Genomic DNA, 72,089 nt, shown 5'->3' on the forward strand with positions numbered 1-72,089 from the left:
GCAACACGGAAAATAGGCGCCCATCATATCAAATCAAGATTCCGACACGTAAATCTACCTATTCCCGAATAATCTTCATGCCATAATATGTAGTATTGCTGGTTCGATTATCCTAATCGCATCACCAGAGCAGACAACAAGAACAAGGTCAGGGAAACACCGTGGCAGTGAACCATCTCCTTTTGAATTCTGAAGTAATTATATTCAGAAGTCGCGCGCGCATGCGCACTTCGACAGCGGACTATGAAGATGCCACCATACATCTCCAGGCAGCATGATGTCTTTCCTGTTTCATGTCAAATATATTTCATGACGCCATTACATACAAAGGTTATGATCAGCCAACCAACCTTCAACGCCGCGATCTCAGAAGATCACAACTTAAAACTATTATATTTGGCAAACAGCCCATACAAATGGAATTGGCCTGTAAAAATCGACGAGATATCTGGGGTTGATCTGTCATAAATAGGGCTGTTCACAATGATTTGAGTACTCCAATCTGAATCTGGTAATAATTTTAATGATTCGAGTCTAGTAGTAAAAGACTATTTTTTCGAGTACTAAAATTATACGCTCTTCGCCACTGAAAGTTAATTTATCAAGGAGAATTAAATTCGCGATACTATTTTCCACTGTGGTAGCCTTGAAACCTTGATTGTCCTTATCGCAGCATACGAAACATAGTAAAAAGCTTAGAGCGTAACTAGAAATAGCACATTCACGAAGTCCTGATCATCCCACAACATTGTCACAAAGTGCGATGAAGTCGGTATGGTCGAAAATTATACCAAAGTATCTTCAATGTGCTGGATATCAGGCATTATATTCTTTGTGGTGGCATAAAACGTACATAATTGAACTTTGACATATAACATTCTGTTACGACGTCATAATGAGTTGTACCTGAATACTCGACTCGACTCGAAGCATAATCCGTGATTCAGAATTGAATCACTCAGGTACTCGATTTTGTCCAGCCTTAGTCATAAATGACCATGATAACTTCACGAAAATGCAGGAGAGACAGTGATCATCAACTGTGTAACACCGATATTACATTTACAGAGCAAAATCACGCATCTACGCGTCACACGGGCGTCTAGAACAGGATCGTCGATACAAACTTTACAAATCTCACCAAATTCAATCTGTCCAAGACGGGTTGACATTCGAGAAGGCTGATCCACACGAACGTTGCGAAGCGCTGAAAACGTAAATTGATCGTACTATAGGAGAGAAACCGGACTAGTCCGGATTTTCGTTGACGATACAGGAACATTCCTCTGCTTTCACAATAAGTGACATTCAAAATGTCACAGCAGCCCTCGAACTCATTTCACACGCACGGATCAGATCTAAATATTTGCGGCTGTAAGCATCCGCGATATTCACACATGCGCACTGCGCAGTTGCGCCAATCAGTTACTTCATATAGGATTCGATCCGCAGTTAAATAAAAATTTTCCGTCCTCGACCATTATCAAAGATTTGTAAACGTAAGTAAACTCCTCGCATCTTAAGATATTGTACAGGGTGAAAATGATTGTGTGCTTCTTACGTATTTAACCTATAATCGGCGAGACGTAAGTATCCATACAGCTATGATATATATCTAATTAAGGGATGACATGTAATTTGGATTGCTGCGAAGACCGAAAAGGATAGCTTGCCAAACAGGTTCACGACAGTAAGCTGACTCGAAACACGGGTAGGCACTAGTCAGCTTGATAATAGTGGTTCGCGGAAATGAATTTATCGACCCTTGGAAATTGCACCTATTCGAAGTGTCATCCATCTTTTTGTGTCGGTCGCGAAGATGCATCTTGTAATTTCGGCAGTAGCCCACCTCTGAATTACTTCTAAAGTATGTGCGAGGCCTCGATGAAGATAACTTTTTGAGAGTACCTTACGGATATACCTTGTATTTTCTACTTCTATTTGGAGTAGTTTGGTACGCCATGGGAATAGTAAGGGTTAGAGTTGAAAGTTCCTGCTTTACTTGCTAGCGCAAGTTTATTACTGGAGATGGTGCGAACGCCAGAAAGACTCTGCTTCACGAACCTTTTTGAAAGGTTCTGTGTGAACGCGAACGTGGACACGAACCTATGGCGTCACGTGACGTCACAATGCTAATTCCAATACTACATCTCCGTAAAGTAGTATATCAATGTACATCGTGAAGGCATTCGAGTAACTGCTAACTGTATGCTAACTTTTTCACCATCATCCACATGTATCAACTAGAACAATCAAATGCTATATTAATTTCATAAAATCTAGGTCGCATTTAAAACAAAAATCAATTTAAAACAAACAAGTTTAAAATAAGGCCCTTGTTTTAAATATTTTTTTAATTTTTTTGTGTGTTTTGTAAGCAATGATAACTAGAGCCTATGATGATGACGTGGGGCTTGCCGACGAATTCTTTGTTGCTAACGTTGAGAGGTGCGACCCACATACCGACTGTCGCATCAGCACGTATATTGGTAAATTATGTTACTCTGATCAATCGCAGGAATCACATTTTGTTCGCGTTGCTGGTAGTAAAGATTTCGTTGTAAATATGACACGGGGTTCCACTTGCGGAAAACAATGACTCACTGAGGACCTAATCTGTTTTTCAAACCTGTTACATGCTGTGCGTATGCGTATCCACGGGAGATGCAAATTAACTGGGCCCCTGCTCGGTCCAAACGGCTTTTCTCCGTGAAAATCTAGTAGTTTCCGTTCAATAGTTACTTTGGCAATATGCCGTGGATCAGGGGTCACCAACGCGGTGCCCGCGGGCCCCATGTATCCCGCGAGGACCAGATAAGTAGCCCGCGAGCCTGTTCTAAAAATAGATCGAATAGCAGGATTTACCAACATTCGTCAGATTCTTACCAGTGAGCTTTTAAATATATAGATTGATTAATTTAGCTATTCTAGTTTAAATCACACTAACATGTAACTTACAAATGAAAATACATATATATAAACACTTGAAACGATGATATCAAATATCCTCAATTTCAATTAGTAATATACCAACATGTAATTTGTAATAGAATCACAAGATATCGAAGACGTGGAATACGGCGCATTGCCCATACAGACGACATGACGGAATGCCATCCACGGTCTTCTTGAAATGGCGGGGGGTTCCGTTATGGTAGCTCGAGGTCCAGGACAATGTCAAAGTAGTAACCAACATTACTATTCGGTAGCAGATAGCTGTGAAGTACTAGCAGATTTTCAATATCTGTATGCCCATTACGTATTGTATCTTTTGACACAGCTTGTCTCTGCTCTCAACGCAGTTTAGTACAATGTTTTTATATTTTTGTAATCGATGCTACTGTCAGGTATAATGAAATCTTTCATGTCTGGATGCTAAACAGTTGGAGATTGAAATTGTAACTGCGCAAAATGACCTCCACCTCAAAGCCCACAAGGCTGCAGCAAACTTTTAGTGCCTTCTTGACACGGAAAAGTACAGTGGTGTATGCGCAGTAGGGCTCTTCAAAAATGACTTTTTTTCTCAAATCGTACTGGCTACTTGATAAAATTGTTAGGTTACCTAATTTAAGCCTACACACAAAATTTGGTTCAATTCCAGCCAGTAACCGCTTTGCTACAGGAGAAGAAAGTTTATATTTATTATATAAAAATAAACAATAAAAAATTTGAAAATTTTCTGTTCACCCCATGGAAGTGTTAGGCTGTCTATAGAAACGAACCTCACCAAATTCGGTTCAATTCCAACCAGTGGATGCGGAGTTATTGCCGTCGAAAAATTTGGATTCGAATAAAATAGTATTTACGGTGACCGATTCTTTGTTTATTTATTATAGTTGTGCTCACCGTAAATACTATTTTATTCGAATCCAAATTTTTCGACGGCAATAACTCCGCATCCACTGGTTGGAATTGAACCGAATTTGGTGAGGATCGTTTCTATAGACAGCCTAACTCTTTCATGGGGTGAACAGAAAATTTTCAAATTTTCTATTATTTATTTTTGTATAATAATTAGAAACTTTCTTCTCCTGTAGCAAAGCGGTTACTGGCTGGAATTGAACCAAATTTTGTGTGTAGGCTTAAATTAGGTAACCTAACAATTTTATCAAGTAGCCAGTACGATTTGAGAAAAAAAGTCATTTTTGAAGAGCCCTAGTGCGCAGTAGCTATGCAGGTTGCAAGCGTGTGCGTGTTTGGTTCAACTTATCGTTATGAATCAGCCTTTACGGACATGAACTTCATCAAAAACAAACACAGAACACGCCTCACTAATGAACATCTGGAACACTCACTCAGAGTGGCAGTGTCAAGTTTCATACCAGAGCACAGCACACTAGTTGATAGTAGGGATGGTGTGAACCTCTGAAAGATTCAGGTTCGTGTGAACGCGAAGCTTTTTGAAAGGTTCTGTGTGAACGCGAACGTGAACCTCGTGACGTCACGTGACGTCATATTGCTAATTCCCACCCTACATTTCAGTGAAGTGATACCCAATATTAATGTACACGATACCTAGCGACGACTTTGTCCACATAATGCCACAATGCAGAAGTATATATTGACGATTTAGACGTCGCCAAATGTATCAACTGGGACAATCAAATGATATGCGGTCAAGGCTGGACCGGACAATGTATTCGGCGTCGAGTATTGCTGCGTAGGGATGGTGTGAACGTGAGGTTCACGTTCGCGTTCTGTGTGTGAACCTCGGAAATTTAGAGGTTCGCGTTCTCAACAGAACCTTGGTAGGTTCTGCACTGTGAACCTTTTGGTAAATTGTAATTTTCACGCCATTATAAGATCTTTGGCTCAAATTTATTGCCTTTTAACTGCGGGCCACTCCATGCATGGTGCTGGCAGCATAAAAAATCAACACTAAACGAGCATGCACCATGCACCTCGACAACCTTAAAAGTTTTACTTGCTTTGTTGCAAAAATTTTCTCGGAATATCCAGCTTCCCGTTTGAGAATATTTAGTGACTCTCTGCTGTGAGCCTGACCCGCAATCGATATACGTAGTCAGCGAATGATGCTTAGTCAACCAATCAATGACATTGATATCGTCTTCTGATGTAAAAAATCGAACGGTCGTACTGGGTCAATCTTGACTTCATATCTTAACTGTATCATTAAAACCAAATCCGTGCGATTAAGGTGCGTGCTACTGCTTCATAACTTGTTTGTGGTATCGGTAGCGAGTATAGAAACCCGTTGTACACTCTGCTCAATATCAATGTAGCAATACTCAGACTCCGAACACATTGTCCGGTCTGGCTAAGACCGTTAAGGCGTAAGCTTATATTCCTTGGTAAGTTATCGTCGAAATTGTTGGCAAGCGACGGAATGTACTGATTTTATGCAATTATTATATCCTTTGATTACCGCGGTTGATACATTTAGCGACGTTTAAAACGCCGATATGTACTTCAGCATTGTGGCATTATGTGGGCCGAATCCTCGCTAGGTATCGTGTACATTAATATAGGGCATATTAGGCTATCACTTCATTGAAAGTAAGGGTTGGAATTAGCAATACGACGTCACGTGACGTCACGAGGTTCACGTTCGTGTTCACACAGAACCTTTCAAAAAGGTTCGCGTTCACACGAACCCGAACCTTTCAGAGGTTCACACCATCCCTATTGCTACGTTTAAATTGAGCAGAGTGTAAAACGGAATTCTGTACTTGTTATCGATATTACCACAATAACAAGTTTATACAGGAGTAGCCAACACCCCAATCGCACGGATTTGGTTTTTATGATACAATAAACATATGAAGTCAAGATTGATTGGTTGAATAAGCATCATTCGCTGACTACATGTAGTGTATTTGGCTCTTGATGCTGTGTGATGGCGGGTCAAGCTCACAGCAGAGCGTCACTAAATATTCACAAACGGAAAGCTGGATATTCGAGCGAACGTTTGTAACAAAGCAAGTAAAATTTTTGAGACTGCTCCTTTAGTGTTGATTTTTGTATGCTGCCGCGCCATGCATAGAGTGGCCCGCAGTTGAAATGCAGTGAGTTTCAACCAGAGATGTTATAATGAAGTGAAAATTGTAATATCTGATAAAGGTTCACAGTGCAGAACGTGCCAAGGTTCGTTTGTGAACGTGAACCTCTAAATTTCAGAGGTTCACAAACAGAGCGCGAACGTGAACCTCACGTTCACACCATCCCTAGTTGATAGCATTCAATGCCAGGCCTCCCACTGACTGATATAGAAACAGATAACATGCTGTCCAGTCTAACGTGTGACATGATTTATTCTAAAATTTTAGCTAACTGTTGTTGTGAAATTTATATAAACATGGTGCGAATTAGTTCATGATTTCTTAAAAAGTCTTAGTCGCAATAGCTGATTGAAATGAGATGTTTTGATTTAAAAGACTCTCTTAGAAATCTTACCGCAATGTGATTCCTGTCCAGTGCTATTAATATCAAAGCGGAAATTCAGACTGGTACCGTTAAACGGCGGGAGTAAATGGTAGCCCGTCGCTTCAATCAGTACCCAAAAGTAGCCCTTGGTTGCAATAGGCTGGTGACCCCTGCTCTGGATAGTCATTGGCAAGGAAATAGATTATATGGTACTACTACGCTATAATCAGTAATTTGAGCTCTTGAGATTGCTAGGGTTGGTGACAACTCAGATTCATAGTGCGGATGACACTACAACTAGGAAGTCGAAAGTTTGGCAGGGGGCAAAGCTATACTTTTCGTCCCACCTTGCCTATTCCAGGGCGCTAGAATCGAGTATACGGAATAATGAATAGGCCTACTGTCCTTTATACTCAGTGAAAATACAACATACTGTCATTTCATCCGATGACAACGTACTTATCCCGTCCCGTTATAAAAACAAAGACGCTTACATTAGGGCAGGCGCGATAGCCTACATTAGGTCGAATACGCGACGTTTAGACATTCTTGACTTGTTCACTCGCTAAACACGATAAAATGATTTGCTGATTTCATGAATGGGGACAGGTGCATTGCATAATGTTTTGCGTACATTTATCAACTTGATGTCAGCCGGTATGCCTACGTACGAACGCGACATTGATAATTTCCTGTGAAACGCATCCTTCTAAAGAGAGCACATGATATCGATCGTTCATTTCGCAGGCGTTTGTTTACTCTGCGCTTCCAGGAATATGCGTAATAGCAAGAAGATTGTTTTGTTCGTGCACTGGTAGTATAGGTTCGATGGCGAATGCAAAGCGTTTATTCCAAGAGCCTACAATTGCGGTTATTACTGGCGCTAGCCAGGGTTTAGGCAGGGGTATCGCGGTTGAACTAGCTGCCGAACTAGCGGAAGGGTCGTTAATAGTATTGTCTGCTCGGAGTAAAGATGGTTTGGAAGAAACTGCACGAGTTGCAAAGTTGGAACGGAGAAATAGGAACGGGGTAGGCGAGGTCGAGATACGAACTGTTACATCAGATCTGTCTAAATCCGAGGCAAGTGACATAATGTATTTCAGCAGAGTAAACACGCTGTGATCAACTCAATTTTCAATCTTTAGGACATTCGTAATACGATGAAATCATGCTTGAAAGACTGCATACCTTCTAAATTCTCATCGGCGATCTTAATACTCAACTTTGGTACCCTGGGAGATGTCTCCAAAGAAATGTGCGACTTCCGCGACCCAGACTATGTTGCCGACTATTTTCGAGTCAACTTAGCGCATATCCCAATCTTAACGGGGGAGGTGATAGATTGGACGAGAGCGGGGGAAACGAAGTTGGATACATTTGTCGTGAACATTTCGTCGCTGGCCGCTGTCCAACCTCTGATTTGTATGAGTCTATATTCGTCAGGAAAAGCAGCCCGTGACATGATGCTCAAGGTAAGTGATGCAAAGTGCTTTTGTGGTTGCGCAAACGCAATGCTTAGACGGCTCGATGCACGGCATGGCATGTAATGGACAGAGGTGGTCAAAGTAGTCAAGAAAGCTACTCAAGCAGAAGTAGAAGTAGCGACGAAAACATCTACTCAAGTACGAGTAGAAGTACTTTCTCCATAAGCAACCTAAAACTACTTGAAGTAGAAGTAGAATTGACCGACTTTAAAAGTACTCAAGGAAGTAAGTAGTTGGGAAAACGATCCTAATTCGTTCACATGGATTGTAAAAATAAGGTGCAAATTGAGCTATACGAAAGGTGACGAGCTTGATTCATATTGATGCATACCAGTAGGTATCCAATTTTCGATAGCATCATGGGATGAAAATGATAGTATTGATATGGAAATGCGATACTAATCCTGTGTTTACTCGAACAGCACGTTTTAGAAATAGCATGGTATGGCGCCATCCCCCATATTATAGCGCCCGTAGTTTAGTCGAAGAGCAATACGGAGAAGTTGTATAGCATACCGTGTAAACACTGTGCGCGATTAGTAAACGTTAATAAAAGATATGGTGGACCGTAAAAATGCCAGCTTTATTTGCGGAAATTGAAGGCATTGCTACACTTGCTTTATACTTCAACATGTATGTTAACCAGACAAAAGAACTGATAATAATTATTACTCAAAGTACATGATACTGGGAATTGAAAGTGAAACATGAATACTACTTATAAAAGCGGAACATGTAATTCATGCCTTCAGTCCAGAAAGTTTCAAAGGTGGTATGCTAAAACAGCTCTAAAACTAACAAAAAAAGTCAGAGTCCACTTTTCCAGGTTAGGACACGCCATGGACATGTTAAATTACGATATGACAAGTAAATGCTAGATGACGAAACATCAGATTCAGACGTTATGATCAGCCATATAAACTGAGATGAATTATTTCATATAGGCGAAATTGTATTCATCGATACTTTCGTGAAATCATACGGATCACTTCGTATCCACTGTGCGCGAAGCGCGACGAAAATTCTGGGCTTTACCAAACTTTTATGAAAATTAAATGTTGATAATCCGTGAAAACAGCCCCGAAATTCCTCAGGCTATCTTCCTGATCGGAAGATTGAACTACTTCTACTTGACAAACTTAAAATAGCGAAAAGTGAGTAAGTAGATCACCAAATATCACGAAGTAGAAGTAGAAGTAGCGAAAATCAGATCTACTTGAGTAAGTACCACAAGTAGAGGAAAACTACTTGAGTACTTCGAAAAAGTAGAAGTACTTCGTTACTGACCACCTCTGGTAATGGACTACTTGCTGACAACATGTCTTGCTTAGATGGCTTCACAGAGCATAAAATTCGCCAATTGACTGCGAATTTTATGATCATGAATATGAGTTGGACTGCTATAACCTTGTTCATTTCCCTTCAATATCGATCGAACCACGAATTTTCCACTCGAACGTCCGTATTTGCTATTTAGCGTCATTTATGCCCATTTTCACTCGAATCTATCCATTATCTTACAGCTGTAGGACGTATGGTAACCCTAGTATACATCACAATGCTGAGGCCATACCGAATACGGTCGGCCGGTAGCGAGGTTAGGATTGTTCAAGTCACATTATTTCTCAGAATGTTTGACTTTCCTTTGTGTATGGATCGATATCAATGACAAACATGTATTCTGTGTATTCTGCTCCCCCGATTTCCCGTGTTTAGGGAGCTAAGTGTTGACTGTTGACACTCTGAAGGTATAAAAGTCTGGCCCGTTATTGTATACTCGGGATCAATATCAAAAATTATTTCAATAACGTGCTTGAAAATGCTCTATCAACTAACCAACAACATGAAACTTGTACCATCAGTCTTTGGGCTAAATCAAACTGCAATATGAACATTGTCGGGCTCATATCTTTCCGGCCGATTTCGGGTCTATAGCTACCATCTGTTGGTCTGTGCAAGTTCCACGCTAACCGTTCATTAAGAAATCTGACTTGGACCTCTATCCTAAGTTTCGGCTGATACAACTCGTGACAAGCCACTAGCCAGGCTCCTAATTAGCCGAGCAACTCGACTTGATAGTTCCCTAATTTTTGCATAATTCCCGGTGTACGATTGTCCAATGTCCATGCTTTTCGAATATTAAAGGTCATACCGCAATAATGCAATACTTTATGCGGCATTTTACTTCATGACTCAATTCTGACCAACTGACTTTACTGAGGCAATAACAGGTACTGGCCACAGAAAACAACAACGTACGTGTCCTGAACTACGCCCCGGGACCATTGCTCGGTACGAACATGACGAAGACGCTAATGTCTACATCGAACAGGCACAACACCGCCGATAACTTTTGCGAGATGGAGGCCAATGGAAAGTATCTAACATGCAAGCAGTCTGCTTCGAAGCTTCTTCGGCTGTTGCGCATGGATTCCTACTCAAACGGTGATCACGTGGATTATTATGACGTCGTTGACGATTCATGAATCGTCAGCACTTTAGTAGCCGTCCATTGAGTTTTTGATGATGGGTTCTATGTGTGTGGACTTTTATGATATTAAAATCATATCCTAATGGGGCCATTCCCAACCTGGACAACAAAGTTGGAACCACCACATTCTTAAGTCTTCTGAAATTTGGTACATGCATAGATGAGTTAGTTTCGAACACAATAAAGTCTATTTGAGGAAAATTGAACTACGGGGTCAAAAGTTACTTCATTTTAAAAATTGACGATTATCTGCTCATTTCAGCTCTGTAGCATTCAGGTTTTATCAATGTAAAATTCGAAAAGGTGTAAACAGATGTTGGATTACAGTTGAGATTTGGCACTCGGTTTTCTTAGTAGCTAGTCCAATGGTCTATATTCCCATGTGGTGTGATGTTACAGGTTGGATTGAGGCGAAACTTGATCGATGGTCTGAAATCGGCCAAGCGTTACACAATTTAGAATGCGAATTGTTCAAAACCCTATAAAAATATTCAAGCGAGTAGGGTATCATATGGAAGCTGGTTTCAAGGACAGTTTTTCATAGCTTTTTGATTGTAAGGTGGTGAAATTGCAGTCTCAAGAGTACACTGAATTTGTGCATGGAAATGCTTAAGTTCAGAATATGGTTCACACTTCACCGATGGTTCCCATACTTTTTTGACTCAACGCATCTTGTCAAGCTCAACTCATATTCATCATTACCCCTGAAGACAGTATGTAAAGTTTCAACAACCTCTTTACAAACCAAGAACTGCTTCTTGGGTATTTAATAATGACTTGCTTCTGCATAGAGTACAGCCTAGTTTGCATGCTACATCTCGCAATCCTAAAGTGCAGCCGCCAATAAAACGTGGCCAATATGTCTCTCACGGCCCTGTCGCAAACACCAAGCCCCAACCCAACACGAACCTCACACCATTCGACACCGGCATAACAAAAATCCGCCATTCTTGAAGCAAAACTGCGCATCGTTAAGACGTACAAAAATAGCATTTAAGTTAAGAATCGAGAGACGCGTTTTTTCGACATGATGAAAGAGATGTGATAAAAGATGAGCCCGAAACGCAACGCATTGGCAGCAGGAGAATAGGAAAGCTAACGAAAAAAAAACGACGAGAAATGAAATCCACGCGATAACAAGCAACGAAAAGCAACATTCAAAAACGAAAACTGAGTAAAACTACGATTTTGTGACGAAGAGAAGCTAGCTCAAAATCAGCGCACTTGGTAGGTAAGGCCGTCAACATCTACGATCGCACCACAGCGTGAAATCACCAATCACGTTTCGCATCATATTAACTTCTGCTTCGGATTATCATCGGCCTAACAATTTCACAAAATCCCTCTAAATTGTAATCTCACATACCCATAAAATAGCGACAGGTCTGTAAAATCCTTGAATAATGTGTGAAGACACGACATCTGAGCATGTGACATATAGCATGCAATATTCGCACAAGCGACTCTTGTGTATGTGGGTTGAAGCTAGGGTAAAATTCGAATCAGGGTTGAATCACATATTATTAGTGAACGACTATTGGGTATGTGGGTTAAGCTAGTTCAAGTTTGATTTAGGGTTGGATAACATACGTTGAAATAAACCCGACTATTCTCGGTGACACCCGTTAATTTGCAGCAACTAGTGGAGAATTGTAAAGAACATTGTATATCAGCAATCGTATCACCAAATATGTCGTCAACGATTTTTCATGCCGGTGACGTCATATTTGGTGATACGATTGGCGATATACGATGTTCTTTCCTATTTTCTCCTAGCATGAGCCGAAAACAGTCAGATGTATTTCAATATGCATATATTATTCAATGTTATATTGAAGTTCCATGCCTGCAATAATCTTTTCAAATATTTATGGTTGGGTAGGCTTGGCTTGGGGTTAGGATTAGTGTAAAGGTTACAGAGTGTCACATGCTCAAATGCCGGGTGAACCTAAGAAATACTGCGGCAGTTAACAATACATGACAAGCGCGCCGGTAGTTCAGTGAAATTTACAGTGCTAGTGGTCAAAAAGCACACGTCGATACAAAACACAGGCGATTACATACAATGTCATGAAAAAGGACTGACATTGTGACCGCGTTTACTACCAAAACCGCCATCCACACGAGTGCTCGAGTCATTGAAAACGTAATGAAATCCAAAAAAATAACTAAAGTTCGCGATAGCCGATAACGTACGGCGTAATCAGTTCATGAACTTGCGGCAAGTTCGCGAGCCGCAGTTGCACATAATCTTTTGGTCCTCGGCCTCGATCGGGAACTTGTAGTCGTAAGTCAGCTCCTCGCCTCTTAAGATCTTGCGCAGGGCGAAAATGATAATGTGCTTCTTCCCTGCATACAGAACAGAACATCAGATGAGGTCAGTGATAAATCGGGAGGAGAGTCCGGCTTCTTGATCGGTAGGTCGTGGGTTCAATCCCCGGCAGAGTCAGACCAAATACCTCATTAGTAACACTGGTGTCCATGATTTCAGAGCTTGGCGCTCAGCATTACCGGGATTACATGGAGGGTTGCTGCAAGACTCCCTGGATTATAGGGATTGTCGCCTTGGCATAATTATTCCGAAGATATTTTTGTAGTGGGAAATTTTTCACCCTGTCTCATAAACGACACATCCAGAGTCTACTTACCGTCAATAGACACGATACGTGAATAGCAGCTCGGCTCGCAAGAGTGATTGATGAATCTGGCCCCAGAACCCATCAGCGTCGCGTCCACCACGTACATGTCGTCCATTCGAAACATATAGCATCCGATACCTTTCGCTTCGTACATCTTCTCCCGGCGATCGGTGAGGAAACAGCGAATAGCCTGCAACATAAACTGCCATGTAATGCCAGTAATACACACACAATGCCAGTAATACAATGATGTCATGTTTACAGTGTTTTCCAAAGGCAGATCTACATTTCATTTATTAAATTTGAAGAGGTACAGAACTTAAATATACAACTGAATATTATGTTCATATTGAAATAAACCCAAATATTTTTGGCTCATATTATTGGGGAATTTGTCTGCAAGCAGTACAGAATTGAAAATAATTTTGTACATCAAGTTATATCACCAAATACTGTCACTTATTTTCTGACGATTACCCCCATCTGTCAAAAACATTCAGGAATATTTCAATAGGAACATATTATTAACATGGATCTTACTCTACACTTTTAGCCTGGGTTGACAATTTCTAGCAAACTGATATTCGAGGGAACAGTTTACAATCGAGTGATGGACGATTCAAACTGATAAAATGTGCCACACAACAAAAAGCGTCCAACTTTACGACTAAGCAACGCGTCACCAACCTCGCCCGTGTACTCCATCACCATTTCGCCGGCTTCGATGTCTCTTTTGCAGAATAACCCGCGGCCGTGAATAGCCGACCGGAACACGCCCACGGCTTCACGCGCCGACGTCTTGAGATGCCGAAATCGCATTGCCATCGGCAGGTCCATGCTAGTTGGCCGTCTGATAGATAATGTAAGAGGAAAAATATTAAGTGCTGGATATACTTCAATGTGGATCGAATCCAGGGTGAAAACATTTTTTACTACATCCCTTTGTCAATGCACAAGCATACACATAACCAAGATAAAGACAGCGTTGTCCGCTTACCTTGTGCTGTTCTGCTGCATATCGATATTCTGCGTGAGAGCCGGGTCGTAGGTGGGCGAGGGCCTGTGCTTAGACGCCAGGAAGCTGAACATGTCGGGCTTGGAGCGTCCTTGATATTTCTCTGCCCGGGCGCATCCGTGAGGGTTTATGTGCGTCACGACCTGCCAGGGATAAGATATTCATTTTCCGTTATAGATATTGGAGTTAACATGCATCGAGTTAAATAATCCAGATTATGTCACAAAAGAAGTTCCGTCACAATCTTCAAATTTTAGATTGATATGTAATACTGGAATAAATGTTTGTTCAACGTCTCAAAATGTTTTGCATCATTTTGATTCAAGCAATTTTCTTGCTGTAACTACCGCATAACAGTGTTGGGATGACTCGAGTCATGACTTGACTCGAGTCAACTTTTTCGCATGACTTGACTTGACTCGAGTCACTTTGGAAAAATGACTTGACTTGACTTGACTCGGAGCTTCGAAAATGTGCGTTGACTCGTGACTCGGAGCAAAATTTATGAGTCAATTTCAAGTCATTAAGTAAGCGGTGTCGAATAAATCACTGCATGTTTTATATGTTCAGATTGTCCGAGATACGCCGGTGTCACTTGTAAGAACAACCAGTCATTCAGTGATTGTACGTTACAAGGTTCCTCTATTGTTAGATCACAAATAAATTGACCGCAAAAGTAGAAAATTGATGTAAATAGCAATGTGTCTCTGTTTCTTAGACGACTCAATCGCTTATGTTGCCCAGTGCTCACATTTACCAATCCTCTTGTATGATTTAAATCGAACGTTTATATTCTCACGGACGTGTAGATGGGTAGTGTAGGCTATTGAACCATATCAATTTGTTGTAACTTATCGAAGCTTCTTATTGGGTCCTATATTTTGGCTGATAAGAACTGACTGTAGTAGGTAGCTGTACGTACAGTCTACAGTTACTCACGTACCAGTTCTACTTGTGCGTGAGGGATACAGCGTCGTTTTGCATTTGCAGTTATCTAGATATTCGTTATTTGATTAAGATAAATGATTTATTAATCTGTCTTTCACACAGCTATCAAAATGTAATGACTTTGAATCAGCGCTCATACTTCGAAAATTCAATTTGACTTGAATTGTGACTTGACTCGACTTGACTCGAGTCATCTTTAAAAAACGAGTGACTTGACTTGACTCGAGTCACCTTTGAAAATCGATTGACTTGACTTGACTCGAGTCAAAATCTGCAATGACTCGAGATGACTCGTGACTCGAAGGTAGTGACTTGATCCCAACACTGCCGCATAGTTACAGTTACAGCTGACTTTGTCTAGCATTCTTTTAAAAGATACATTATTCCGCCAAGCTCTGTCAAATTGCTTTTCATTTGAATGTCTGTTTGTATGCTTGTTATCGTGTCATTAACTCTAGATAAGGGGCACACGAAGTCTTTGAGCTAAACAAATTATACTGTAATGAATGCAGTCCTGAAATCAATATTCAAGGTTTGAACCAGACTTCAAAAACTAGATGATTACTCTAGTTGTTAAGACTAATTAAAGTGAAATGCCGGTAATCTAATTCAAATTCAGTTTGTGAAATGTTTCTACGCTGTAATTTCAATTCTAAATTCCTGTTTTCTGAAAATGCTACAGAATTGCATAGTGTGAAATGAGCCATGCTTGGAGTACACACATTTGCCATTCACATGCTTACGAGCTCCGACTTGATAACAAGGGAACTTGATTGTTGCTGTTTCGTTCTCATTCCGAGTTCAGTAATTGTAATCTAATTTGAAAAAAAACGTGATGCTATAATGTTAATTCTAATCAAATTTAGAAAAGCTGAAAATTTTCTAGTTGGCCATCTATTGTTTGCACCGCCAGTAATCTCATCCAGGTAGAGACGGAATGTGTCGACGTACCTCCGGTATTGATTCCTTGTGTTTATAGTACTTGGCCCGGTACCGTTGGCAATGTTTGGCCCCCGGCAGTTGCTCGACCAGGAATCGGATCGCGTCGTGCGAGACGCCCAAGAACGCGTGCGGCGATATCACCGACGCCAGACAGAGCGAATTCGGAGGAACAAACGCGTTAGATCGGCATTCCTGCACCGCGTCGAGGAGATTCGAAACCAATTCTGGAAATATCGATATCAGATTTTAAATCATTGTTTGGTCTGACATTGGAGACTAGTATATAATATATACAAATGGTTCGCAATCAGTAATACTTCAAAACGAATGCAGCAGACTAGTGAACCCTAAAAAATCAAACTTATCCCTAAATATAGAATACCGACAATGTACGCAACTCAGATGTATTATTGAAAACTTCTGCCTGAAACGGTCTTTTTCACATTATGTATTTACATATAGTTGTATTGAAGTTTCCTTGGAAATAAATGCGACTTTGCTGTCTGCTATAGCCTCTAATAGTAACGACATGAAAGATCAGTCAAAAATCGGATACCTCGCAAATTTGTGCCCTCCGCATGATAGCCGTCATCACTCGTTATTTCGTAAACAAGCTCCGACCGTTTCGAAGTGGGTGGCGGAGGCGGTAATTTGTTTTCCTTATCTGCAAAGCATCGTCATGTTGTGAAAACGGCAAGGCTTGAATGCGAATTGGCGAGTTAACTATTATCACGCACAAATTGTTGCCAAATCCTGGAAAAAACTGATGCCCTCTTATCGGCATATCCTACATACACCATAGGTCAAATGTATCGGCATCCATCGACTACTATTACGGATATTATATTCGATTGCAAGACACCAACACTGCATATCTGAACATGGATACATGATTAATCACGACATGCATTCATAAACATTGTTGGGAACTGATAAAATCGAATCACGGCTGTTACTCAGAATTTGTTCTCCATAGAATCACAGCACAGCGAGACAATATTCAATTGAAACGAAATTCAAAGCCATTTTCAAGGTGCGAAGAATACAACTATTGAGTAACGAAATCATAAAATATTCATATACATCCAAAACAAACGTCACCATCACGCTGTTCCCAGTTTGAACACATAGTGGAGGTAGCTTGAAACCTGTGAATTATACTGTTCTAGGGGACAGTGGATAAACTTGGATCACTGTTTCATTAAAACAAGTACCAAATCCCAAACCGTAATACACATCCATATTCAAGTCTGCTTACCTTTACTGGTTCTCCTCGAATAAAACGGGATTTCAACGGGAACGTTCCGTTTCAACAGGTCCCGAACGTTCCCCCGCCATTCCTTCATGAGTTTATCGTTGCTCGAATTCTCGGCGTCCAACGCCTTCATGTAAACGCTCAACAGGGGTGAAAACTCAGCGGTGCAGTCCTCTGAAATGATGGATTGAAGATATATAACAGGCAAGAATCAGGTGCGATCGTGTTGTCAACCTACCGAAATCCTTGTGAGGTGACTGGAGCGTGTCCTTTTTAGATCTTTTCTGTTTTTTCGAGACTGACGCCTTACCGTCAGTCTTTCTTTTGTTATTCGTTGCCGGCGCTTCTTTAGAAGCGGCAGTTGCGACCTTGGAGATATTTCCAACATTGAACATTGCGATTATTAGGATAAGCCTGAATCACGACCACAAAAACTTTGGTTAAAGGCTTGTCAGCACTGTGGCGGGAAAAAAACCAATACCCGAGAACCTTCACGAGATCAGGTCAGTCAAATGATTTCAAAATGTTTTCTCAAAATCCATCCCCTTGTTTTTCATTTGGATACTTTATTACCAAGCCTATGGACATGACAATATACTTCATTTTACTACGCATTTCATATGGACTATAATAAAGCAACAACTTTATTCGCAAGCAATGGAATTGGGAATATATGATGATTGGCCGGTTGAATACAGTTTATAGCCGCTAAAACAGTGGCTCTAGCGATTACATAACTTAACATATTCGCATGCTCCCTTTGTTTCAGTCGTAATCTGGCGTTAGCCTTGGGTATGCGTGGTGAGGCATACGGAATACATAGATTTTCAAGCGTAAATGCAGACGTTGGAATATGGTGCATCAGTATTTAATGGCGATTTGGGTTTCTGTCGAGGCTGGGGGCCTTTTGATCCCAAACAGATGCAGCAGTGCGACAACAAATATTTTTTGTGACATTTTATTCTCTCCGATATGAAATAATCATAGAGATCGACATACCACGGAGGCGTCTGGAGCAGGCAGCGGCAGGCTTTGATTGCGAATGTGTTGCGATATTATGGTTCGGACGATTTGCTTTTCGTTGGCGGTCAGGTTGTTCTTGTTGCTGTAATACTCGATCATTTTCTCCAGAGTGTTCATTTGATCCTGAGAATTACGAAACCCGAAAATCAGTCTCTTGCATTACCGAACAGCACTGGAAATTGCACCCCCAAACGGGCACGATGAATGAAAACAAAAATAGTTAATCCATATTCATCAAAGTTTGAATACTACTTAACTAACGAGTGAAGTATTGAGATGAGCCCAAATCTTATATAAATTCAAGATCAAACATCACTGCAACAAAGTTCACGAAAATTTCGAATACCCAACTTTTGAAAACAACCTAAATTACTACTTCTACTTGAGTAACAATGATGACTCTCGCATTTACTCTCCATTTTTTTAATCAGTTTTTTCAGCCTCTGCATATACGCAACTAGATATTGGAAAGAGACATAGTCAACAGTCTGCTACCGTTGAATACGAGCAGTGTTGTACCGACTCGAGTCACAATATGTCGTTGACTCAAACTATTTTCTTCAAAATTGAAAATGACTCGACCTGTACTCAAGTCATTACGCGTGAGCGATAATTGAAAGATAGGCCCCGAAACTGTTGTTCAGTTTTCAGTTCAATCCGGTCGCATGGTAATTTCCCTCATTCTTAAACAGTTTCTGGCCCTGTTTTCGAAGTATCGGGACTAATAGCCGAAATACCAATGTGATGACTTTGCTATCCTTTGAAGTCACAACGAAATGTGTGTCTTGGCCGTCCTAGTCTCGAGTCATGCAAAATGACTCCAGTACAAGTCGAGTCAATACAAAAATTGACTTGAGTCGAGTCATTTTACGCATTTGAAAAAATGACTCGAGTAAGTCGAGTGACCAAAAAATCGCGACTCAAGTCCCACAGTCCATAGTCTACAATGCTAACTATTTTAACCACAAATATTTATGCACTACTACACATTTGAATTAGGCATTTTAAAAATTAATCTACTACCGGTAAAGGGGGGGCGGAAAACGCAAATTGTCGGGTACACGGAAGTCGCGGCTTAGAATCTCACTCGGATTAGGAAGGACGAGGATCGGACTTACTGGGGTGACGGCGGAATTGGTCGCTTTATCGTCGGGCTTAACGGTCAGAGGTACGAGCACAGACGGGGCCACATCTTGAGGCTTTACGTTCGTTTCTTGCCGCGGCAGCGACGGTCTCAAAACACATTTTTTCGGCCGTCTCTGCGCGTACTTTCCCGGCACGGACAGCAAGGGACTGGCGGCCACGGCGTACTGAAACTGTTGCACAGGCGGCGGGACAGCCACCGCCATTTGCAGCATCGGCGTGTAATAAAAAGCAGGCCTGGACTGCACTATAGGAGGAGGGTACACAAGCCTGGGAGGAACGTATTGGTAAGTGACTTGAGGACTCAACACAGTCTGCCTGACTCGTTTGGGCCGGGGCACCGGCGGCACGTTGCGGACCAGGTATGTTTTTTTCCCGTCATACCGCATTATATATCTTTGCGTCCTGATCTGGTTAGCTTGCGTAAACCGCGGGGCAGGGTGGCGAAATCTAGGTTGATTCGGCGGGGCAATCGGCTGCGGCGGCCGCGGAACAAAATGATTCGAATTCGAATACTGGAGTGACGAAGTCATGACTGAAGGTACGGAAACGTTCGGAGTGACCGGGGCGCTTTGCGGCATGGACAGGATGGACTGTACCTCGTCTGCGTTAAGGACAGGACACTCGCTGGTGACTAGGAAGGTAGAAGCGGTGGCTTCCGTTTCGATTGGTGGGGGTAGTCTTGGTTCGTCTCTAGGCGATAATGGTGATTCGAGATCGTCTAACGGACCAAAATTCAAACACAATGGTATCTGTGGTAGCACGGGGATATCGTTGACTTGATGTTGCAAATGCGAAAACATGGAAATATCTTTCTGCGCGTTCTCTTTCGGAGATGGGATACTCACTGCAGTTTTATCGACAATCTCATTGCTTAGAACTTTTTCGATTGCAGCTCGACTATCGAGCACGCTTTTTGGAGTGTCGATAGCGACGACGCTGTCCTCGTTTTTAGCGTCTGCTATCGGAGAAGTTGGAAGAGGAACATTGGTTTTGTTGTCGGTATTAAGAGCTGGCGTGTCAGATTCGTCCAAATCGACGACGGCGTTGTTCTGCGGGTCTGCCTCGATGACGCCGCGCTCTTGTTCGATCGGTGGCAATTCGCTTTCCGTACCGTCACAGTTTTGAAGGTCAGGAGTGTTTTCAATCGTGATATCTTCACGAGCTGTAAGTAAATCGAGTCGATGGGGTCAGAATTTGCAAAAATCTTCGGTTGAAGACTACTGCTTCATGCAAGTACGGTGTAGAGCAGAAATTGGTTATAAAACAGAACAGATATTTCAGACAAATTAAGAGTGCAAATGGATGGCGAATCGTGCTGCCACTCTGGTCCGAATTAAGTCGTTTACGTTTCACTTTCTGTCATGTTTAGCAATTGAAACCTTTCGAAATACATGTGCCTCAATGTCAGGCTATCGGACCATCAATGAAATAAAAAAAATACCATGGTAAGGATAAAACTTATCATTATCCTTTTGAAACATATTAAGAAAAAGTTTAATCAAGTAGTACGCACAGTAATTTGATTTTTATGACGTTTCTTGAGGATTCGCGGGCCGCACAAAACGGTGGCGTAGTTTGCCCACTATTGTACCACAGTCTAGTCGGCCGAGAATTCGCTTCTGCTCTATCTGAGTGTAATTTTAATGCTAATCATGTCCAACGACCACACCAGGAAGACGAACAAGGGGAATACTACGACAGCAATTCATGATCGCATATCCCGAAAGCAAGTTCCAGTATGAAAATCATCTTACCCGGTTCTTCATTCGTACAATTCGTGCTCTGTGTTTCGTCTGCTTGCCTAAAAACACAACAGTAGCGTTTGTTAACAACCGAAATCTTGTTGCAGGCTACAATAAGTCCAATTCCAAAGGTGAACGTTCTTGCGCATTGGGAGACGAATATTCAGTATTTTTCTACTACCATTCTTAAATTATGGCTATTCGCTGCCAGGGCTGAGTAAATTCATACAGTTTAGGTTGCACTTGTCAATTTGTTGGAGTGATAAAGTAGGCCCAGTGAGTAAGACTCAGAGCCGTTGACACCACTGATAAAGAATCGGGAGTCAAGAGCACGGTTGTAATCAAGTCACAAGGTTCCGGGTAACAAGACAATTTGACTTTTATCGCATTGACTCAAACCGAGTCATTTTCAATTCAACACCGAGTCCAGTCCGAGTCAAAGAGCAACGGGTCGAGTACAAGTCATAGTGTTAAGACTCGAGTCTGGGTCCAACTCATGCTGTTTACTGTTGAGTATCGTGTCATGCGCAATGACTCGATTACAAGTCGAGTCAATACACAAATTGACACGAATCGAGTCGAGTCAGTTTTCATTTTTAAGAAAATGACTCGAGTCGAGTCAACGAGTCGCAGTGAAAAATTCTGGATTCCTAACCTAAGTAGAAGCTAGAGACTGAGTTTAAGGTAAGAGTCGGGAGAGGAGTCAATACTCCAAAACACCAACTCTTGGGTCCGGGTTGGCAATTTGCAATTGGCGCAGTCTCGAGCACGATTAACTGCTTTAAAACCAACTAGGCGAGTTGTTTCCAGTCCTGGCCTCAAATAGGTGCTACGCCAACTAGCGATCGTGACAACTATGCTTGCAAAAACGGCAAAATTGATAAAAAAAAATCTTTTGCCTCATTCGAAATAAAGAGTTTATCCAAGGTCAAGCAAACCTTTCCTTTATTAATTATTGCTATAATCTCACAGCGCAGTTTACTCACAGCATTTTCCCAGTTTCCGATCCCCCGACTGCCGAGTCTGGCACTAGCGGCGCACCATTACAATCCCCAACCGGCAGGCCGGCAGTCTGAATTGCCAGCACTTCCGGTTTGTCTTGCTCAATCTCTTGGACAACCGCATCCGACACCGCACTGCGACTACGGAAACATTCGCTCAATTTCTGCAATACTTCTTCAGAATGATATTCTGCACCACGACTATGTGCGGTTTTAGACCGTTTCAGCCCGCACCGACCAGTTCCAGCCACTTTCGTAACACTCCTTTTATCCAACTGTAAAGTATCCGCTTGTACAGGTTTTTCCATAGCGCCACGAGCCATACGAGACAAAACCGCGCGCTTCGAAATAAGTTCCGAGTGTTTTTTATCGACGTTTCTCGACACGCGTCTGCCCCTTTCCGCGTTTGGCACTTTCGCCGTCGTTTTTCTTCTGAGAGCGAGCTTTTGCACGCCTTTACCGGCCTGATACTTCTTCCCGGACCTCGTCTTGAAACGCCCGAGCATACGCTCGCGAGTCTCAGACGAGTACGAACGGATCGCGTAGTCTGGCGAGAGCCCCGAAAAAGATTTGAGGCGAGTGTGGGGATTGCGGCGCGGGTATCTTCGGCCATTTTCGTTGTTACCCGCGTTTCTCAAACCAGCATCGACGGATTTACTCCTACCACGTAACAAGGCATTGTCACTTTTGTTCGGTGTCACAGTACCGTCCCAGGACGTAGACGCGCGATCAGAACTTACGGCGCTTCTCGTGCGTCGGCCGGCATCCGCGGACGCCGCGAATTCTCGTAATTTCTTTTTCCGAGACTGCAGACTTTTTCCATGTTTCAAACCCGGAGAGCTATCCATCGAGCTCGCGTAATCGTCGCTGCTACGCAGACCGTCGTTAAACAGCTCGTCTTTTTTACGCGAAACTTCTTCCGCGTCGTCACGGCGACAGGCTGCCGTTTTCGAGCCCGAATCGTTGTTAATGTCGCGTAAAACCACCTGCAAACGCTTAGCCGATTCCTCCGCTTTGTTACAAAGAAAACCGTCCTTCCCGACGCTACTATTTCGCGGAGAATTCACGGCAGAATCGGAATTCATGCGACGCGTGGTCACGCCGCGCGGCTGCGGCCCGCTCTTCGCGCGTTCGTACGGCACGAAATCGTCTCCCTTCGCCCGTTTACAGGTTTTCGCCGGGCGCGCACATTTTTTTGCTTTCTTTTTCAAATCGGCATTGTTGCTTTTCCACCACAGCTGGACGGGTTTGCTCTCCTGCGAAGACTGGGACGAAGGAGACGAACATTTCGGCGATTTCCGATCCGAAACGTGCGCCATTTTAGCCTGCTCCAAAAGACTAATACTGTGCCCGGAATCTTCTGGCTGTTGCTGTAGGGTATTTTTCAAAACGGCCGCGTCGCCTAAGCGTGCGGCTGAGTCTGGCGACGTGTTTTTCGCGATCATCTCCGTCAACAAGGGGTTCGATAACAAAATGGAGCTCCCGGAAGAATTCTTTTGATGTGATAAATTAATCGAGTCTTTGCACCCTGTCACGGTCGATACTACGGTCGAGGTTGATGACGTGACCTGGTTAGCGTCGGTATTAATTTCCTTTTGCGAAGCCGCAGATATTTTAGGGCTTTCAACAGAATGGACATTCATATCAAGATTGGATTTTGATATCGAATCTGTGACGATCGACGTGTTCTTCTGCATAAAATGACCGGATGAGCCGGTTTTCAAAGTCTGCCCTACGCGTACAATGTTTTTCGCAGGCATCGCCATGTTACTCACTGATATCCGTGCGTTTAAGCATTCGTCCATAGCCTTCAAAACCTCGGGCTGCACGATGGCGCCAGAGCTGGGCGGAATTTTGTCGCCGATTCGTATGTTCAAATATGGGTTTTGGTGCGACACGCGTACCACATTGTCGTCCACCGCACAATTCTGCTTGGTCGGAACTGGTCCGGATTGCGATACGGCCGGCCGCGGCGTAGCGGTCGTCATTGAGGTTGTGACGGGGCACTGATGCGATGGCACGGAGGTCGTCAATGACGGGATGGGCGTGATGTTCTGAGGTAGGGTACGGTTGGACACGCCGACTACGCTGTAGGAAGACCCCGAAAATCTCCTGGACCTGTAAGGAGAAATGGGCGACAGTCAGTGGCAAAGTTTTGAAAATTCCAACTTCCTGGAGATTAAAAACTTGAGACTAAAAATTCAGAGCAGACCTGTCAACTTGGAACACCTGATTTGAACCGATAAACTTGCAAAATCATGGAGATTGAATGAGATTTGGATTGATAAAATTCCATAATTAAATTTAATTGTAATTACGACAATTCAAAGTATGGAACTAAAACGCAAGGAATTGAAACTTCAATGTAATGAGAAATTTGCTGACATCATATTGGTAATCTGAAGTTTCACATAATACTAGTCAAACGATCCTATTTCTAAACAGTCGAACACAACACCTGCAGCATTGTGACGTACAATGAAGTCTAAAGTAGACCATGCTGCAAACGACGCAACTGTACAATTTCGATACAGTACCTTGGAATTTGAGGCCCAGGGTCATCATACGATCTCCTGCGTTCTGCATTTGGATTTTCGACATCTCGTAGCCGATCCATCAGATTGAACTTGCAAGATCCCATGCCGGGAAAGCGCTCGTTGGAAGTTTTTCGTTTCACAGTAATTTCCTCTGTGATCAAGAAATCGGATATTGTGATTAGGCGAATTTGGAAACTTTTTTTTCCAAATTTTGCTTGCTAGGCGATTAAATCGTCAGTTCTATAAAAAAACCGATACATACAAAATTTGAATCCATTCCAACCGGCAATTGCGAAGATTTTGCAGTTTTAAAATTTTGAATTCAATATAAAATATTTTCAATATTGTTTTTAAAGTATATTGCCTACCCCATGAAATTGTTACGTTGTCTACAAAAACTATGCACAACAGATTTGACTCAATTCCAACCGCTAGAAGCGAAGTTATTGCAGTTGGAAATTTTGGATTTGAAAAAATAACGTTGACGGTGGGTAATCCCAAAATTATTAACGATAATCTCGAATAAATATTATAATTCTACCCGGTTGGAATTGAGTCATATTTGTTTTGCATCGCTTACTTTAAACGGACAAATGACGATAATTCACAGTGCCACTGTTTACCTTCAGCATGGGATATGGTGTGGTTCCCGTGATCCGTTTTGCCTCCTTTCGCGTTGGAAACGTTTTTACAATATGGCGTAACGACATTCTTTTGTTCTGTCACAGTGATGGTGTACTTGACCTTACGTCCGGCGTGCATGGTACTCCAAAACGTACGAGTCATTCTGCACAACAATACGGAAACAGCTAAGAGACCGATAAGTGAATATCAACATATAAAATTAGGTTTTGCATTCACAGCTAGCAAACTGAATCAGTTAGAAGCGATGCATACCTGAAATGAACCGGAATGAGGTAGTCCTTTGAATCTGACGCAAACGTCAGTCGACCGAGCTGATGAATAATTGCCGAACCCAAAAGCACCGTGACGTCATCCGACTGCACACCGCGCTGCCACCTCTTGTTAGGGCGCATTTCGTCGCTATCGACAACAACGCGCCTCCCCACTTCAAAACCGTCATCCGGCACCAGCTTAACAGAACAGAACAGATTTTCAATAATGAATATTATAATCATCTTGAAAGAAACCGTAAGATTTTCGGCTGACACTTGCCAGAGGTCAGCAACTGGTGGAGAATTCTAAAGAACTATGTATATCAACAGTCACATCATCAAATATGACATAAGAGGCATAAAAATTTAAATATACAATCGAGGCTATAAATGTTGTATAGTACAGTATGTCATTTTATCAAAGATGTGTGTATCAGTTTGCAAGTGGGACTCTTAAAGTGACAAATGACAATGGGGTTCAACTGAGTGACAAACATTTAAAGTCATATTGGGTCAAGTTCATTGCGTGACAGCTCATTTCAGTGTTATTTGAGGAACAACTGATACGGGTTGAGTTAGGTTTAGGTTCATTGGAGTGACAAATAATTCAACCTCAATTACGTTCAAGTTCATTTGAGTAACAAATACCACTCATCATGATCATTGGAGAGGCAAATACTACAGACTCAGGCTCATGACTGATGAATAATGCACTCACAGGCAACCAGTTGATACACTATTCATACTTCTATCTCTCAAACGTTCACAAACCCTGAAGTTGCCAAGAGAAGAGCAGTTTAAAACAATCACGTTCGCATACCCTAATTTAAAATAATATTCATCGTGGCCCAAGTCAGATGTAGATGTGTCAGTGGCAACCTACGGCTAGAGAAGCTGTTAAATTGGGTATTGGAACGAGAAAACATAGGATAATGGTACTATACAAGTAGAATTATATTGAGCAATCTGAGAAAAAAGCAAAATTTATCAAATTTACACGGGATATTTCAGTCATGTTAGTGCTTAATCACGGAAGAGCATAACAGGAAGATTTCTCCTTAAAATAATGTAAATTTAATTGAGACAATAACCGCATTGAGGGAGATATGTTATTTCAAGCAGTCAATCACAATGTCGCACAAGCAAATCTCATCATTGCTCGAACACACCAATCAAATAAGATATGATACCAGATTAGATCCAAAGATTTATGACACCCTATCGCAGACTAATACAATTATCACAAACCAAGATTATTTGACTCATGAACAACCGCATGTACGCAGCTAATAAAACATGCAACGGCACTCCACTAAAAATTCATTGCCAAAAGAGTTACCTCGCTGTGAATATTGATCGCGTGCTTGGGACAAAACACCTTTTTATCGTCCTGGAACGAACAGCCGGACATTCTGGCGCACGCGAAATGAAAATTCTGCGGGCAGTCCCTCGTATTGCATCCGACTGTCGCGCCGGGTAGCTTGCAAAGCTCGCATCTCTACAAAATGAAGCAAGCATTGAAAACACAATATCACAGCATACTGCACGATCAGATACAACTTATTGTGATTATTCATTAAGGTTTTGCGTGACTTCATACTAAAGTTTTGAGAGAACTTACATTTCCACTTCAATTTTCTATAGGCAAAACACCTTCCTTTTAAAATTCTTGGTTTTGCAAACCATTAAGTAGTTTGTGACGACTGAGGAAACAGCCCCAGTTTCACATTGATAGAATATATTTTCCAAAATTACCACTTTCGACCGTCTAATTAAAGTATGCAAGACATCGACCGAATCGAATTCTTCAGTACATGTCAAATCTTCTTTTTCTAACTTCCATTAAAATTGACATGCCCTGGAAATTGCTGCTTCTACATGCGGCGCCTGAATTAAGAGAAGTATTGGTGACAGGCCCAAATTGAAGTTCATATTATGGGTTACTGACTCCAAAATGCTCCTAAGTCACACGCCAATTTTAAACAAATACGGATAATATCCTCAAGTCAAATCATTTCAAATCCAAATATAAATGCATTCGGATAAATTCAAGTCTAAATTGCTAGATCCGAATTGCTGACTGTCCAATTTCAAGTTCACAAGACAGGTTAAATGATACATTAGCAAGTGTAACTGTACTTTTTAACAGGGTTGTAGTGACTCGCTTCATTACTCAACTCAAGTCAGGCCAGAGTCGTCTTGACTGAGTCATTTTCTTAACAATAGAAAAACACTCGACTTGTTCTCAAGTCAAATTGAGTATTGACTCGACTTGTACTCGAGTCATTTCGCATGACTCGGCCAAGTCTTAAGACTCGACACATTCCATATGACTTATTCAAGTATCGTATATCAGGACAGATAATTGAAAAATAGGCCGAGAAACTGTCTTTTATATGTTTTAATATACACGTTTAGAGAAGAAATGAGTATATTATTAATCAGAGGCCTGTGATATCACCCAAGAGTTTCACAGAAGTGAGTTGAATTCAACTTGAACTCGATACTGAACAGTAAACACCATGACTTGGACTCGGACCCCAGACGATGCTTCCTTACTTGGACTTGAATCAGTGGTGAATTGAAAACGACCCGACTTGACTCGAGTCCAAACTATAAAATCAAATTGACTGGTGACTCGGGACCTTGTGACTGCTTTTTACCGAATCCGGCAAAAATCCCCGAGCCCAAATTCAAATCTTCTCAGATCACGAAACAAATTTACCATCATCCGGCCTCGAGACACCGCGGAATAAACGTTCTGCAACGAGCCATCGTGCCGTTCAAACACCTCCGCCGACCACAGCGCGCAGTTGACATGCACCCACTCGTCCTGCCCGCAATAAACCAGCCTGCCGGCGACCTGCGAGGTAAAAAAGTTAAAGTCAACGTTCCTAAACTAGCGCTGTTACATCACTTTCCACATGGTTGTTTTGCCGTTATTCTGATACCAAAGACAATAACAGAATACAATTGTGAAATCTTTGTGATGGGCAGGGATCAGTGTTAAAAATTCTAGGACTAGGTCACATAAAGGGGCCCACGTAATACAAAGAAAATTAAGAGGCCCAATTTAAAATAGTTTAAGAACCACCGTTCAAAGAATTCGAACACAACCCACCATCGGCACGTCATCACCATATTTCCCACAAAACAAACACTGCCTCTGGTCGTCGTAATCATTCATCGACGGCAAATTCCACAGGACCATGCCAAAGGCGTCGGCGTCCGACGCGATTTCGCACGGAGCGTGCTTCAACGGCGTCTCCGGGCCTACGGCGGTGATGGAAATGTCGCGGTCCTGCCACTGAGCGTAATTGTGGTCGGTGTACGGAGGCAGAGTGGCGTTTGGAAGTAGATCTCTGTAATGAAACATGGAGATCAAACACAATTATTTACTCCGGTCAAGCCTACGGTTTTTGCTGAATGATCTTTAACCAGGAGTGCGTGGACTTCAGAGACAGTCACTAAAGAATTACTTGCACTGTGTGAGAGTACCTTTCATACTAGGTATTATGAAAAGCAGAAAGTACTTCCTTTTTATGAGGGAGATTGTGATGAGAACTTAATGAAATATCCCCTGTAACACGTCAACTAATTACATTTTTATAATATCACGTACTTCTAGTGACATTGATCATTAGGCGTCAGTCACAAAGATACACTAGATTTTGTAATGTATGGCGGTAATCCTGCTTCTACCTGAGAACCAACGTTAATTATTTCAACCACCCCTGGTGGCCTTACAATGCAAGGCATCATGTGACCCAAGACACTGTCAAAATACATTATTTGAAGAGCTTCTTCAAGCTGCCGAACTTCGATATACAATTGATTAGTGTATTCATATTGAAATGAATCAAAATATTTTCGGCAGACACTCGTCAATGGTAATCGTCACCAACTAGTAGAGAATTGGAAAGAAAACACTGATATGACTGTTGATATACAAAGTTCATTTCAATTCTTTACTAATTGCTGACGATTACCCCTGACGAGTGTTAGCTGAAAATATTCGGATTTACTTCAATAGGAGTATTGGGGCTGTTCAAAAATAACATATTTTTTCAAATTTTACTGGCTGCGCCATGAAATTGTTGGGTTGTCTGAAAATAGGATGCACAACAAATTTGGCTCGATTCCAACCAGTAGAAGCGAAGTTACTGCAGTACAAAATTTGGATCTGGAAAAAATAGTATTTACGGTGGTGAATACTATTTGAAATCCTAAATTCGTTGGAATTGATCCAAATTTGATGTACATCGTTTTTACTGGCAACCTAACAATTTCACGGGGTAGCCAGCAAAATTTGAAAAATCTTTATATGTATTTTTATTAAATGAAACCAAAATTCTCTACTATAAGAACTTTACTTCCACTGGTTGGAATTGAGTCAAAATTGGGGTGTAGCGTTTTTTTAGGTAAAATTTGAAACAAAAAGCTATATTTGAACAGCCCTAATGTATATACTATCAGAAATGCATTATGCAATAGTCATGGCATACACGTAAGCAATTATTTCTGATAGAATTGAACTGACAATCTGTTAGTTGAGGTCGAACAATCGGTACACATTTCAGCTTTTTAAATTTTCCCTCTACGCACGGCATCGTAATGAGCATTACTCAAAAATTATCCAGCCATACAGCTAAACTTACTCTGGCACATCGCTTGTGTCTTTCACCCTTCCCGTGTCGATATCGAACCAAGGAAAAATTTGCTGCATCTCCTTACGGAAGGCGCGACGCGGCCCGCTTTCGTTTTGACGTTTCTTTTTGCTTTGCGACGAAACCTGAGACCAATAAGCGAATCGGATAATTTACGGAACAATTCCAACGTAGAGAAATCAGAAAAAAGGGAAATTAGAGACTAAATAAAGACCTCGGAATCTCCCGAATCCGAATCGGATATGGTTTCGAGAATGGAGCAGACGTCTGTAGAGAACTGGCTGACGTTCGAATACCGGCGATTGTGAACTGCGAACCGCACTGCAAACAAGTCCTCTGGTCTGCCGGACGAGGTCACTTCCTGCGCCACGGACTGGAAAAGATTGAAATCGATGCAAACATGAGTCGACAGGAAGCAGATGCTTGAGTAAAGATATATAAAAATCTTTCAATACAGATCCAATATATTTATTCTTCAAAAACCGAATCACTAACACGGTCGGGCACTGTACGATTACTTAGTAGCAGAGCAGATGGACCAGTGATTATTAACCGGGGTTCACACGAACCAGAGGGGTTCGCTGGAGATGAAGATACGCACCCGACTCAGACAGTGCAAATCACAATGATTTCCAGTAAATATCCATTATAATCCTTGTTTAGTGTGAAAATAATGTTTCAACAGTTTTTGGTTTTGTCACAATAGGCAAAAATCTGGGGTTCGTCGAAGGTTTGACAATAGCATAAGGATTGGCCAGGTTAGAAATATTAAGAATCAATGAGATAGGCAGCAGTCAGGGGAAACATGTTGTCAACACAAAGCAAATTTCACTGGGGGAATCGTATAATTGGGACTAGTATTTAGTTTAGTAATTACCAATGTACATGCGCGAACATAATAACATTGAATACAGGACCATGTAACAGCTTATTAACCTTTTTCAGAACGCAGGCCGCCTCCTTGTTATGAAACAGTGCCATCATCACGTTTTCGATCCCCGACTGCACTTCGCTTTCGAGAATTTTCTTCCAGGGCGGAGACGATACTTTCTGCAGCAGGCTCTTCATTTTTTCGCCCTCGAGACTGCGATACATTCGAGACAATCGCTAAATTCATGTTACGAAACCAGCCAAGCTTTGTGTAAGATATCCGGATTCAGAAAAGCGACAAGCGTTGGAACTTTTTGTTGTTCAATTTTTGATAGTGGTACTTTGATCAAGAAAGTAATTTCATCATATTTCATAACTTGCTGACATAAGTACTGGTTAGTAACGAAGCATTTCTACTTTTTGGAGTGCTCAAGTAAGTTTGGCTCCTATGTTTTTAGACTATTTCCACCATTGCTCAAACCATTTTTAGGCAAAATATTCACTTTTTAGACCTAGTAAAGTAGAAAGTAGTGTTGGGGTATGTTTGCGTTATCCATATGATTGAAAGTGTCATACAAACTGGCCTCAGTACCATGGTAACTGAATAAATTTTAGAAAATTCCACATATTCGCAGTGTCATTAATCATATTGCGTTAGTCGCGAATATGTACCCTTCAAAAGCATCGCATACCTTTTATCGTTAGCTTCCTCGGGCGGTAAATGTTCGCAGCACTTGCTGTATTCAATCTCTGCTTTATGTCGCCTGCCGTCGCAATCGGGACACACGTACTGTACGTCGTCGGGCAGGTGAGACAAAAGTGCATACATCTCATCTGCGAAATAGCAAGGATTTCAATTTTGACAAAAACCCGAACCGGAATTGCATAAATAGCAAATTGGTATCATCATAAACGCTCGCTAGAATGACTAGGCAAAAATGAATACCTGTTCTGATTCCAATTTTAGTATTAAACTCCAAGTTATACAAAAATGATTTTCAATCAGATTACACAACTAACACATATCTCTCGTAGGCCTACGAAATACTGCAGTTCGATCTCCTCCATTTCTGTTCAACAAATTTGATGTGACGATGAATGAATTGATGAATTTAACGTTTGTGACATTGTGCTACACGATTTCATGTAGGCCTGCAATCAAGGTTTCAACGCTTCAACGGGGGGGGGGGGGGGGAGGGAATCAAAACGGCAACTATCATTGATAAAACATCTCATAGTAGCAAAAGGCGTCAAACTTTGATACTTGAAAACATTGGCTCTGATCATGAAAATTGGTAGTTGATTAAGGAAGATTGATAGTTGATTAGGGTTCGAGTACTCAAATAGTCGTCACCAAAACTACTCGACCGCCGATTTTGGGGAATTGAGTGATGGAATTATAGATTTCATTCTGAACAAGTTTCGAGTCAAAATCACCATTTAATCTCCATTTCCAGGGCATTCAACTTCAATTGGCTGACTGAATCCTGCAGACAATACCAATGCCAAAACATAGCTGTAAAATTGCACTCAATTATGGATCGATATTTGTCATTTTGCATCAGTATTGTGAAATTGAAATTATTGCCAACAACTGACTGCCGATATAGTTGCAAATTTCCAAAGCATAAATACATACTGGTAAGGTTTTCGCATCTCGAATGCACCCATCGTTTGCACGTGCCGCACTGCACCATTCGGCTCTCGTAATCCTCGTCGCGATAACACCGCCTGCACACCGGACAGAAATTGCCCTTGTCGAACAGATCCCCGCAACGCTGACAAAGCTGAAAGTCGTGCGTCCACTTCGACCCGGGTCTCCTGCCCGGTTTCGAAATCCCGCAACTACGACAGCGCACGCACAGCATGCAAACCCAGACGTTGTTCTGGGACGGCCTACAAATCAGAGAACAGGTTTGAAAAGTTTTGCACTTGCTATTTAGAGATCTGCCTACTTTTTCGGATAGCCGTGACCTAGACAATCGCTGTGGTAGGTTTTACAACAGTGTTTGCATTCGAGGAGATCGCCGGTGTAGCCGCACACGTTACAAAATCGGCACCTGAAAATGGAATAAGAGATGTCAAGGGGAGAGACAGAGGTGGTCAAAGTGGTCTGTGCTGCTACTAGAGAGCAGAAGTAGAAGTAACGATTCCCAAGACATGTCAAAACTAAACAGCACTCGGGCAAGTAGTCTGAGAAAGTGGATTCGATGAAGATTCGCATACGTTTCAGTTAATCGAAGGTCGCTATTTTCAAAATTGTAAGATGCGTCAGTGTGAGTAACGCTATTATACATTTCTTTTCTAAGTCAAACCGAACCTTTTGCAAATCCATTTTCCCTTCTTAGCGTCATTAATCGCGAGCTGCTGCTCTTGATCCTCCAAACAGAACGGATGAAAAGGCTCGCAACACGAACAACAGAATATGAAAAGTGGTTTCTGCTCGCAGGTTTCACTAGAGTCACTGCTGCAATCCGACTCGACCGACGTCCTCCTGGCCACGCGGGCCTTCCCGATTGAGCCGCATAAGAAACACAGGAATCTTGTCGACGGCGTTGTAGATGTTATGATGCTGACGCCGCCGGCCTTCCAGAGATCGGCCAGTTCGTACCTTTCCTGAATAAAAGCGTCTTCGTTACGAAATGTCAAAAACCGCAAGAATGGATCGAATGTAATCAGAAATGCTGGGTGATTCTTCTCGGTGTTGAGATTACAGCTGGACCAAATCGAGTACCTATCTGGGTGAATCAATTCCTAATAGAGCATGAAGCTTCGAGTTGCGTATTTGAGTACCACTAGTGACATCATAAAGAGTAAGAGGGACTTGTAGTGTCCATTAAGGATTTAAAAATTTTTTTTATCTCAAATCTTGTTTGCTAGGCGATTAAATCGTCAGGTTCCCTGAAAAAAACGATGCACACCAAATTTAAATCCATTCCAACCGGTAATCGCGAAGACTTCACAGTTTCAAAATTTTGAATTTGTTATATAATATTTTCAATTTTTTTTTCTTATTCTACTGACAAACCCATGATATTGATACTTTGTCCACAAAAATGATGCAAACCAAATATGACTCATTTCCAACCGGTAGAAGCAAAGTTATTGCAGTTTGAAATATTTGGATTTGAAAAAATAGCATTGACGGTGAGAAATCCCAGAATTATAAACGAAAAACACAAATAACTCCGCTTCTACCGGCTGAAATTGAGTCTTGGGCGATGGAACATTGCAAAATACAACAAAATAGACAAACCTTCCAATCGTCTATCTTGACAACGGAAGGCAACGCCAGCGCGCGTTCCTGAAGCTCTTGCTGGAGTCGATGACGAGAATCGGGCGACAAAAGAATGCCACTTTTTCCAGGGTTCTGAAAATGCAGCGAGCCAGTTGGCCACGGATTAAAGCTGAAATCGGCACTAAAGCACTAATCCAAATCCTAGCCTAACCATGACCCATAACCCGAACACATATACACATTCATATCAAGTGCTGTATTTCACAATTTATGCTCATATTCAGTGAAAGATTAATTTTCAAATTGAATAATATCATAATTATGCATTAATTTCATAATAATAAAAGTTATCACATTTCTAATGTTAAATTCACCAATTGCCGAATTCAACATGCCAAATTCACCAAATGTAGAATTCACTAGTAACCACTAAAAAAAGTACGATAATTCAAAAAATCTTAGGTTGAGCCGGCGCTAGAATATTAGCCCATTACTAAACTAGGTCGTCTTACAATTATGTTGTTGACTTATGAACTCTTCCTGTAACCAATCTCAGGAAGATTCAGCCAACAAAATGGTTTGATCAGTGTGACAATCGATCAGTTTCTGGATCGAATCAAACTAGATCACCATGAAGATTTCAGCATGTCGAACTGGTCTGTAAAGTATGGGCTACAGTCCAGCAGTTCCCGAATAGGAACCCCCCCCCCCCACAAAGGAGTTCAGAAGACTATTTTATCAGTGAAAATGCTCCCCCACTAAGTATCGGCCAATTGAGACTTCAATCCGAGTGACGGTACTAATAAGCCAAACCAAAAACAGGCTTAGTGGTGATTTTATGGAACGCAGGGTGTGCTGTCATGGATCCCGGTCACAGTTTACGGAACAATGCGAGGGAATTGTAGAGAAACCATCCCAAGTTATAATGCTAGGGTCTTAAGAATTCAAAGACTCATTATGTTGTTTTAGTCATATAGGGAGGAATGCATAGTTCCAAAATGGGCAAGAGGCGGAAAGTAACAAAATAGTTGGAAGTCAACGTATTGATTATATTTTCTACAAAACAGAACCTCAAGAGACGTAAACCTTGATACAAAATTCCAGTACCTTGCGTAAAGCTTGTCGCTGCCCTTCGGTACAGGGCGGGTGCCTCTCAGCCAATGAACTTTGCTTGTTGGGCGCGGCCGACTTTTTCAAGCCGTCTTTGCCTGGTTTCAGGAACTTGATGCACGGACGTGGTTCGAGGCAAACTCGTTTTGCCGTCTCGTGCCTGTGAAATACAAGCGCGTAAGGATTAGGACAATCCTATATTATTCGAGCTGTGCACAATTGTTCCTGTACTGGAATTCATGTCGTACGCATAATTTTTAGAAAACTTGCCGGGTCAGCACCAAATCTGATTAGCCTGATCGCCAAATTTGGAATGCTGACGGCTATAGAAAGTTGGCTTTAAAATCATGGTTATTTTTTGAAACAGGCATTTTTCACTCACCAAAACTAAGGCGTCACCATACGTCACCATTTTTCAGGAAATTGAAAATGTATTCCGAGGGCGACCAAATTTCCTCTATAGCTTTGACAGCCAGAGGCACAACAGAAAATCGCCAGAAATGACGCGAAATGTGGAATCGAGACGAACCTTTACATTTTTAGTCAACACTACAGAATTTCCTGCAAGATTTCCAAATTATCCATTTTCTCTTCCGATTTTATACATTTTTTGATGTGTAAAAAGTGTCCCTTTTTCCGGATCCCCAAACATGGTAACCCTAATATTATGTAAACCCCATACGGCCCTTTCACCAAAAAGTTTCTCCACCCCACTTTGGGCCACTGGTTCTTGACCTGGATTCGTATGAACCTCAGGGGTTCGCTGAACCTGAACTCGCAGGTGACACGCACTCTACTTCTACAGTAGCCACATTGATCTGCAGCGATCACTCATTGTAATCTGTTAGTTTTGTGTCAAAATCATGTTTTAACGGTTTAGCTCTTTTAGCACTGTTGTTAATGCAGAGGATAGTTTGTGTAACAGTATTCTATTGCATGTACTAGATGTGCTAGATTTGTGTTTTTAGGACTAGGTGAGGTCATGCAGATTAGTGTAAAGATTCACAAAGGGTTTTGCCTGGTGAGCAAAAGTGAAGAAAACAGGAGACATAATAGGCCGCAATTTGCGTCATTACAAAAGCGTCTACTCACTTGCAATTATCGCAGGCGCCGCACCTCGGCGACTTGCAGTTTTTACAAACGCCACACCGATTCCTACACGACCCTTTACCGTTGCTGCGCCGTGCGTTCGCCTTCACCTGACGCTTCATGACCACTTTTGACGGCCGCACAAAGTCACCGTCGCTCTCAGACGAACTCTCCAACATCGTCCCTGTATCGAAACACAATTCGTGACTGGCACACAGGGGAGCTCACTAAATCGCGACGTACCCCGTTGCTTCTCAATGTTCGCAGCTATCTTTTCCCTTTCTTGTTTCGGCAAGGCGCTGAGGTGCGGGTCGCCCTGATCGTTGCCACGTACCGCGAGCTGATGACCGGTGACCAAGGACGCCCTGCGGCAAAAACAAAAGGCACGACTTGTGTTACGAATGAGTGGGCATGAATTTGTTAGCTACGTTCCACAATAGCAGCCACAGAGGCCACAGTTGTTCAAAAACAACGTTTTTTCCCGGATTCCCATGATTCACTGATTAAATTGACTGGAGTTTCGAAATTTTTTTTCATATTATACTGTCAACCCCATGAAAGTGTTAAGTTGTCAAAAAGAACGATGCTTACCAATTTTTGCCCACTGCCAACCATTAGAAGCCAGGATATTGCATATGTGATCAATATCAATATCAATACGTGATTTCAAAAGCTATCGAAGCATCAGAAGTGTAAAGATGACGCCGCATATGCAAGTAGAGCGAACCCACTGGGTAATCCGTACATCCGATTAACACGCACACATATTGTGAATATCCCACCTCCTACAGACATGCTTGATTCTCGGGCCCTTCCAAGAGATGGTTCGGGTTTCGCCGGCAGCGTCTTCGCTGTTCTGATCCTGCTCAGCGGTTCCCTTTCTCCGAGCCTTCGGCGTTTTACGTTTGGCAGCAGAATTCTGGATGCGAGCCAAAAAAAATTGTGCATTGAAATAGTAGATGGATTGGAATAATGACGACGTATAGTTTTTCTGGTATTTTCCATAGCCATACTAGATTGGAGCATGTTTAAACAATATTTCATACCAATCTGTTCAAGACACTAGTTTGAAAAACATCAAAATTCAGAAGTCAAACAGCTCGCTGAAACTGTTTGCAAATTACCTTGCTGTCGACACCCTTGTTCTTTTTATTCGATTGGTTACCCTCCATCGCATTTAAACCCGGGGCTGAGAAATAGAAAATAATATTACCAACTCCAGATGTAGATGATATTTATGATACGAGTCTTACGCGAGCCACTGTCATCCCACACCGGGGCGGTCCCGAACAAATGATACGCCTGTTTTCGCGGTGGACTTTTCAAATCTTCGTCTGCAAACCAAATTTGCCGCGTCAAGTTTTTCAGTGTTTAATCAGATTGTCGACTATTCAGAATGGTGGCAAAAATGAGACAAAATCTCATTTGTACATACAAAATAAGTTCATGAGCGATTGAAAATATGTTGCTGCTTCAATGTTATAGATATCATAACCCATGTTTCGCCATGTTGTGTGATTTATATTTAAACCTTTACATCAAATTGTTAACTAGGAAACAAGGAAGCACATTTCTGACAAAGGTGACATGAATTGTTAGGGAATGCACAGATGCAGAGAAGTTCAAATCAATTTGCAGAATTCAATAATTGCTATCCAAACAACACCAGTGGCCTTAGGTGAGTAAATCCGGGCTCACAGACTACCACCTTCAGCGAGTTTCAAGACACAATATTTTGTACAATTGAAATCTTCACACCACAGTCTCGGCATGACCGTTGATGAAGTATGACCAAAAAGTAAAAGTGTATCACTGAATCTCACCCGCATTTGGAGGTCTCTTTCTCGATTTTTTCTCATTTCTGCGTTGCGGTTCCGCCAGAGTTTTCCGTGTCTTCGTTATAAGACCTACAATAACCACAGTAATGGTAAACAGATAGAAGGCGCCTGTATACATGTCAGAGAAGCAGGCTACCCCGATACCATATCGGATAACATTATGACACACGTATATTGGTGGTTTTCTTGCGCATTTCAAAGCATCGTAGCTACCAAAATGGGAAAACTGTCGCTGGACCCGCAACCACGACATTATCTCAAATAATCGAAGGTGAAATACCAAGATTATTTATCCTAAAAGATTGATAACATCACATTGAGGTATTATCATTGGAAAAAATAAACGAATGTACTAACACAGCATTTTAAGTCATTATCAAAATTAAGCGAGTTAAAATATCTTACAAGGTGGCAAAAATCCTCGACACACATAACAGGGCAATGTTTCACCCAAAGCATATCAACACATCCAATCAATGAGCAAAACTACCCCATTTTAAAAAACATGCTTCCGTATTATTACTTATTGAAATGCTTAATTTATGGACATCATACACTATATAAGAGGAAGCATCGTTAGACAAGTTTGACCGAATTAAAAACAAGCGGCTCTTTGCAAGGTAAGCTAATAAGAAATAGCGGGAAACAAGTCCAAGCATCCTATTGTTCCTCACCGTATACATAGGCCTACGGTGTTATTCGTTTGGTTGTTATGGGATATTTTTTACCGCCAATTCACCTGTTTGCGGTGACGTGTAAGTAAAACAAAGAACACGTAAATAGATAAAATCACCTTTTCGGACTGATAAATCAAAATATTTCTTCCCGACAGTCGACAACAGAGGTTGCAGCAATCGAAGCACTTTGCGTTTGATCTGAAAGTAGAGAATATAACCTGGCAACGACACCAACAAGAATTAAATGGAAGCAAAATCATGCCAAACGACCAAGGACAACAAAGAAATAAATAAATTTAGGATCAATCGTTCCAACCCTGACTGGAACTCCATACTGATCAGTAAACAGACTTGTGATTTGTGATTTGTGGATTTTTGCTAAATAAACCACCCATGCAACGTTTCACAATACGTCCTTTCCAACAAACCTTTCCCCCGTTGTCCATTAAGTCACGATTTTTTATAGACCTGAATTTCACAGCGATTTCGGTGCTGTCGTGCGCTTTTTGGAAGGCATAGATTTTATGGGTCATGGTCCAGTCTGCCTTTCCGAAGATATGATAGCCGTGAATGATGTTGTGGATCTCGCGAATGGACCAAGAAACCTAAAAATGCAGGATTATTACTGAAAAATAGAATCTGACACAAAAGTAGATACCATGTCCATTGTAGGGTTGTTCAAAAAATTCCGGATTCCGGGGATTCGCTGATTAGATTGCATAAAAAACGACAAAAGAACGATGCTTAACAATTTTTGCACACTTCCAACTGGTAGAAGGGAAGTTATTGCAGTTAAAAAGTTTGGATTCGCAAAAATAGCCTGGACGGTGGGTAATCCCAGAATTATTACCGTAATTTTCCAAGTATAGTAGGCCCCCATGTATAATACGCACCCTTAAAATGACATGCAAATTCTGGGAAAATGCCTGTACCCATGTATAGTACGCACCCTGCATTCGCAGTACATTAATAGCTGTGTTTTAGTATACGATGTCGTCTGTTTTGCGATGTTACTGTTTAACAATCATGACATAACGATCGCTATCACGACTATACCTAGTGACTAGGTATGCAGTTAGTGATGTAGAGAAAAGAAATCCACAACCCATCAGCTAAAACACGAACACACTTCCCCCTACAAAGTTATTACCGGAGGCTCCGAAAACCGCCGCGGCTCGCACAGAGGCAAAAAATCCTTCTTGTCCAGGCCGAGATAAACGGACTGCGCCGTTGGCGGGGCTAAAATGAACATATCATATACCGTCATCCACACCGCTATTGCGGAACATGAAATCAACCTACCTGAAGATACAGACATCGCCCAAGACCTGTAACGCCGGATGTGGTCTTCGCGGGCGGGCGGGACTTCTTTCTTATGCATAGCTGCCGAAAGGCAAAACCAAATAAGTGAAATTGTTCAAGCATGGTCCAAGCAGTCACCGACAGAGATGGTCAGCAACGCAGCCCTTCAGCTTTACTATAGTAATGGTTTAAATCACAACCAATTGACGAAGTACGCCTATTGCAAATTGGGAAGAGAAAAAAAGTACTTCAATATTGGCCGACACTCACATTTCGGGTTTTCTTGCTCAATTTCGTCGTCGTCACCAACCTGCAATAAACATAAAAGGTAATTTCCTATCTACCGCTAAATAATTGCGCATTACATCATCCGGCGATATCTCTTCGTTTTCATTCATTCCACGGTCTTTCAGTTCTTGCTGGGAGAAAACCGTCACGTTCGGATTGTCGCTGTAGCGGTGTTTCAGTTGTAACAGTACCGAGCTTTTCACCTTTGCAAACACAAACAAATATATTGAAGTGTCATTTTGAACGCACCCATAAGGGAGACTAGTACTTTATGTCATACAACTTCCTAATATGTTTGCTAGCTACACTGTGCCAAATGCTAAACGGCTACCCATGATTTAAAAGTGCCATCGTTATTAATGCCACTACATCATCATACATAAATATAGACGTTAAACTTATACTTGACCATGGTTCGTAATTCAATTAATATGTATTGGCGGCCGTCGACATGCAAATTGAATTTACAAATTGACTCTGAATTATTGAAAGATTTTAATTTATCTTCAAATTTTCTTCGCGCGACTTTATTTTCCGATTTTAATATAGTGGCAACCCTTGTAATATGAGCCCCACAGTACAGATGCAGACAGCAGAGGAAAATGATGCAACCCATATAGAAATACCAACTCGGAATCGTGTGCTCCTCACAAAAGAAATTTGTTTCTGGTACGTTTGGGCGATTCCAATGTCTTTCCACTATACCGACAATCCTGGTGGGAGGTCAAGAAAAAACAGCATGCAACTAAGTGACTAAAACCAACTGGCCCACCCAAAGATACATCATCAATTTTACCTTGTACTAAACTCTACCGGTCGATTTGATCACATGGGCTGATAAAGGATAAATGTTTTAGAGTAATATATGAAACTAGTAATGTTAATGACGAAATTCATTTGTGAATCTGAAGAAATTTTTGCGCCTGGCGCAACCATAACCAATCCCATGACATGACCACTTGCGATTTCATTGCGTACATTGATATGTCCGGAGTTCAATGGTCATGGACAGGATAAGATGTGTATTTGGCGTCTAGCTAGTTCTACGAGCATATCACTATATGCCCTAGAATGCGGCTGTAGGCTACATGGGTAATCGGAATGCGGCAGTTAATAGCAAAACGGTTGGTCACCCCCGACTTGAGTAATGGAAGCAGGATAAACCAATGTATGTAATCCCAAATAGAAGGACATGAGTCTTACCACTTCTGGTTAGGATGCAATTATTCATATTAGACATGATCGCCAATACAACCGTCTCAACGCACCTTCAAATTTTCCGACAAAAGACCGCAGTCTTGCAGAGTGTTCAATTTCGCCTTGACGCTCTGCCAATCGCGATGGCGCGGATGGTACTCGTAATGTCTCGCGATTCTACGCCACGAGTTACCGAAAGTATGCGCGCCGTGCAGCAAGTTATGTATCTCTTGCCGCGACCAACTCTGCAAAACAATATACATGAAGGAAACACAACGACATGTAGCGAACGGAGAAAATTGTCTACCGGAACACTAGAGTCGTATTTTAACTCGTTCTTCGATAGCTTATTCCACGATAGCGTCGGAATACTGAGGTCCGAGAGAGCCTCGCATTTTCTATCCGCGTTCCAATCTTCGTTTTGAGACTTACTCGGCTGAAAGAGTTTGTATTATCACATTCAAATTATGTCACAAAGTTGATGCGTCGAAATCATTGCCAACAGTTGAGAACAATGATTATATCTATCAGAGGTGGTGACCAGGGTTGTAATGACTCGAGTTTTTTTGGGTGACTCGACTTGAATCGAGTTATTTTTTCAAATGCGACTTGTACTCGAGACTAGGACGGTCCAGACAGACATTTCATTGTAACTTCAAAGAATAGTAAGGTCACCACATTATTGGTATTTCGTCTATAAGCCCTAATACTTGGAAAATAGGGCCAGAAACTGTTAAGACAGAGGAAAATTACGATATTACGAATGCAAGTCATTATATATTGCTCGAGCAGAGTTGGAAAAAGTGGGTTGAACCGGATTAAACTCAAAACTGAACATGGAACACTATGACTTGGACTAAACCCTTTACTCACTGACTTGGACTCGGACTCGACTCGACGGCGAATTGAAAATAACTCGACTTGTCTAGAGTCAAACCTATAAAAGTGAGATTGACCTATGACTCAGAACCTTGTGACGAATATGACTTGGTTCGAGTCATGCAGAATGACTCGAGTTCAAGTCGAGTCAATGTACAAATTGACTCTAGTCGAGTCGAGTCATTTTACGCATTTGAAAAATGAATCGAGTCGAGTCACCAAAAAATCGTGACTCGACTCATTACAGCTCTGATAGACACCGCACCATTTTCATATTGAAACAGCAAGAGTAACAACTAACGAGTTCTGTTTTAACTCAAAATTCTTAAAAATTCACCATCTTAAAAGTAGCCTCCCGTATCAAGTTTCGTTTCGAGTCCTCTTCGTTGTAATCGTTTCCGACGACCAGAGTGGAAGAGGATGTCGGGTGTTTGAATCTCGCCCTCTTTATTAATTTACGAGCCCTCATCCGTGTGCTGATTCCTGCAATGAGGTATACGCAATGAAACTACTGCGGTATGGTACTGAAAAATAAGGGTCGACACCGGGCAGTCTATCGCGGTGGTTTTCAGCTTGAGGACCAGCTAAAGGAAATTTTGCTTAACATGTGCAGATTGTGCACTAGGGTTGTCCAAAATTTGGAAAATCTTTAAAATGTTGGGTATCAATGTCTCATTCTATATATTATTGATAAAAAACAGCAATGAGCCTGGAATAAGCTCACTGGAAAGTCGGTAAGATTTGTCGCAAAGCGTTTGAAAGTAGCTACCGCCAAGTGGGCGTGCCAGCGACCATAGAACGACAACAAGACCAGTAATCACGAAATCGCGACTCTCGATTGGCTAATCGGCTATGCTTCAATGATCACGAAGGTGATGGCTTGCTTAATAGTTGTTAAAGGAATTTGCTAACGGCGGTGATTCTGTAAGCGCATTGTAGGTTGGTTGGCAGATAATAAATTAAGAATAATTCAGGACATGTTGAGTTACTAAATACATGATGATGAACAAACAACAGCTGCTTCACATAAACTTAAAGCATGACTGGCTTATTGTGAAGGAACCCGCAGTAGCCTACATGTCTGTTTTGACCGAGGGAAAGCGCAGAACCTGCGGAGAAATATCGCAAAGACGCTTATGCAAGTGGCGAACGAATTTCTTGTTTCAGAAGGGATGCATCATCATTGAATACAAATGCAAAGCTTAACAATGACACTACTTTCTCTGATCTTATTAGGCTCGAGTCGTGCTATATAATTGAAGTCTTGAATGCTCGAAGAATTGACTGAATCAGCCGTTCATGCTGGGTACTTATTAAACTCCTACAGCAAAATGAATTCACTCGTAAATTTTGTCAAAGTCGTCAATGATGCCGTAAGAAAGAGGTGTAAAGTTAAGAACAGACTATGCTGGTATGACCGCAGCAAAAAGGCAGGTTGCTGGTATATCTTAGCATGTCCCGAATGAATCTTGAACCATTACCGGCTGCAACACTACAAATGCTCGAAACAAACCAGACATGGATATAAAACGAGCTTTAAATGCATTGAAATAACATCTTCTTAGCATATAAGATTTTGTACGGCAACCATCTCACATATGGTGTGCTGCACCAGTTTGCGATGACTAATACTTTACTTACGCCCAGAAAAGTAGGAGCACTGACGTAATTGTAACCATAACTAGGTATTTCTCGGATTTATATTTAGTTCTAAAAGTGCACATGCAATTATCCGCCGTTTCACCCCTGTCATGCCTGCAATTGTCTAAGGCTAAGCTAAGCAAACTACTGTCTTTTTAATGGTCATGCCAGCATAGTCTGTGCTTATACCTTTTCAACTCTTTGTGCGGCATCATTGACGACTTTGACAGCACTTACGAGAGTATTCATTTTGCTGTAAGAGTCTAATAAGTCCCCAACATAAACGGCCGATTCAGCCAATCCTTAGGGCATTCTAGACTTCAATTATATATCACGACTGGAACCTAATAAGATCAGACAAAGTAGTGTCATTGTTAAGCTTTATATTTGTATTCAATGATGATGCATCCCTTCTGAAACAAGAAATTCGTTCGCCACTTGCATAAGCGCCTTTGCAATAATGCTCCGCAGGTTCTGTGCTTACCCTCGGCCAAAACAGACATGTAGGCGTCTGCGGTTTCCTTCACAGTGAGCCAGTCATGTTTAAAGTTTGTGTGAAGCAGCTGTTGTTTGTTCATTATCATCATGTATTTAATAGCTCAACATGTCCTGAATTAATCTTAAATCATTATCTGCCAAGCTACCTTCAATGCGCTTACAGAATCACCGCCGTTAGCAGACTCCTTTAACAACTGATTAGCAAGCAACTACCGTCGTGATCATTGAAGCATAGGCGATTAGCCAATCGAGAGCTGTGATTTCGTGATTACTAGTCTTGATGTCGTTCTATGGTCGCTGGCACGCCCACTCATCGCTAGCTACTTTCAAACGCTTTGCGACAAATCTTAACGACTTTCCTGTGAGCTTATTCCAGGCTCATTGCTGTTTCTTATCAATAATCTATAGAATGAGACATTGATACCCATCATTTTTGAGATTTTCCAAATTATGGACAACCCTATTGTGCACGTTCGAAAATCTACATCAATCCAGAACGTTAGTACAAAACAGTATGCAACTCTAAACAAAGCATTCGCTCTTCAATTTAGTGAGAAATTCGTTGCCGTTGATTGAGAGTCGTATTTTCAAGTATTTGCGTCGCTATTTTCGAAATTCCCGAATCGCACACAGAATTAGACATGAAAAACTTACTGCCGTCTTTATTCAGATGTCCCGACGGAGGTTTATCGTTGATCCTCGCCAAGGCCGCTACCCGGAAAGTAGGCTGTTTTAGCAATGGCCTGCCTTGAGCGGGTGAATCTTCTACCTTCGGTACCTACCAACAAAAAGTAGCCAAATATCAGGACTCATATTTATATAAATATGCCTTGCTGTAAAGTCAGTTTTACACTGCCTTTCAAAGCTAAGTTTGTGAGGACAGGGTATGACTGCATAGGGTACGCATGTAGCTAGCGCCAGCTCTGTGGTTTGTAGACGAATATTTTCACCAACGCAGTGCTGAAGGAAAAAGGACAGCTTACTGTTTTAGCCGGTGAATTTTCAAAATCGGCCGTTGTTTTCTTCACTGTAATGCTTGATCCTTTCGCAAAACTACAAAGCAAAACGTTGTCATAATGATGCAAAATACTAAATCATTCACATTGTATCAAAATTTAAGACTGCATGGGCGATAATAGGAAATTGACACAATATCGGAGTCCGAAAAAATTAACAGTAAATCATGGATACATCACATGCTAATAAATCCATATGAGGATTTTGACATCTTGGGACAGATTGGATAATTCGGGATTCTGAGTTGCAACGGATGATTGAAAGTAAAAATTGTCTATGCAATAGGCTGTAAATAACAGCAGATTGATCATTTCCGATAATAAATCCTGCTCCTTCCAAATTCAAACGACTCCAACCCGTTTAAAAGTCATATTTATAGACAAAATAATTCCAAACCTCGTTGTGCAAGCCGCGACAAAGCATATTAGTTATAAATTTGCATCAACCGCCATAAAAGATGCATACCGGTACGTAAAACGAAACTTGCGGTATCTTTTCAAGCGCGAGACATCAATTATGTAGCACAGCAGCACTGTTTATTTTGAATTTCTTCTACAGATAAACTCGCCGCAAATATTAAAGTATCGTGCCCCATAAATGAGCAAACTGTTTTTTTTTTCAATTTAATAGTAGGCCTACAAATCACCATTTCTCTCATACACGATATCATTTCCTACATTAGAATGGAGTGCAATGACTATTTACCTTGTATCCGAGAGATACTTTGGATTGGCTTTTATGATACGGGAGGACCGGGAACTCTTGGAGGGCAAAACAAACGCCCGCGATTTTGACCTTGCCGCGGACGTGGGGATGGGAGTCGACGAATGGAAAGGAACGCCGACTTTTGGCTTTCTGCCAGGCTGTTGTCTGCCGGTGCTGGGTGTGCCTTCCGTGGTATCGAGGGTAGCTTCTTCATGTTTGTGCTAAAACAAAAACTTTAACAGGTGACTGAAGGTACTAAACTTGAATATTGCTTGCAAGACTACTTTCATTGCAGTATAATCCGTCGACTTAAAGATTTATCAAAAGTTAACATCACAGCGATACAAATGAAAACCGATTTCGTAAAGTATGACGTAACAATGTAATTTTAAATGAACGTTAATCGATGTCAGCTATACCAGTAATTATGTGGTAGTCATGAGAGGACAAAGAAAACAAGTGAGAATCAAAATTATACAGAACACACAGAAACATATAGCTGTGTGCACTAATGAAAACCATTTTTCCTTTGAAATTTCATCATTTTTCATTTATAGCCTATACACTAAAAAGCTTCTTGGAGGTGCAGAACTTCAATATAAAATCGAAAAGTATATTCATATTGAAATAAACCTGAATGTTTTCGGCTGACACTCGTCAGGGGTAATCCTCAGCAACTAGTAGAGAATTGCAAAGAACATTGTATATTAACAAACAACTGACTTGCAAAGAACATTGTATATTAACAAACAACTGACTTAGCCTAAAGTTCTTTTGTTATGTCATACTTCGGCAAATTGGTTTTCATTAGAATCTGTTTATACGCTTATCACTGCGCAGCGTTATCTCTTGATAACAACGGGCACACGAAAAGTCTTTCAGTTAATAAATTATACTGCAATGAAAACAAAAGGCGTAAACATAGTGGATTAATCCAGAGCCATCGGCACAAGAGACTGTGAAATGAGTATCGAAAGGTTGTAAAATCCCACGAAGAAATGATGAAGTAAAAGGGGCGGTTGGAATCTTGGAAAATGGGTGCAATTCAAGTCAAATATTTCGTGATTATATACCGCCCAGTCACCAGAGGTTAGGTTATGACGGTCTTATCGATAAAAACGATGCAAAGCCATCCGAAATCTCGACGAAGCTGGATAAAATCTGAAAAAAATCTGACTACAAAGATCGCTGAAGAAGTTGATGTATCTAGTCAGACACCAAATCAAAATCAAAAAAGTGATTGTAGAAAATCAGTTTAATAGTTTGGGTGACTTTGCTGCTGTCAACCTTATGATTTCAGTCAGTCTTGGAACATATGCGAGCACTGTGCGAGTAACCAGCTCAACACTTACGATTTTAATTTTGAGGCAGGTCGGTGTTACGTTAGTGACATGGTGCTTGTCCTGTTGGGACAGTGACGGCGCAATAAACGTAGCAGGCTTGATTGGAGAATTTTTATGGCTCGAGATTGAAGACGGCCGAGGAGACGTTGTCGAATCAGATCGATAACTCTACAACGAATATAGACGACGTTCAAAGTTGTGCATAGAACTGTCCCAATTCAAATACGAAAATCAAGAAACGTAGCTGGGTACTATAGATATGTTGAAGATGAAGGAAATTATCATATCATAGGCAGGTTGGATTCAAACAAATTATTACCAGTGTACCATACTGTCTCTCAAAATTTTAAAAGATTGAATAATAATTTTAATTTGTGGCTCTGACAAACAATTGAGTAGACTCTGCCGGCTGTAGTACGACTTTTATGCGGTTACATTGACCAATGACAGTGGCCTGCCAATGGGCTGTTGCTTGAGATGCAGTGTTGCTTATAAAGATCACTTTTAATAGTAAATTTAGTGGAGAGTCATAACTCAAAATATACTGTGTAGCAAAAACATACACATAGTGGTGGTCAGTAATGATGCTACACAATTCTACTTTTTCAGAGCACTTCAAGTAGGTTTTAGCCTATTTGTACCACTTACTAATCAAAGTATATGTTTTTTGACCAAGACTTTGTCACAAAGTAGTTTAGAATTATGTTTCTATCTCATTTACAGGTGAAAATGTCACGACAGGGTGACACAGCCCTTATATCATGTTAGCTTAATATATTTTCATATTGTGTTAGTCGTGAAAATGGATCTGCAATTTCAAAAGTAGCAACCTGCGATCGGCTTAACTAAATCTACCTTTTGAAACAACTCATTTAATTACTTCACTTCTAGTCAAAGTATATAGAAATTTATTACACTACTTCTACTTCTATTCGAGTTCCAAGGATTACTTTGACCACCTCTGAACAAACATTCTATTTTAAGATTGTGTCTGACTCCTGACGCATAGGAAGCAAATTGAGCAGCAAGAACTGCATGCGACTGACCACAGCACAAAAGATCAATACTTGTGTCAAAGAAAGCATTGATGTCAACAGAAATAGCGCTAAAACACAAAGCATCTTACTAGCGACAAAAAATTTGATGCAAGATATATGAAAAATCAAGTACATGATACTCACAGCTGTCTCACTTAAACGGTGGAAATCCAAGCTCGAATTTTTGTATTTCGTAAAACCTGATATCTCAGAAATCCCGCTTTCCGAATCTTGAAAAAATACTATATATATTCAAGACACATGACGCGGAAGAAACAAATTGAATGTAATCATTTACCAGAATACTCAAAATTTGAAGGTGGTGCTGAGTGATCGTGCTCCTCACCGTCGGGTGCCTTGAGAGGGAAAGACCATGAATGAAATTTGATATTTCTTTGGAGGAATACACCAGAAATACATTACCTTGGATTTGAGTGATTTTTTACGGTCTACCGAAGTCCTCTTCCTGTTTGCACTTTCTGATGATGACAATTCATCTATGCTTCGCCTAGCGTGTGCAAGTCTGAAAGAAATGATTGGAAATTCATAAAAAACGAGATATCTTCATGCTCAGTAGCACCTTGCTGTACAATATTGAGGCTTTTCCTAATACATTTGAATGAGCCACCTATGGAAAACTATTGTAATATATAGTACATTTAATCCCCCAAAAAACATATTTGAGTATCTGTATCAACTGCAGGTCAAACAAAGAGGCAGACATTATTATCATTATAGTGATGATACATTATAATAGGACACGGAACCAACCTGGTTGTCACATTCTTTTTCTTCAAGTCAAATGGTGAACTGAGTACTCCAGGAAAACTTTGATCACGATTGCCATTTACACGCTTATAAGCTATCAGGCCACATTCTTCAGAACTAAATCCGTGAAACTCACAATCCTGAAACAAGAAAAACAATTGCAATATTAGAATAGTTTCTTGGAGGTACAGAACTTCAATATACAATTAAATAGTATATTCATATTGAAATGAACCCGAATATTTCTCTACTAGTTGCTGACGATTACCCCTGACGAGTGTCAGCCGAAAATATTCGGGTTCATTTCAATATGAATATACTATTTAATATTAGAATACATATTACAAATACACCGCAACATTTTAGCAATTTCACATCAACCCAGCCCGATCATACCCATATAGTATCAAAAGCAATAAAAATTAAAGACTAGCTAGTGACAATACACTAATTTGTGGAGACTACAGAGATGGGCCCGCCTGAAGCGATTTATAAGAAAGACTATCGTAAACAGTACAGCATTTGTGGTGGACAACAGCCTTCGAACGCTTTGTTTTATTTTTGGCGATATGTCAAGACATTCAGCCCATGCCTGAGTTGTAATCTCAGTATATGATTAGTGCAATATATTTGGTGTGCCAAGACAGTTCCCAGTGTCAGAATATTGGGCGTGCACGTGAGACCGATTCCATGCTAGGCCCATGCCATAATTGTGACTGTAGGCAATAGTAAACAAAATACGGTACGTGATCGTGCTTTCCGCGGAAGCTGGTTCCATCAGGCCCTATTGGGTTTCCTGCAGCGCTAACGTTGATATAGGCCTATCAAAGTTTTATATTCATTGCGCACTGGGTTTGGTTTTGCTGGAGTAGGCCTCCAATATTTTCGCCAAATGCACACGCACATTAGATTAAAACAAAGAACAGTTTCATAGCAGGGTGAAGATCGTCGGAATTCAGAGTAAACAATTTGTGTCAAGTTTATCTTCAAACTCACAGCGAAAATGTGCGGACTAATAGTATTAACATGGTAACAATGTCATAAGTAACTTACACCAAGCAATTTTATTAGTGATTGAACAAGATCAAAATAAGATATACCTCATCAGAGTCTCCAAAAACGTCTCGAAATGTTTTCAAGTTTTTGATAACCTGTTCCGAGATCTTCAGGTTATTTTCCCATCGCATGCCCACTCTTTTATGATTGAAATTCTTGATTCTTTTCTTTTTCGTCTTTTTTCGCAGGCAGCCAGGGAAGCTGCCTTTAGCCACACTAGTCATATTTTAATGTGTAATTCTACATATATTTCTACAAGAAAAGAAAACATGAAAATTAAATTGATGATTTCACTGATTTGATAACATATCACACTTTTGTATGGCCAAATTATCAATTCAAATACAGCAACTAAACTGTTTTAATTGGTAATTTTGTTTTTCAAGTTGGCAATCAGTATGAAAACGGCATTGCAGTCTCTATAGCTGGGTTTCATTCAGCAGTCAACATCATTTACTAAAATGAAAATCAATGTTACAAATCGAATTAATCGAAAATCGGAAGAGTGGCTAGCACTATGCATCTTAAAACATCTCGAATCTATTGCAAAGTTAATAGCTTGCGCCAAATAACCATACTGTCACGGAGAGCATTTCGTCAATAATATACAAAATATGCAAGAGCGGGATACGGTCGATGAGATACCAAAATCATCTTATCTTTAAACACTGCCTAATGAACGATTGCTACATCACTAATCTATAATATTGAAATCCGTTACTCCCGTACAAAACCTCGAGCTTACACGAGAGAACAGCCAAACTTCCACCGGAATCGTCTCAAGAAAGAAAACACCTTTCACAGAGGTGCCTGTTGTGTGCAGAAATGTGATTCCACCGATCCCGCGCTTGTCCACAATAGACGATGTCTTCACCGCGGTGTGTGTTTATTTGCTGTTTTGGAGTTGCATCTGGACGTGTCGATGGAAAATATTTTATTCGTTATTTGATATTAACATATCAAATCCCTATCCAGTTATAAGTAATGAACATTGCATGAATGTCTTGATGCGTATCCGGTGATCGAGTTCCACATGTTCGGCAAAACAATGTCTTGCCACTTGATGCAGTATGCTGTTTTCCATTCATAACATTGCCTCCGTCCGGTTATCGCCATCGTGCGTATTGCTTACCGCTCGTATTTGAAGTGTTTGCTGTAGCTACGTTTTCGCATGGACACGGGAGCTGAAATATTTGCGGACGGAGAGTTGCTAACTCAAGGCGCTGAAGCTAGAGTGTACAAATGTGACTTCTTGGGCAGACCTTCCGTTGCGAAAGTTCGATTTACCAAAAAGTACCGCCACCCGGAACTGGACGCCAAACTGACACACAAGCGCTTGACTTCAGAAGCCAGAACTCTCGCGCGATGTAGAAATATCGGGATTATTACCCCCGCTGTGTACTTTGTGGATACACATAATAACACAATCGTTGTGGAATACATTGATGCCTTAACTTTAAAACAGCATATTTGCGATGAAAGGTCACCGTCACTGCACGACAAATTAGATGCCGGTACTTATCCCACTACCCTTGATCGAGTGATGCAAACGGTCGGTAGCGATTTGGCGAAAATGCACTCGGCAGATATAATCCACGGTGATTTGACAACATCCAATATTTTGGTGAAAAGACTTGAAAATGATCAACTTGAAGTAGTATTCATTGATTTTGGATTAAGCAGTACATCCAAAGTTGCTGAAGACAAAGGTGTGGATTTATATGTATTGGAAAAGGCATTTCTTAGCACTCATCCAAACAGCGAGTCGCTATTTTCAACGCTAATGAAATCGTACGAACGGCATAGCAAAAATCCTAAACCTGTTTTAGCCAAATTTGAAGAAGTAAAAATGAGGGGGCGTAAAAGAACAATGGTAGGCTGATTAGTTCGATTACACTGGCCATTGAGCAAGTGAGAAGACAACCTTCAAGATCTCTGCCTATCGATGCGATATTCTGCAATAGGCTACTAGCTGTTTTGTCCCGTGTTAATATGTTAGCTTCTGGTCTAAAATGTACTACGGTATTTGGTTAATTAAATGTTTTTTGCACTATGTATTGGTACATCACATCATTCCAAGCCCTTATAAATTGCTTATAGTCATTGTTACGATTAGTGCATGACTGATATTAGAATTTTGGGCCATTATCGCCAATATAACATGTTTTGTCGATAAACCTGATATTTTCTGCTGTTTCGGCTATAGAACCTATAATTGGTGCCATAAATTTGAAAAATATCTCTAATCTGTACTGCAATTGTCTGCTGAGTAAGAACATAGTAGCATACTTGCAACCAATCAACGGTACTTGCAATGAAACTTCTCAGTAAGAAGGTCCTTATAATCAATCTAGCAGTACTAAAGACCCTCATACTCGGAATTACTTTGGAAGTGATGACATTGTAGAATAAGTCGATATTTTCACGGAGACATATGATACTATGCTTGTTCAGTTCAATTTCCAGGCATGTCTAGCGACTAACCATGCTATTTGTTGGCAATTTCTAATAGGCCTATTGGTTTAATTGAACTATTCTGTGCGTTATCAAACTGGCACATCACAAAACATTTTCGCTGTGATTAGTGTTGTGACAATGCTTTTCTTTCCAGTCTTATTTATATTAATATATTGATCTTAATCATTGTGAGCAGTGTCCTGTCAGTCATGGAGATGTGGGTTGACTTTGAGCCATTTTGTTTTGGCGTCATTCAAGCCCATCCAAAACTTTCCAAGGTATACCTGAAAAAAGTGCTCGCCTACGCGAGAGGTAAAGGATCTGATGGCGGATATCCTATCTTAAGTTGGAGTGTATGGCGACATATGGCCATCAACAAGATGTTAATCCCGGAACGCTTTGCTTGGGCTTATTTTAACGCGTACTATTCGATAAAAGAGACATCAAGAGAAGAAAGACTTGAGGAAGCAGAATTGATGCAACAAAGTTTTGAAAGCTCCGACAAGGAACTCTACAAATCAAAACTTAGCGTCGATACACTGGAATTTGTCTTGCATCTATTCTTACAGCAATCATCAAAGATATCATTACGGAAATCCCTCGTGGGCGAAGAATGGCCGCGGGCTAGCCCCCGATCAAAATCTCCTGGGCCCGACAGTTTGGAATCGCCAAAAATGTCTGGGATACCAAGTATCATGGAAGAAAATAGTCGTTTGTCATTTATTCTGACCCATCTGAGCGACATGATCGAATTACTGTCCGAGTCAGATTCTGATTATCAGAGCAAATCTGATAGACGGCTGCCTATTGAAGCTGTCCGCGCTTTCAGTTACATTATTAAGCCCTACCTTCCCAAATCAGACTCGGTAGTACCATTGTATGCGATCGCGACAAAACATCGGTTTCAAAGTAAATCAGGTTATTCCAGAACGCGAAATGACTTTTCATGTCGTGTCTTTGAAAATTGGGTTCGATCTGTTCTGACGTCCAGCCCCTACAGTATGAATGCTCTCTTGGAATCGGGAAGAACATTACCGTGGACTATGCCAACTACAAGTAAACGAACTCTTGCAAAACGATGGAGAATCATGCATCACAGTGTTAGCGGATATTGCAGAGTCATCTTGCTCTTGAATTGTTCAGACCAGACGATATGTCAACAAAGTTCACTGTTGAGAAGCAGCTCTGTAAGATTTGTGAAGTGTAATAAATCCCACTTTTATATGCTGTCACCATTGAGATCCGTCAGCATTGAGAAGTGTCACAATTCTCTTTTTGTGTTGGGTCCTGTCACAAAATGCGTTCGCGTCACCGGTTGTAATAATATCACTCTCATATCTCCGACCCGATCAGTAATTATAGGATCTTCCAATCAAATCACTGCTCATATTGCTTCTCCCACGAGACCTTTGTTGATTGGTGATAATTCAACGAAATACGGTGTGCAGCACGATGTTCAATATTCTGTCACCTTGGGACCGTATCACACTCATTATGAACGCCTTGAAGAGCATTTGGCTGAAATCGGATTGGTGATATCGCCGCAGATCGACCAGTGGAACAATCCGATGTGTATGATACAGACCTTATCGCGCTCCAGAGAATCTTCTGCCAGCAATGACATATCGACATCGGAATTTCTTGACACGGAGAAGCCTAATTACCACATTCTGCCTCCTGACGAGTTTTTTACCTTCGTAATACCATTTCAGTCGTCAGATCACACCTATCATGATTCTCGCACCGTCGGGATTCCGTGGGGCTTGCCCGAAGCATACCAGAAAGCAGTGAAAGAAAAGCAATCGATTGTGAAAAAGTATAAACTGGCCGTGAAAGGTGCGGAGATGACAAAAGCGGAACGGAGAAAATTTCAGTCTCACGTCGAAGCGAGATTTAAAGAATGGCTGGAATCAAGCGGAATGAAAAGGCAACTTGACGATTTGGTCGACATAGCCCAAGCCCAGGACAAACCTGAACTGTAATGATACATGCCTGTTGCGGTGATATCCATCACCGGGAATCTGCTGTCAGTGTAAATCAGAACGCGCTTGAGTAGGCCTAAAGACCTTGATTTTCCTTATGAAGGTTTTTTTTTGTACGGTTGTAGTAATAATAGTTCAACATTGTGTGCATCAATTTTCTGCCTTCTGCTTATAGCACTAAGGACTTATTATAATGAGCTCAGTTTATTTAATTTTCATCATTTTCGACCATTGCTTACTAGCTTCTTCGCAGTATAATGTCACTGCTTTGTTTTGAATCTATGGCATTGTAATTTTACTGCAAAGTGTATAGGATTGTATGAATTAACATCGGCATATAAAACCTAAACACAGGCGATCCGTGACTAAACTGTTTGAGTGTAATTTATCACTGCCATCATATTGCCGAAATCCTGATATCATAATCTCACCTGAATTCTTTGCACTCTTTTGCGGTATGGCACATTACATACACATTTCGTTGAAGTCAAGATTTTTTTCTGGTGATGTGATTGCAAGTGTTGGATGAATTAGTTGTATTTTGGATACGGTACATTTACTGCATGTGATAGTCAATTCTGTGACGACGCTTCTGGTGTAAATCAGAGGATTATAATTATATTTTCATTTTATGTTCAGAGGTGTGTTTTCAGCATTCTACTGGGCAGGTGTGAGGAGGAGGGCAATTTTTTTTTACCTAAAAACGTAAGATTTTGACCTAAAATAACTAAATTTTAACCTTGCGTATGCAAATTAGGTGTTTTTGCACATGTTAAAATTGTACTACTTATCTTCATTTCTGGTTGCAACCGTCTGTCCTTACGAAGTATTTTGGCCTGAAAAAACGTTTTTGACTTGAAAACTGACAAATTTTTACATGAAAAAACTTTATTTTAACAAAATCTGGCCCTATGAAGAATTCCAGTAGTTGCATCACGTATTACGGTAGTAATAATTAAAATTTGTTGTAGTACAACGAAAGATACTTTCCTACATTCTCGGGTAGAAAGTGTCAGTCCTTAACTAAGTTGATCAGTCGATCGGCCGAGGGTCTTCTTTAAATACTCGGAATCCAGACAGGGTCGCGCACAATAGTCACCAATGACTTCCAGAACGTATGTGCAGTACACCAATCCTCCATAATAATTTTTTTTTTGAAGTTGTAAAATTATACCATAATTGTGTAAATACTTTACAAATACATGTTGTATGAGCCTACGGACAATTACCACCCGATATAGCGGACTTATATATCGATATGGGATGGTTGGAACCAGCAGTATAGTCGGTTCAACAGCAGTAGTACATATATTTCGTCAAATGAGCTATTTTTACCCTATATTTTCAATTGTCAATGTCAGTCCACTATGACGTCACAATCGAATATTCGTGACGTCATGATTTAAATTAGAGCCTTGTTTTAAACACGTTTGTTTTAAATGCAACCCTAGTGACAAGTATGTTTTCACGAAAGTATTCGTGAATAGGCTATAATTTCGGTAACGGTAGCATGGCTCCCTTTACTCACACCGCATTGTCGCCCATATGAAATAGTTCATCACGCCGATCATAACGTTAGAAACTAGTAGTTTCACAATCCAGCATCTACCTATCATATCGTAATCTAGCAGCCCAGCATGGCGTGTCCTACTCTGGAAAAGTGGTCTCTGACTTTTTGATCATGAGACATGTTTTAGCAGACCACTGTTGAAGCTATCTGGACAAGAGATATGTAACACATATTCCGGTTTTCAGAAGTAGTGCTTGTATTCATAGGCGCTGAACTCGGGTATGCTAGGTATGCCGCGCATACCTAGGAAATTTTTTGGGTATGCCGCATACCCAGAATTCGGTAAGTCCTGTGTGTGACTGGCTGGTGAATTGGTTAATTTAGAAATAAGCAGTGTATTTCGAAGTGCTGCTGAGCACGTGAGCAAATCAGCAATGCATTCAGGTGCGAAGCAAAACTCCGTCGTTTTGAAATCACCATTCTGACAGTGGCGGCTCGTCCTATAGGGCAACTGGGGCATTGCCCCACCTAAAATTCTGTTCAATAACAGTTCTTTACCATTTATAGACGCACAGCAATCTATATATACCGAAATCACAGCAAAAATCGTATTCTTCTTGTCCTTTCGCTTGTAAATGCCCAATGCCCATATATATAGCGAAGTCTCTGCGAAAATCGAATTCTCTTCCGTGTTTTCGCTTTGCAAATGCCTAGCCGGGGCATGCCCCGGTAGCGCTCATAACAAGCTTTCACTGTCTATTCTCTCAAAGCTGCGCACAATAAAGAAACAGTGATTTACTCTCTCCTATTCATAAAATGACCGAGCAACCGGGGCAACATAGCCTGCTCGCCCTTAAGGTGTGATGTAACAATCGTATCTACATCTGAACTCGGTTACCGTCATATGCGTTTAGTCGACCTTTGCTGGTATAGGTCGATTTTGATGGTGTTTCACACCATGATAATTCTTGAAACTTGGTATGTCATGTCGTGATGGTGGTATTTAACATTGTCCCAAGTTTCAGGGTTTCTACTTAAAGTTTAGGGTAGTAATTCCGTTTCCGAAGCTGAGTGTGTGCTGATTCGTCATGTATCGCAAACAGATTTTACTCAAAAGCCGGTATTGGTATATATTGATTTTGACGATGTTCCATACCGAGATCGGTCATGACATTTGGTACGGTAAGTCTTAATGTTAGTATTCAACGCGGTACCAAGTTTCAAGTTTGTCACTGTACTGTGTTAGTGGTAATTTCGTTTCCTAAGTCGAGTGAGAGCTGACTCGTCATTTATCGCAAACATATTTTACGCACAGCCGGTATTGGTCTCCATTGATTTTAACGGTGCTCCTTACCTAGATCCGTCATGAGCTTTTGCATGGTATGTCTTGATTTTAGTATCGAACGCTGTGCCAAGTCTCAAGGTTGGCACTCAATGATTAGGGCAGCAATTTCGTTATCAAGGTCGAGTATGTTAAAGATGTGCGCTGATCTGACACTTAGCCTACCTAACGCATTGCGGATTTCACGCAAAAGTCGGCGTATCTGTGTTAACGCTAACTGTGTTCCATACTGAGATAAGTGATGAGATGATGATATCATGAAACAGTTTACTAACATCCTCGGTTTGCATTCAAATATTTACTTTTATTTTATATTCTCCAATGTCAATTTTGACCGTGAAATTGTGGCCTTCAGGCCATTTGCTTACAATTACAACCCCTGTCAAGCGCGATAGCTGTTTCGTTTTCGATGGCGGCTAACAGCTGATCGCTTGATGAATGATAAGCCTATTCCTCAGTAAATTTTACGCAAAATTCGGTGTTGGTCTGTTTGTATTAATTTTGACAGTGAACCATACCGAAAACGGTCATGAGGCTACTTCTCGTTGATTTCATGTAACAGTGTACCAAGTTTTCGGCTTTCATCCACGTATTTATTCGGTAATATATTTTCCAAAGGCGATTTTGCAGCAGACATATAGACCGTAAGCCGTATGTGTCGTGTGACAGTCTCCAGCATCAAGGCCAAAATATCTCCTATGCTGTATCGGGACCGAATTTCCGAGGCTGCTATCCGTAGTTCTTCAGAATTATGTTTTGGATTCAATATGACATTGTCCAATCTATGAGATAACAATTGCGTATGTGTCCAAACTCGTTGACCTTTCCAGCTAGGCTTACGCAATCTCTCGAGTTATAGTCATTTCCATTTCTGCAGATAATTAGTCAAGTCAGGTATAGTGCGAACATGAGCCGTGTGAAATCTTTGTTCCGTACGCCGTTTATGCAGTTACCACACTTCAAGTCACAGCTCACCGGCAGACCTCTCGCGGCACATACGTTACATCACTGTTGTCGGGAAGTTCGTGTTACCGTAGTTCGTACCAATAAGTTACTTGTTTACGTTGGAAAACTCCATTGTGACGTCATCTTGATAAAAAGTCGCTTGCAGCCCTTGCCCCACCACCCGATATTGTCACGAGCCGCCACTGATATAATTTGATCCTTTCTCCGCCCACATGATCAGAGTTAGCGGTAGAGCTGGAGGAGGATTATGATTTCGAAAATGCAAGTCATGTTCATGTCACATCGATAAGATTATTCATCAGCCTAATGCCTGTGCGCACTGCATCACTGAGCTATATAAACACCGCACATCCGGTGGTTTCCAACCTTTTATAGTCGCGACTCCATTTCCAATTTGAAAATGTTCCATGGCCCAGCTCAAAATTTGATAAGCTGATTACTAATTAAAGTATGGCACATTTGCCCATTCAACAGTTTCGCGAACCCCAGAATAATTGCAAACTACCCCCATCAGGTTTAGTACCACTATCTTTGAATAAAGCATCCAAACGGCCTAAACCGACTCTGTGAATATATTGCTATCTTGTAATTGTGCTTATAATTAGACTTATTTCCGTAAATTAATGTTAGTTACTTTTGATCGCAGTTTTTGCGAGGGTGGTATAGTCCCCATATTAAAACCAACATATGTGATAGTAAATCGCACGTACCGCGAAGAAAAATTTCATGTAGCATAAATATGCCCAAAATTAATATTGTTTATGTTGATTTAGGAAAAAATTATGAGCTTAGTCCAAAATTCCGGACATTTAGGCATATTTTAGAAATTCCTCCCGGACGCAGTTTTAACAGTGAAATTCCGGACATGTCCGGGAAATTCCGGACGTATGGCAACCCTATTGTAGACACTATGCGAGAGTACAAATGCATCAGAACATCGTAAAAGCTATCAACGTTGTAATTTTGCAGCTAGCGGACACTTGACTTGCCGCAATTATAGGCGAAATTTTACAATTTTACAAAGATTGGTCTGGTATTGGAGCAGTATATACAGCCTCATCCGGATCTCGGGTATACTCCTAATAACTAGGTTATTGATCATGTCATTACCAAAGACAAATTAAATCAGCGTTAGATTTACCATCCATTATTTGAACAGATCAATAACGACTTGAATGTTATGATTACTGTTCCACAGTAATGTCCAATCGTAGAAGAATCCATTGTGTTACAGCTGTGACGCGTAGGCTACTAGTTTATACTCGGCACATTTACTTGGTGATAATACCATTGATAAAGATACCCAAGAGGACACAGGATGTAACCAATTATATATCAAGAGGGCAACACAATGTCAATGGTTGCCATACCGACCTGCTTCGATATCTAAATAAGCTACGAAACGCAAGCTACGACCCTTTGATATTTTACTATTTTGCGTACCAGTTTGATAGTTGTTGTGTCCGTGGTGGTACCAAGTCACGGTGTTCCGCGTCACAAAAGTCCTCCTCTGATTGTATCTTTTGACGCGACTCAACTCGAGTCGTCACCATATTTAATCACCAATTGAGTCCAAGTTCGAGTAATCCTACAAAAGTCCAAATCACAATTTTCAGTACGAATCAGCAACGGGTCGTGTTTAACCATCATAAACAAGTAATGTCACATATAATAGGTAATCTTCCACTGCGTCGTTACCGATGAAAGTGATGTAATAGTACAGTTTGAGGAGTAGGCCTATAGTTTCTGGCTTCTGGAGTATTTAATAGCGAATTTCAAGTTATCAAATTTAAAAAAAAGTAGTGCAATATTGTCGAATACTTCGAAATCCAAAATGCCATCACGGGCCGTACAAAATGGTCTCGCGGGCCGCGTGTTTGAGACCTCTGATCTGACGCGAGTAATTAGAAGACCCAAAGCGAGGCAACGAAACCGAGACACTGACGCTAAAGATGTCAATCTCTATAGGCGCGAAATGTGGCGATTGTCATCTCCTGCTGTGTAAGAATATGATATCTGATACGTCGGCCGGAACTATCAGGTCTTCTGTGATTGTGATGTCAGACTGACTCAGACATTGAACATGGACGGAATTGATTGAAATACAAACTGACCGTGGACAGACTGCAGCGCAATTGATTTTGATTAACGCTAATACTGAAACAGAACGATCAGAAAACGTCTTGCAGGCTCTGATAGCGAAACTTCTGACTCCTCTGACATCAGAGTCACTATAATGAATAGAGTCCATTTGGGAAAATAATTCCATAACTTTAGTTTATTAGCCGTCGCCAAAGATGCGTGTTCGTTTGTTCTCGACGTGGAGTGATGGATATCTGATTGTCGGCGCGCGTGTTGGCGAATATGTTGCGGGTGATTGCGAGCTCGCTAATTGACTGCACACTGCACAGTTGGACTCGCTAGTAATCTTATGGTAGCGTATCACGTGATACGTCGAATACATATATATCATAGGCAGGGCCGTAACAGCACTTCGTCAGCCCCCCCCCCAAAAAAACGTTGGTACAGGGCCCTCCATAGGGTGATAAACCGAACCAGATAAACCAGACCCCCCTCAGGTTATACGCCGTTTACCGCTAAATATCATCTACATTGCAAGTCCGTTTAGTGAGTCAGCTTTGCTCGTCTAAACACGCGAAGCGCCAGAAAAATCCATAATTCATGATTGAATCGGGCATTATTATTGGGAATTGCATATATATTGCTAACAATTTTTATCCTCTCTTTGCTCACGTAATCAGATTTGCCGAGAGCTGAGTGAGGTGTGTTTGAAAAGGTAGGACCCCTCAATAATAATTAAACATCTCCGGGTGTATTGTGTACCCGTTGGCGGGAACGAAACAGCACTTCATCAGCCCCCCAATAAAGCTTGAGTCTTGGGCTCCAATAGGGTGATAAACCGACCCGCCATCACGTTAATGGCTTTTGCCACGATAATGAAGATGTACTGTGCGGTGAGCCAGCGCGAAGCGCTAAAATTTTCGATATTTCATGATAAAACCGGTCAATAAGATCGGGAATCGCATGTATATTGCTATCAATTCATTGTCCTGTCTGCTCACGTAATCAGATTTACCGGTAGAGCCCGTACAAAATAATTAAACATCTTCGGGCGGGCGGACCCGTTGGTATGACTTCGTTATACATGATGTTACTTCGTGACCTCCTGTCTGCTATATCAAAAATATAGAATCGCCCAAACGTACAAAACTAAAAGATCACACGATTTCAAATTGGTATTTCTTCCCTGGCATATAATTGTTCCCTGTGGGGTGGTATGTGCCTTGTGAGGTTCAGATTGCCAAGACAGGAACATTTAGGCGCCTATGGACAATTAAACCTACATGTATTTCGTATATAAAACGAATTTTTCGGTCAGCATAAGGGGAGTCCTTTTCGGCCATGGTATTCTCGCTGTCTATCGTTCTGGCACACTTCTTGCAGTCGCATGTTACATGGTCTAAGACTTTATATGTCTTGGTGCGTCGTGGTGAGGTTATGGCAAACACCGATATGCCCATTTCTGTAAATCGTTTGTATTTTTTCTTGAGGGAAGAGTACCCAATATTCAAAATATTTTGCACCTTGAAATTTTCAAAAAAGTTGCATAAATTTTCAAAAAATACTCTATAGTTTATGCTAATTCACGGAATAATTTTGGGCCCCCTTCGAGCTCGCCCCCCCCCCAATTGGGGGGTTTGGGGTGCGGCAGCTACGGCCCTGATAATAGGTGCTAATCCGTTACACAAGGATTTTGATCCGATCGATGTATTGTCGGCATTGATGCATATGCCGACTTAACCAAAACGAATATCTTGTGGCCGGCCATGAAAAAGCGTTGTCTCGTGGCCGGCCACAGTGAATTTCATGGCCGGCCATACGAATTCATCGTGGCCGGCCACGAGTTCCATGGCCAGCTCGTGATTTTGGCGCATCTAGTTGTATCAAAATCCTCCCTTTGCATCCAATTTGACTATACTCAAGTAGATCTTCTCCATTTGCACTACGAACTTGCTGGCGGATTGGTTCGTAGACGACTTCCACTAACATTGCCCGTAGGGGAGACGTGGTACCGATGGATCACTGGGACCGAAAATACTTGGAAAATTCTCTATGATCATTTCATGATTACACTTCGTGAACCTGTCTACAATTGCATGCTGGCAAAATCTTTCCTCACATACAAAAAAATTCGACGTGCGCGAGCTATATGGGGTTTCTCACAGATGTTTTTGTTTTGTTTTGGGGGGTGTAAACTAAATTTAGATCGACATATACATTTTTCTTTGTAACCTTCTGCACGAACTAACCAGCAATCATTTTTATTGTGAAGTTTAGGGCTTGTATCAGGCTATATAATGGCACCTAATATTTTTTTCAGTACCTTCCTTGAGTGGATTTTTTGTCTATTCATATATAAAATTCGTAAGGTGGTGACCGATGATTCAATAGCCAAATCAAGCAAAATAATCACGCATACTAATCATGAAACAAATGAAACATGCCTACGTACAGAAAATATTTATGTAATAATTGCATATGATGTTTTATCGCTATAACGAGGTAGTTGGAAGTCACACTGTCGATTTTCGGGCAATATGTATATGTACCCTCAAATTTATAAGTTCGAGCCTAAATCGAAACGTGATTTTATAACAATATTTGAGTTAATATTTATTGAATTTTTTGACGGTTGCGACCAAACATTCTTCTTTGACTTGCTGTAGCTTAGATTATAATACTGAGCAAGAAAAGTTGTCACATCTGAGTTTTTTAGGGTATATGTCTCATAGGTCCCCGGGTCGTGTGCCATTAGACCCACCGGGGGGGGGGGGGGATCGATGATATACGTTCGAGCAACAAATTTTGAACGTCCATAAATATTTTTTGAAAAGACGGATATTCATGAATAAGTGCGCGATAGGTAGAGCTTGTATCAAAGTGCTGAGCCAGCAAAAGGTCTGCTGTTTTCGGCTGAACATTTTGGGGCCAGCGATCATTTTCCAATTCCATTTTCCAAAATTACCACAGCTTTACACACGTTTACCTACTGTGTTCGCTGTAGAAATGAATCTAATTCCCTCGACTATTGAAAAATTACTCTGGGGCGGTGCTCTGTAAACTAACACCGAAACATGTGTTCCGTCAACTTCCTAGATAATTGTCTGCTATATCAAAAATATAGAATCGCCCAAACGTACAAAACTAAAAGATCACACGATTTCAAATTGGTATTTCTTCCCTGGCATATAATTGTTCCCTGTGGGGTGGTATGTGCCTTGTGAGGTTCAGATTGCCAAGACAGGAACATTTAGGCGCCTATGGACAATTAAACCTACATGTATTTCGTATATAAAACGAATTTTTCGGTCAGCATAAGGGGAGTCCTTTTCGGCCAAGGTATTCTCGCTGTCTATCGTTCTGGCACACTTCTTGCAGTCGCATGTTACATGGTCTAAGACTTTATATGTCTTGGTGCGTCGTGGTGAGGTTATGGCAAACACCGATATGCCCATTTCTGTAAATCGTTTGTATATTTTCTTGAGGGAAGAGTACCCAATATTCAAAATATTTTGCACCTTGAAATTTTCAAAAAAGTTGCATAAATTTTCAAAAAATACTCTATAGTTTATGCTAATTCACGGAATAATTTTGGGCCCCCTTCGAGCTCGCCCCCCCCCCAATTGGGGGGTTTGGGGTGCGGCAGCTACGGCCCTGATAATAGGTGCTAATCCGTTACACAAGGATTTTGATCCGATCGATGTATTGTCGGCATTGATGCATATGCCGACTTAACCAAAACGAATATCTTGTGGCCGGCCACGAAAAAGCGTTGTCTCGTGGCCGGCCACAGTGAATTTCATGGCCGGCCATACGAATTCATCGTGGCCGGCCACGAGTTCCATGGCCAGCTCGTGATTTTGGCGCATCTAGTTGTATCAAAATCCTCCCTTTGCATCCAATTTGACTATACTCAAGTAGATCTTCTCCATTTGCACTACGAACTTGCTGGCGGATTGGTTCGTAGACGACTTCCACTAACATTGCACGTAGGGGAGACGTGGTACCGATGGATCACTGGGACCGAAAATACTTGGAAAATTCTCTATGATCATTTCAGGATTACACTTCGTGAACCTGTCTACAATTGCATGCTGGCAAAATCTTTCCTCACATACAAAAAAATTCGACGTGCGCGAGCTATATGGGGTTTCTCACAGATGTTTTTTTTTTGTTTTGGGGGGTGTAAACTAAATTTAGATCGACATATACATTTTTCTTTGTAACCTTCTGCACGAACTAACCAGCAATCATTTTTATTGTGAAGTTTAGGGCTTGTATCAGGCTATATGATGGCACCTAATATTTTTTTCAGTACCTTCCTTGAGTGGATTTTTTGTCTATTCATATATAAAATTCGTAAGGTGGTGACCGATGATTCAATAGCCAAATCAAGCAAAATAATCACGCATACTAATCATGAAACAAATGAAACATGCCTACGTACAGAAAATATTTATGTAATAATTGCATATGATGTTTTATCGCTATAACGAGGTAGTTGGAAGTCACACTGTCGATTTTCGGGCAATATGTATATGTACCCTCAAATTTATAAGTTCGAGCCTAAATCGAAACGTGATTTTATAACAATATTTGAGTTAATATTTATTGAATTTTTTGACGGTTGCGACCAAACATTCTTCTTTGACTTGCTGTAGCTTAGATTATAATACTGAGCAAGAAAAGTTGTCACATCTGAGTTTTTTAGGGTATATGTCTCATAGGTCCCCGGGTCGTGTGCCATTAGACCCACCGGGGGGGGGGGGGGGATCGATGATATACGTTCGAGCAACAAATTTTGAACGTCCATAAATATTTTTTGAAAAGACGGATATTCATGAATAAGTGCGCGATAGGTAGAGCTTGTATCAAAGTGCTGAGCCAGCAAAAGGTCTGCTGTTTTCGGCTGAACATTTTGGGGCCAGCGATCATTTTCCAATTCCATTTTCCAAAATTACCACAGCTTTACACACGTTTACCTACTGTGTTCGCTGTAGAAATGAATCTAATTCCCTCGACTATTGAAAAATTACTCTGGGGCGGTGCTCTGTAAACTAACACCGAAACATGTGTTCCGTCAACTTCCTAGATAATTGATCGAGTAATGTTAGAGCGTGCATCTTATTGCTCGGTCAGATAAACCATGCACTTCACATTGAAACTGGTGTCCACGGCTTCCACACCAGCAGGCACTCAGCGCACTGGGTTTGCGTGGAGCGAAAAAATCGTGGTGCAGACTCGATAGCCTTGCAGTTTCTTCGCATCTCCGTCGCCCAAGCCCATTAGTGATGCAAACGTAGATAGTCTGACTCCCTGCCTCTCCTGCCTTTTATACATAAAAAACGTCATATTTTGCTTCAAAAATTTCGTTCATTCCGTTGCCAATTACACAAAATTGAAAGCCATTGAAGATATGATTATGATATGATTATAAATTACATTTATATACAAGTAGTTAAATCCAATGTCTCGAATACATGATTTTCACAGAAAACATCCAGGGGCACGAGATATCAGATGCACTTTACACGGCGATAAGTATATATTTGCACTGCATTCAGATTTTGTGGAATGTTTCCCCCAATCAATGTTCAGGGAACAATCTTGATGATACAAACAAGATCCAATCGTTCATCAACCACAAATATATCATGAGTAGGGCGTTTCTTTTTTTTGACATCTCAAAATTTGTCAAAATCTTGTCAAAATTGTAGCGTTAGGTCAAAATTTGTCAAAATTGTTCATTGAGTCAACATTTTTTTGACGTCTGCATTTGGTTTGTATCGTAGATTTTGCACTGTCGGTGAACGTATCATTGGATATTTCGCAGCTTTTAGCCTACTTTATAGGCCTATCGTTGTAAACGGCAAATTGTCTGCTCATTATGAATCATAAACGGTCAAATAAAACAAATAAGTTGATATGGTATTATGTAGGGATGGTGCGAACGTGAGGTTCACGTTCGGGTTCTGTGTGTGAACCTCAGAGATTTAGAGGTTCACGTTCACAAACGATCATTGGTAGGTTCTGCGCTGTGAACCTTTTTCATATATTACAATTTTCACGTCAATATAACATCTTTGGTTGAAATTTATTGCATTTCAACCACGGGCCACTCAATGCATGGCGCTGGTAGCATAAAAGATCAACACTACGCGAGCATGCACCTTATGACAATCTCAAAAAATTTACTTGCTTTGTTACAAAAGTTTGCTCGAAATATCCAGTTTTCCGTTTGTGAATATTTAGTGACTCTCTGCTGTGAGCTTGACCCTGAATCACACAACATCAAGAGCGAAATACACTACATGTTGGTAGTCAGCGAATGATGCTTATTCAACCAATCAGTGAAATTGATAACGTTGTCTGATGTAAAAAATCTAGCAAGCGTATGGGGTCAATCTTGATTGCATATGTTCAATGAACACATGCAATCAAGATTGACCCCATACGCTTGCTAGATTCATTGTATCATAAAAACCAAATCTTTGCGATTGGGGTGTTGGCTACTGCTGTATAACTTGTTTATCGGGTAATGTCGGTAGCAAGAATAGAAACCCGTTTACACTATGCTCAATATCAACGTAAGCAATACTCATACGTCGAATACCTTGTCTGGAGTGGCCTAGACCGTTAAGGCGTAGGTTTATATTCCCTCGCAAGTCCTCGTCGCAATTGTTGGCAAAGCGACGGAATATCTTGATTTTATGGGAATATTATATCATTTGATGGCTCCATGCCCCACTTGATACATTTGGCGACGCTTAAAACGTCTATATGTACTTCACCATTGTGGCATTTTGTGGCCCGAGTCGTCGCTATAGGCTATCATACTTCACTGATTTGAAGGGTTACAGGGGTGGGCAACATACGGCCCGCGGGCCGGATCCGGCCCGCGAAAGGATTTTGTCCGGCCCGCGGAGAGTTTTCCGTCTTACATAATAATGTGGCCCGCGGCCCCAGTCTGTCGAGATTTCCCACTCCTTGCTTACTACGTCCAATTTTAGTGACTGCATGTTATGATATATGCGTGTGCGCAGCGTGCGAGAGTGGAGCTTACGCGTAAGTTCGTCGAAGCGAGAAGACTTTCATTATCGGCATTTACGGTGTACTCAACCCTATTGTTGTTTGTGGTAATCATGGTGTTTGTCGACTTCAATGGTCATTTACACCAGGCTGATATTTCCTATTTTTCATTCTGTAACCGCCCACTTGTAGCACGGCACACTTCTAGGCTTTTGTAAGACGTAGGGTTGCCATATTTTGGAAATCTAAAAAGAGGACACTTTTTCACAATTTTCAGACTTGCAAAACGGGAGGAAAATCTTAAAAAATAGTAAATTTTTCCCACTTCGCGGTCGGTTGACAAAAAAAAGAAAGGTCAACTTTCTCACTCAGCGCCCAAAATACAGTTTTTCTTTTCACATTGTCAGTTGATTGACTGAAAAAAGCTCAACTTTCCGGCTCATCTCCCGAATTAGTTGCTGGAGCGTTACTTCGGTGCTAATCTACTGTATCTCAGTCGATTTTGCCATATATTTACCAAAATTCTCAAAACAGAGGACAAAATCTCAGATAAAAGAGGACATTTGGGCGTCCACCGAGGACACTCTCAAAAGAGTAAAAAAAGAGGACAAATCCTCTTAAAAGAGGACGTATGGTAACCCTAGTAAGACACCGCATATACCAGGGGTGGCCAACTCAAAACGGGTCGCGGGCCACTTTTCAAATTTCGTAGAGGACGCGGACCGCATGAATTCAATATCGAGATTAATCAGGCCACACAGTTGAACAACGACGCTATCTCGTCACCTACTCAACCCTAATGAATTGATATCTTGGTAAATTAGGGGTAGGCCTACCGGGGTTATCAAACGCCTTGAAATGCTAATTAAGGATTGCACCGTGTGTTGATTGATCAGAGAAGCGCCTGTATATGACAATGCTATCCTCAAATCCCCATTGTCTTCGTCATTATCGGCTAGAAATGGCTTAGAAGTGACATTGCTGTCGTTAAAATACATTCAGTAATAACGATTTATTCCTTGCATATGTGGATAAATGGGCGAATAATGTATCGATTCAGCAATCCGGCCCGCCAAGTACTTAATTTTCCTATATCCGGCCCGCCGACTGGAGAAGTTGCCCGCCCCTGGGTTAGAATTACCAATATGACATCACGTGACGTCATGAGGTTCACGTTCGCGTTCACACAGAACCTTTCAAAAAGGTTCGCGTTCACACGAACCTGAACCTTTCAGAGGTTCACACTATCCCTAGTATTATGGTCAACGTACCGCAATATCCTAAGTCCTAACTGAAAAAAGACTTCTTAGGTATTACATCATTCTTATATTGAGAAGCGCATGATGAAAAATTGTGATGTAGGCAACATTGTCAGAATGAAGCAACAGGGTGTGTCACCAGCAGTGTACGCACAAGTTGAGTGTTGTCAGCCATAAACTGCTGCTGTTGAACGTCCTTGGCAAGTGTTTTAGCAAGGATATGCACTTTCTACCCAAGAATGTTGGAAAGTATCTCTCGCTGTACTACAAAATTTTTTGATGATTTCTATCATAATACTTGTTGTAACCACTGGAATTCTTCATAGGGCCAGATTTCGTTGAAATAATGTTGTTTTTTTCATGTAAAAAGTTGCCTGAAGCAAAAAACGTTTTTTTCAGGCCAAACTACTTCGTTAGGACAGCCAGTTCCAACCAGAAATGAAGATAAGTGGTACAATTTTAACATTACGTGGGAAAACATCTAATTTGCATGCGTTAGGTCAAAATTTGGTCAAAATCTTAATTTTTTAGGTCAAGTAAGGTTAAGTAAAAAAAAACGCCCCAATCATGAGTAGTTTACCAATAGTACCGATAGGTTATGCTCAGAGCCGTAACAGCACTTCGTCAGCCCCCCCAAACTTTCGTCCTGCCCCCCCCCCCATAGGATGATAAACCGAAATTCTGGGGGCTTCGCCCTCAGACCCCCCTCAGGCTATACGCTGTTTACACACTTATCACCTACCTTGGGTGTTCGTTTAGCGAGCCAGCCTTTATCGCCTAAACGCGCGAAGCGCGAGAAATTTCTATGATTCATGACTAAATCGTGCAATATGATCGGGAATTGCATATATATTGCTAACAATTTTTATCCTCTCTCTGCTCACGTAATCTGATTGGCCGCTAGAGCTGAGTGAGGTGTGTTTGAAGAGGTAGGACCCCTCAATAATAATTAAACATCCTCGGGTGTATTGTATACCCGTTGGCAGGACCACAACAGTACGTCGTCAGACCCCAAAAGAAATTTGAGTGATAAACCGACCCTCCATCACGTTGTGCGTTTTTGCCACAATTATATATAGGCCTAGTTGTACTGATTAGTGAGCCAGCGCGAAGCGCGAAAATTTTCGATAATTCATGATAAAATTGCTATCAATTTCTTGTCCTCTCTGCTCACGTAATCAGATTTACCGGTAGAGCTGAGTGTGTTGTCTTTGAAACTGTAGAGCCCGTAAATAATTATTAAACATCTTCGGGCGGGCGGACCCGTTGGTATGACTATCGTTACGTGATATTATTTCGTGACCTCCTGTCTGCTATCAAAAAATATAGAATTGCCCAAGCGTACTAAATAAAAAGATCACACGATTTCAAATTGATATTTCTTCACTGGCTTATAATTTTTCCATGTTGGGTGGTATTTGTCTTGTGACGTTCAGATTGCCCAGACAGGAACATTTCGGCGCCTATGGACAATTAAACCCACATGTATTTTGTATATATAACGAAGTTTTCGGTCAGCATAAGGGCAGTCCATTTCGGCCAAGGTTTTCTCGCTACCGATCGTTCTGGCACATTTCTTGCAGTCGCATGATACATCGCCTAAAATTTTATATGTCTTGCTGCGTCGTGGCGAGGTAATGGCCAACGCCGATATGCCCATTTCTATAAATCTTGCGTATTTTTTCTTGGGGAAAGCATGCCCAATAATGAAGACATTTGGAAACTGAAAATCGCGCAAGGCGCGAAAAGTTGCATAAATTTTCCAAAAATGCTCTATAATTTATGCTAATTCACAAAATAATTTTGGGCCCCCTTCGACCTCGTCCCCCCCAATTGGGGGTTTGGCGTGCGGCAGTTACGGCCCTGGTTATCCTACATCGTTGCCTTTTTTTCACATATGCAGCCAAACTGCAGTGTGTCAAGTTCAAGTGCTGCTACAGCATGGAAATATTCATAGATTTATCGACACAATTCCCATCGTCCAGCAATGAGTGTAAGCTCCATTGATGTTGAGGATGGCGAATGTCGTATATAGCGGTGCGATAATGAAATATCTATATAACAGTATATCGCGGACTTGTCATATATAGACCTGATACAGAAAAGAAGGATTGTATCAACCGGGCATTATTCAATTCACAGCTATTCAGCTATACGAAAGATAACAAATTATTGATTGTTTGCAACGTCATATCCTATCTATACCGTTGAAAAGAGATATCAGATCGGGGAAGTACCGGCCACAGCGAGCTGCTCTGTGGCCGGCCACAGAATGTTATGTGGATTTTACAACTTTTCCGGAACTTAAAGAGTATATATTTCACTCATTCTTGGTTCTTTGATTCCCTGATTGTTCCGTTTGAGTACTATGATTACGGGATTTAGTACTGTGAACGAGAAAACAGGTAAAATGACCGAATATTGACCGATCAAGTATCTCGATGAAACATACATACATATGCATTCAAAGAGGTATATAGTCGAGTCTACTTAAGCGTAAATCGAACAAATGTGCACTGAATTAAGACAAATTTCCAGTACAGTATTGTATTATTTATAAATTAATCAAGGAAATTCACGAAAGATTATAAACTGCTCCCACATCCATGCACCATGCGACAGTCGACGAGCATGTCCACCTTCAAGTCGAAATACAAGCAATTACTACTAAATGAATACTAGTCCATCCTCAAGATTACCGGACCACGACTAACCTATCGATCTCGTCTTCCATGACAT

The 72,089-nt window shown here is 41.1% G+C and overlaps 4 protein-coding genes across 4 annotated transcripts; 3 read left to right on the top strand and 1 right to left on the bottom strand.

Annotated features, from left to right (window-relative positions):
• Positions 1-7,113: 7,113 nt before the first annotated feature.
• Positions 7,114-10,565, top strand: LOC145450987 (sepiapterin reductase-like). The gene is made up of 3 exons (XM_080329482.1): positions 7,114-7,464; positions 7,530-7,856; positions 10,100-10,565. Exons 1-3 carry the CDS (start codon positions 7,213-7,215, stop codon positions 10,352-10,354), a joined length of 834 nt encoding a protein of 277 aa, XP_080185608.1. The 5' UTR covers positions 7,114-7,212; the 3' UTR covers positions 10,355-10,565.
• A 725-nt stretch (positions 10,566-11,290) lies between these two features.
• On the bottom strand, positions 11,291-51,331 carry LOC145449910 (histone-lysine N-methyltransferase 2A-like). The gene is made up of 51 exons (XM_080328349.1): positions 50,768-51,331; positions 49,671-49,807; positions 49,323-49,422; positions 49,198-49,255; positions 49,044-49,129; positions 47,872-48,030; positions 46,520-46,740; positions 45,781-45,850; positions 45,452-45,575; positions 42,996-43,141; positions 42,087-42,215; positions 41,851-42,024; positions 40,660-40,785; positions 40,565-40,604; positions 40,295-40,375; positions 40,143-40,231; positions 39,421-39,597; positions 39,109-39,190; positions 38,301-38,384; positions 37,691-37,811; positions 37,524-37,539; positions 37,260-37,468; positions 36,721-36,842; positions 36,481-36,661; positions 35,386-35,548; positions 34,297-34,410; positions 33,361-33,656; positions 32,996-33,100; positions 32,680-32,936; positions 31,733-31,874; positions 31,107-31,254; positions 30,385-30,543; positions 30,162-30,295; positions 28,625-28,865; positions 28,229-28,366; positions 26,843-27,001; positions 25,505-25,701; positions 25,231-25,394; positions 24,608-24,758; positions 22,056-24,188; positions 21,082-21,128; positions 19,300-20,489; positions 18,158-18,304; positions 17,397-17,526; positions 17,162-17,332; positions 16,460-16,567; positions 15,913-16,127; positions 13,996-14,156; positions 13,686-13,848; positions 13,008-13,188; positions 11,291-12,708 (listed from the first exon to the last, which is right to left on the bottom strand). The coding sequence occupies exons 1-51, from the start codon at positions 50,945-50,947 to the stop codon at positions 12,563-12,565; spliced, it is 10,272 nt and encodes a 3,423-aa protein (XP_080184475.1). The 5' UTR covers positions 50,948-51,331; the 3' UTR covers positions 11,291-12,562.
• A 424-nt stretch (positions 51,332-51,755) lies between these two features.
• On the top strand, positions 51,756-53,334 carry LOC145450989 (EKC/KEOPS complex subunit TP53RK-like). The gene has a single exon (XM_080329483.1). The coding sequence runs from the start codon at positions 51,895-51,897 to the stop codon at positions 52,603-52,605; it is 711 nt and encodes a 236-aa protein (XP_080185609.1). The 5' UTR covers positions 51,756-51,894; the 3' UTR covers positions 52,606-53,334.
• A 54-nt stretch (positions 53,335-53,388) lies between these two features.
• LOC145450986 (TBCC domain-containing protein 1-like) lies at positions 53,389-55,653 on the top strand. Its single transcript, XM_080329481.1, has one exon. The coding sequence runs from the start codon at positions 53,390-53,392 to the stop codon at positions 55,160-55,162; it is 1,773 nt and encodes a 590-aa protein (XP_080185607.1). The 5' UTR covers position 53,389; the 3' UTR covers positions 55,163-55,653.
• The last annotated feature ends 16,436 nt before the right edge of the window (positions 55,654-72,089 follow it).

The sequence above is a fragment of the Botryllus schlosseri genome, chromosome 11, assembly GCF_051294905.1.
Source record: "Botryllus schlosseri isolate E-star chromosome 11, Bs_hap1, whole genome shotgun sequence".
Lineage (NCBI taxonomy): Eukaryota > Metazoa > Chordata > Ascidiacea > Stolidobranchia > Styelidae > Botryllus > Botryllus schlosseri.

What these genes read in the sequence shown, in the direction of transcription:
- LOC145450987 (XM_080329482.1), top strand. Translation starts at nt 7,213, where the DNA reads ATGGCGAATGCAAAGCGTTTATTCCAAGAGCCTACAATTGCGGTTATT. An exon ending in CAGATCTGTCTAAATCCGAG is followed by an intron (nt 7,465 to 7,529) that starts GCAAGTGACATA and finishes TTCAATCTTTAG; the next exon opens with GACATTCGTAATACGATGAA. An exon ending in CCCGTGACATGATGCTCAAG is followed by an intron (nt 7,857 to 10,099) that starts GTAAGTGATGCA and finishes AGGCAATAACAG; the next exon opens with GTACTGGCCACAGAAAACAA.
- LOC145449910 (XM_080328349.1), bottom strand. Translation starts at nt 50,947, where the DNA reads ATGACTAGTGTGGCTAAAGGCAGCTTCCCTGGCTGCCTGCGAAAAAAG. An exon ending in CACCATATCCCATGCTGAAG is followed by an intron (nt 24,759 to 25,230) that starts GTAAACAGTGGC and finishes TCTTGATCACAG; the next exon opens with AGGAAATTACTGTGAAACGA. An exon ending in TTGTACGAATGAAGAACCGG is followed by an intron (nt 20,490 to 21,081) that starts GTAAGATGATTT and finishes ATTTACTTACAG; the next exon opens with CTCGTGAAGATATCACGATT.
- LOC145450989 (XM_080329483.1), top strand. Translation starts at nt 51,895, where the DNA reads ATGGACACGGGAGCTGAAATATTTGCGGACGGAGAGTTGCTAACTCAA.
- LOC145450986 (XM_080329481.1), top strand. Translation starts at nt 53,390, where the DNA reads ATGGAGATGTGGGTTGACTTTGAGCCATTTTGTTTTGGCGTCATTCAA.